Genomic DNA, 71,853 nt, shown 5'->3' with positions numbered 1-71,853 from the left:
AAACAGTCTTCATAATGCTACTTACTGTCCACATAAAAAAAAATTGACCATAGGCCAGAAATCGTGTTAATGGAAATTATACAAGTTTTAGGTCTTGTTTTCCAACATATTATTGTATAAGCAGTGAACAATTTTAATTCTTTAGGAGCTGGGATGACCGATGAACTATATATAGGGAACAAGTTGGTCCAGACGGTTAGCAAGGTGAGGGATATTTTCCAGAGATCCGAATACAAATTATTCATAACCATTATCGTTCGGAAAATCTTTAAATTTTAATAAATTTATTTTTATAAGATTTCCAATATATCTCTTTTATGTTTTATAAATTGAGAATAGCCTCATTTGTTTTCGCTTGAGATTAAAGTTAAAAGTTGAATAAAATATTATTAAAATATATTTTTTTATTTGAAAAATTGAATTATTTATTTTATTTTATGTAAAAATTTGAAAAATTTATAATGATTATATAAAATGAGATGATATGAGTTATGAAAATAAACTAGACTTAAGGTTAGACATTTCTCTCTCACTAACTTTAGTGCCTCTCTCTCTCTCTAAACCACCTGAATTTAACCCTTCAGCTCCTTATTCCATTCATCTCTTTCTCATTTGTCTTCTTAATTCCCTTCCCCCGCAACAAGATAGAAATATCATTGTGAAATCACTACTTATTTTAAAAATTTAAACTGATATGAAGATGTAGATTTTATTATTTATTTTTATATCTTAACACTCCTCCTCACGTGTGAACCAGACTCTCCCTCAATAGGTGGCACAACACGTGGAATGTTTAATTAAATGAGATAGTGTAGAGTCGGAGTTCAAACTCAAGATCTCTGCTCTGATACTATGTGAAATTACCACTTATCCCAAAAGATTAAATTGATAGGAATGGATAAATTTTTATTATTTATTTTTATATCTTAATAGCCATTTCCCCATTCTTTTTCTCATTTCTTTTTTTTGTAGGTTGAAGATAGATTAAGAGTGCGTTTGGATATTGAAGCGAGTTAAGTTGAGTTGAGATGATAAAATATTGTTAGAATATTATTTTTTAATATTATTAATATTTTGAGATTTGAAAAAGTTGAATTATTTATTATATTTTATTATGAAATTTGAAAAAGTTGTAATGATGAGTTGAGATGAGTTGAGAGTAGTTAAAGATTCAAACAAAGCCTAAGGTTGGTTTGGATATTAAAAATATTTTAGAATATCTGTAAATATTAATAAAATATTTTGTGAATAATTTACGAATAATAGTAAATAATTTATAAATAATAATATAGTAATTTGAGAAGATTTAAAAATAATTGTATTTCCAAACGGATCTATTGCTATTGGCCTACTTCATTGGCACACACGCCCTACCACCGCACTTGCTAATCGTCAATCTACCGCGCGTAGCCACTATCTAAGATCTGTGGAAGGTGTAAATCATGTTGTTCACCGTACCATCTATCCATGAGTAATGATATATACATAATATATTTTTATAATATATTTTATAATAATATTATATAATAAATATATTTTTATAAAATAATATTATTTTTATAAAATATTTTATAAAATATTTCTCATTTAAAATATAATTATATAAAATATTATAAAAAATATATTATAAAAATATATTTTTATAATATATTTTATAATAATATTATATAATAAATATATTTTTATAAAATAATATTATTTTTATAAAATATTTTATAAAAATATTTCTCATTTAAAATATAATTATATAAAATATTATAAAAAATATATTATAAAAATATATTTTTATAATATATTTTATAATAATATTATATAATAAATATATTTTTATAAAATAATATTATTTTTATAAAATATTTTATAAAAATATTTCTCATTTAAAATATAATTATATAAAATATTATAAAAAATATTAAATGTAAATCATTTTCCTTCCGGATCCTCAGTTCAAACCCAATCCACAATTTACGTAACTCTACGCGACGGATTGGAATTTAGGAATTGGGTTAGGATACTATCAGCTGCACCCACCAATTCTCTGCGGTCTCCGATGAAACAATAAACGACCAACAAACAGTGATTATATCCGGTAAGCTCACCCTGGTTGCACAGCGATTCTCCGTTCACTCTCCCTCAATGGCCACGGCCACCGCCACAGTCAACCTATCTCTAGTTCGCGCTTCCCCCTCTCTTCGCTTCCGCTCCCCTCGCTCTCCCCCAAACGCCCCTAACCTTTTACTCTATTCACACCCTAAACCCTGCCTCACTGTCTCCTCCGTTTATCTGAAATCCAACGCTGCAGCTAAACCTCGCGCCTTAACAATCGCTTTAGCTCACAAGAAACTATCGGAAACGGAAATTGTCCCCGTGCCTCCGGCATCCGAGGAGCTTTCCGGAAATTTTCCCTCCGATGCCGGCGTTTACGCCATCTACGACAAGAACGAGGAGCTTCAGTTCATTGGCATATCGCGGAACATTGCGGCGAGCGTTACTGTGCACCAGAAATCGGTGCCGGAACTCTGCTGCTCAGTCAAGGTATGACGGGTTTATGGCCTTGTAAATGATTTGCTCTAATTTCTTGCACGGAGAAAGTTTGGCATCTTGAAATGAAAGCATTGTGAGTGAGTATAAGCGAGCTGTTCAAATTCTCTGCTTCAAATGCCAATGAAAAAAATACATAATGGTAAGCACTGTTAAAAGTTTCTGAATCGTTATAGGCCTTGGAATGACATTAGCTAATTACTTGTGAACTATGGCTATAATTGAATTTGGGTGGTTTGCCAATTTGTTAATACTTAGGGTTGAACCTTCTTCTATTACCAAGCTTGAGAAAGAATGTTTCATCTGCAATGATGCTTAAGCTCCACTGAAGCAGGATCTGGTTGTAGCGACCAAGCTGAATATTGAAATGCCTGTCTTCGATCATGTACCCACCTTAAAATATCAGTAAACCCCTGCCAAATTCATGTGTGCTAGGATTAGATCCCAGGAATTCTTATGAGTGTGTTGGCACCCAAACCAGTTGAGTGATAAATGTTTTCACCTATTATTAAGATTTTCATATATCTACAAAATCACTAACCTTAGTTAGAACTAATAACTTGATAAATGTCATCTCCATCCACAAGCTTCGATTTTGACAATTATTTCCCTCTAAGGAGACAAAAGCAAATGTGATGAGATAAACATACTGGTGCTTCTTGCTGCATTTGGTAACAGTATCCTGTGATAATAGTGTCTCCTTTTGCACAATAATGATGAAAGTAATATATCTTCCTATAGTGTCTCCTTCTACTAAGAAAAAATTGTCTTGTAGGTCGGGGTGGTAGATGATCCTGACAGAACAGCTCTGACCCAAGCTTGGAAATCATGGATGGAAGAACACATAAAAGCCACCGGAAAGGTCCCACCAGGTAATGAATCAGGGAACGCCACCTGGGTCCGACAGACACCAAAGAGGAAGCCTGATCTTCGGCTGACTCCTGGCCGTCATGTTCAGCTGACGGTCTCACTGGAGGAACTCATTGATAGGTTGGTAAAGGAAAACAAGGTGGTGGCCTTTATCAAGGGTTCCAGAAGTGCACCAATGTGTGGATTCTCGCAGAGGGTGGTTGGCATCCTTGAAAGCGAGGGAGTTGATTATGAAAGTGTTGACGTGCTCGATGAAGAGTATAATAATGGATTGAGGGAGACACTAAAGAAGTATAGTAACTGGCCCACATTTCCGCAGATCTTTGTGAATGGTGAATTAGTTGGGGGTTGCGATATTCTGACTTCCATGTACGAGAAGGGTGAACTTGCTAGTTTTTTCAAGAAGTAATTGTCAAATTTCTCAGCAATTGGTCTTCTTGTAATGCGAGGTGGTGCAGGAGATCAGGGACGAGAGAATGGGACTATGCATATGGTAATTGAGGTCAGAGTATGGTTGTTTACTAAACAGTATGGCGGATGTTAGGCACATGCTAGAAAAGCTGTATCAAAGAGAGAACCGTTCAAATTTAGTAAGGTAGAGCCGATTAAGCATCGACAGAAAATATTTTCTGCCTGGATTTCTTCTCTGGATTATTTTCTGCTCCTCACTCTTGTTCTCTCTTATTTTCCTCTTACATGTTTTCTGTCTGCAAAATACTAACGTGTGCTTAAATACAAGCTTCCATAACTCTATTTTACATGGGAAATGAAATGGCAAATGCCAGAGTTCATACTTCAGAGAACCGAAGACCCCAAATTTATTGTTCGTATGCAGATCATATTTTTATGTGGATTGCTATCATGTTTTTACGAGGATTGTTGTGTTCACAAAGAGATTTCAAAGAAACTAGAAAGTGACGTTCACAAATTGATACGGCTAAATGTGATATGTTAGATCTATTTAAAAAAAAAAAAAGATTTTATAATATGGTGTACCACAACAAACCACATTAATTTGTAATGTCTCTGTAAACTAAATATTTCTCTATTTTTATAGCCTTGAGTTGGCAATCATGAATTATTTTCAATTGGTTTTGGTCTTGATACAGAACGATCCATATGTGCTATACGTGCTTAGGTGCACAGGATCTCATGGTTTCTTCTGCTTTTCTTCCTCCTTTGAACAATTGGTGCGCTTTTTTCGGCACCATCTGGATAGACTGCCTTGCTTTCCTTCCTCTTATTAATCAAGCAGCATTGATTAATGTTCTGAACCAGTATCATGGATCAATCAAAACCTTCTAATTTATAAAATGTATAATTTTTTTAATAAGATCATTTATTCTTTTTAGAGTAATATTATATATAGTCGTAAAGTGTGCAAGTGTTATACAGTTGCTTTGAAAAAGAGTAAGGTCTATTATTAAAAATTAATTTTCTTTTCATGTGTGTCTCGTATTTATTTATTTTTTTTAAAGTGATTATACGACGTTTGCATACTTGTAACTGTAATTATTATTATTATTTTTTTAATATATTTTATCAATGTAAAAAATTTAAAATTTGAAGAATATTTTGTAAGTCATAATAAAAATATGGAGTCAAATTAAATGATGGAGATTGATTGTGGGTTCCAATACAGAATGATCATCAGGGTCATACTATTTGTTAATGAGAATACCTTCAGACCTGTCGGACTGTCCAACCTCAAAAAGCAGCCCTCTAATGACGGCCTCCACATATATATTGTTTAATTTACCTCTTCCGTGCTTGCCAACAGTTGATCAAAAAATATAAAATTCTTAATAGTCTCGTTTGTTTTTAAAGATGAGATGAGATTAAAATTAAAAAATTAAATAAAATATTGTTAGAATATATTTTTTAATATTATTTTTGTTTTGAAATTTAAAAAAGTTAAATTATTTATTTTATTTTGTATAAAAATTTAAAAAAATTATAATGATGAAGTGAGATGAGATGAGATATTTCTTGAAAACAAACAAAACCTAAATCTCCCGTGCCCTCTTCGTCTTCTATCAAAGAACCCTGACCTGTCCAGTTTTGAAATAGATTTAATACGACAACAGTGCATATCCCTCCTTTTCGGTGAAAGTGGGATCTCCTCTTAAACCCAAAACACACGATCTCCCTCTCTTTCTCTCTCTCTCTCTCTGGTTTCTCTCTTCTTGTCTAGCTATCTCTGTCTCTTTTTCAGTGTCTCTCTTCTTCATGAAGAACAAATCTGGCAAGTCTAGTAAGGGGAAAAAATTAATAGAAATGGCAAAAGAGGGAAGGGTAAGTAGTGAAGTCACCGAAAAAGATGGTTTTATGCTGTTTGGTGCTCTTAGAAGAAGATTCTTTACAATTAGAATGGGGAAAGAGTGTCTGGATTTTTCATAGCCAACTACATGTTTTGTGGTTTTGTATTTGTATCAAGACTGCTTAATCAGCTTGCCCTTGTAATTGAATTAAAATATGCACTTATTTGAGTGCACAACAGATAAATTTGTTAATGGAGTTTTGATACTTTGCTTATACTTCAATTTCTTAGAAATCTCAGGAAATTGAAACCCGATTTTTTAAAAGCCCAATTCATTCCCTTAACTGAACATTTTGTGGTTAAATTCTATACAATTTTAATTTTCCTCACTTGCTTGATAAAATGCCAGGTTGAGATAGAGGGATGCAGTTAAAGTAAAAATGTCAGGCTGAGACTTGCACTCAAACAAGTAGTAGACGATCCTGGGCATAAAATACACTTACGACAATTTTTAAAAGAAGCTCAGGAAAAGGGGAATTCAAAAAGAAAGCCAACGGACTGGTGCTAGGCGTAGTCCGAGTTTGGTGCTTGGCAAAGATTGACTACCGACTGCAGATGGAGGTCTTGGACAAGAGCCATTTTCCCTGAGCAAAGAAGGTGAAAGGGGCTTTTCTTTTTTCATTTGTTTGTTATGGGTTTTAATCATGTGTGGGTTTGTGTAGTGTGTATTTTTCCAACTTTCCTACAAGACTAACTGTTATTGGTGGGCTATTTTTCTCCTATTATCAGTTGGGCTGTTCCGAAGCATTTCACTTTGTTAACAATATGCCTTCTGGCCAGACCTTTACATCCGTCCTGCCCGGCTCATCCACCCACCCCCACATGGGGTTGGGCGAGCAATATGCTCGCTTCATATGGATGAGCGGGCGGATCACCTGTTTCTTTTTGGATAATGATACCCTTGCGGTTGATCTATTACTGATTTACCACTTGTCCTACGGAGACTTCTTTTTCATTTTCTTCACCGAAGCTGAACGCAACTCTCCCTTTATCTCTTCTGAAATTTCTGTCATATGATGTAATGTCTGCTTTCAGTCAGAAGACAAAAACTTATTCTGAAATTTGGATTGACACCCAAAATGAAGCCGCCCTTCTTTTCTTCTCTGCGCTCTCTCTTAACTAGATTTGATCATTTCCGTTTGAAATTCAAACACATTTCATTTCAGAAGTAGAGGAGAGAGAGAGAGAGAGAGAGAGAGAGAGAGAGAGAAGAAGAAGAAGAAGAAGAAGAAGAAGAAGAAGAAGAAGAAGAAGCGCCAGTCCAAATTTCAGAATAAGCTTTTGTCTTCTAACAGAAATCACATCATATGGTAGAAATTTTAGAAGAGATAAAAGGGAGAGTTGCGTTCAGCTTCGGTGGAGAAAATGAAAAAGTAATCCATGCAGGACAAGTAGTAAATAAATCGCAAGGATATCGTTACCCTTCCTTTTTATATGTGGGGGCGGAGACTAAGTAGGTACTCCACTTGCTCAGTTAACAAGATACTTAGCCTCGTTTGTTTGTACAACCGTTCTCATTTCATTTCATCTCATCTCATCTAATTATTATAATTTTTTTAAATTTTTATACAAAATAAAATAAACAGAAATGCTAAAAGTCCCGAAAGTATGTCCCAAAACTTTTCTTTTTTTTTACTTAATGATTAAGAAAGTATTTTTTAATGATATTATAAATTTTTTTTTTTTTTTATAAATACTTATGATGATTAAAAAAATACATAAAAATAAAGAACATAAAAATAAAAAGATGAAATGTATATTTCGGGACACCAATTTGGGACAAATCTTCAGTAGGTATAGTATTACTCAATAAACAATTTAACTTTTTTAAATCTCAAAATAAAAATAATATTAAAAAATATATTCTAATAATTTTTTATTCATTTTTTAAATTTTATTTTAACCCATCTTATCTCATTTGAAAAGCAAATTATGCCTAAAAGAACTGTCATGATAAAAGACACAAAACTTGGAGTACGACAATTCCCCTACATATACATAGCTCCAAATAATTGAATCATGATTGTCGTTTTAAAAATTGCATTCAAGGAGTCTGCATTGTTATTTATGTACAACAATCTTAAATATTTAAAAAAATATTATGAAATCTGTTGTTTGTTTATTAAGTCAATTTAAAGAATCTTGATTATCAAATAATTATAAAATAGAAATTATATGTATATATATATATGAACAATACTAGAGATCCCGCTGGGGGATCTCGCTACATGTCCCGCTCCCTTTTATTTTTATTAACATAATACGACTTGATTTGCTAAAATTTTTCTTACAAATTAAATCTCGTCATATCTATAAAACAAAGGGCCTGCTTTGTAAACCAACTTCAAAGTAAAAGAACTCTTATAAGTGACATCACCATCTTTGTATCTTACTTGCGTTTTCTATTACATGTCGCCATCTGACATCTGCCATCAAGAAAAGTGGCGATCAATTCAATTCAAACTACAGTTATTTAAGAGGGGGAAAAGAAAAAAGGAAAAAAAAAAAGGAAAAAGAAAAAGAAAAGTCAGGATCCTCGTAATGGTACTAATCTTCCTCACAAGGTGATTTTACCTATCACTTAGGTCCTTTAGTTAGAATGCATCACTTCGTTCCTTTATAGTTTGCTTCATTTTTCTTGAAAAATATAGGAGGAATTTATGTATTTTTTAGAGTCTGATCCATTTGTATATTCAAGATGACACATGTCACTCTTTCCTTCTCTAGCCATTATACTTTATCATTTTCTATTACGAAAATTCTACTCTTCATCCAGTTTTCTTATCACATGCCACACAAAGGCTGATGTGGCAAACTCGGTCAACTTACATTCCGATTCAATGGTTAAATCCAAAATTTCCTATCCTTCTCTCCTATGAATCCTTAAGGAAAAATCCCTCATCGATTTCATCTTCCCCATTTGAGAACTTCCTCTCCCCGTGAGTCCCCAATTGTGATTTGAGAAATCATCAGAAATCAAAATCATCACTCTCTCCTGTGACGGTTTCATCTTCCTCCCATAAAAAATCAACACTTTCTTCTTTGCTAATTCCAGGCCTAACGCAACCATATTTATCATGTCAACTGAAATTTTCCCAACCAGATTACGGTCTACTTGCCATGACATATCTGCAGCATCGGAAAAGCTTGGAGCCATAGTGGGTGCATTTGGTTTCTTGTAAGGCTTCTTGTGGGAGACTAGGAATTACAAATTATTTTATGGAATATAACTGCTAAGGTTCCGGTTTCTTGAAAAAAATTTGTCTAAGGAATGAAAGAGAAAATGTGGAATACATAGCTGCAAAATATTCAAGTTCCTGTGGGAGACTTTTCTACTCGGTTTGCTCGCAAAACTCGAGACTTTGATGTGTGCATTTGGGTTCTCGTATTTCTCTAAGAACCGGGCCAAGACCAATGCAACATGAGGATTTTGCTCCTCCCCATTGAGAGAAATCAACTTCCCGCTTATGACATTTTCTCTTGTGGAACCTGAAGCAAAAGGAAAGAGAATGGTGGAAATTGGGGAGGGGAGGGTAAGAATAAGAGCAATTTTTGTTGTTTCCCATACATCTTCAGACATGTTAATTTACATGCCAATAGACATGGAGTTTCTACATATCCTTTTATAGGTAAATTCTTTGGAGACCAACTTTCATAAGATTACTTACATCAAGAGTTTCTAAATACCACTTTACAAACTCATCTTTTCACCTTAGAATCAGCAATCAAGAAGGAAGTGACTTTCTCCATTATCTCTATTATTAGATAATATTAGCCTAAAACTAATGTGCCACAAAGATGTCAATTTATTCATGGATAGTGCAATGCTATGTTGTGCTTGATAACTATTTCGTAAATTTAAAAACTATAGCACTCTCCAAGGAAGAAAACTCTAAATAGTAGAGACCATTCAATGTGCACGGTCTCTAAGCACTTCAAGATCAATTTCCATGGGATTAGTGGCCTGAATCTCATAATGGATACCATCCAGCTCTCGTCTGATGGCTGGGTTCTCATTGGTTGGTCATAGCTTTTTCGTCGAAGATCCCAGATGGTGGCAGTGAAGGCTAGCAGAGGAAGAAGGGGGGAGGGAGGGAAACCAAACCTGCTCTAATTTGGGTATGGTATGGATATTTAGGGTGTAAAACTAAATGCATTATTTAATTAAAAAAAATAAAAACCACATCACTAGTTTTGTGTGGTGTATGAGAGAAACGGCAAATGGGTAGCTTTACCCTTTCCATTAATACCATTCCATTCCATGTATCAAGAACATCACTTCATCTATTTCAAGTTTTTACTTTCCTAGGTCACCCAATTTATATCCACTATTCAAGTTCAAAATCCCTTCTTGGGTAAACAAAAGTCATGCTTATTTTGATGGGAAAAGTCATAGTAACCAACTTTTTAAACCAATGGATCTTAATGGATTAATTTGATGAGAGGAGCTGGTGTTGTCTTTTGCAAGATGAGATTGAGTCAATTTGTAAGATAATCTTATTCTATCGATGTTATTTTATGTTATGCTAAAATAATATTAATAATAATAATAAATAGAGAAATATTTTACCAACAAAAAGATTTCACAAAAATAAATCCACAAACTGACACGACTTTATGTGATAAGTTAGATTGTAAATCTACTTTTATTATAAAGTAGATTTAACATATCATATGTAACCACGTCATTTTGTGTATTTATTTTTGTGGGATCTCTTTATGACTGTAGTAATTCTCTAATAAATATTAACAATCCTACGTAGAATTGGTGATTAGTGTGTCGGCTTGGGCCAATCCGAGACTGATATGTAATAACTAGAGATCTTTTTTATATATAAATTGAAAAAAGGCCAACCCGTGCCTACTATGTAATAATTGAAGGAATTATCTTTTTTTCTTAAAAAACAAAAACTAGTTCCTTCATCTCCAACACTAGTATGAACTAAAAGCCTAAAATTCGTATCCAATTAGTGAAATTACCCAACTATCTCTTTCTTCAATTTTCTAAAGAATTGTGTTATTTATAAGTATATTGTTAACAGTCACTTGCTATAATTTATAAGTCTGTATGTAAACTATTACAAAAAAAAAAAAAAAGTATTAAGGAATGATACAAGAAATATGAAAAAGTTTCACTTTCTATAAATTCTTTATCATAACAATTAAGGGAGTAGAAGAAGACGTACACCAGTATTGCTGACTCATTTGAGGCCTTTCTGGAAGGCTAGCTAGTTTGCCAAGAACACTACCTCGATAAGCTCTTCTCTACACGGCAACATTGCCACCAAATTTGAGAAGAGGAACTCAAAGATTTGGTTTCCCACATCCTCGCACACTACCAAGAATATTACAACAATGAAAAATCGAGAGTCACTCAGAGGACATCTTCCTCCTGTTCTCTCCCACATGGTTAACTTCCCTCGAGCACACCTTTGTTGCACCAAAACCACCAAGAAACACACCCAAATACAAGATAGAGATAATATGTAAGTGGTTCGGCAATTTGCATACGTCCACTGGAGCGGAAATAATAGATTTCAAAGTGTTTGTACAAAATTTACAAACTTAATAAGACAACCTCTATTTCTACAAATGGCATCTTCTATGTATTTCTCACACTCATATTTCGTTACAAATTATCTCTTTTATAAGAGAAGTCTCAAGAGACAAATAGCCACTATTATTGACAATTGAGGAGTTGCAGTAGACAAGCTTGATATTTGGAAAGGACTGCTAATAGACAAGCTTGATATTTGGAGAGAGTGCAGTAGCTATCCAAGACATTTAAGGGACTGCTGTAAATTCATACTCACACTTGGGTTGATATTTAACAATCACATCATCCACCCATGTGTGTCGTATTAGGCTACTGCAAACTGTTGCTTCTTTCAAATGATTTCACTCTCTCATTGCAATATTCGTTATATTTGCTATGAGAGATTTTCGCTATCAAATGTGCCCTAAGGCACCAACGCACCCGAAGGTGCTCAGCAGCGTGAGATATTAATCAATTCCAAACAGTGTCGGAATTTGATTCTTGTGACGACTTTCATCAACATATCTGCTAGATTGTCTTCAGTGCCAATCTTTTGAAGTAAAATATCTCATTCATCTAATATCTCACGTATGAAGTGAAAACGAACATATATATGCTTTATTCGAGAATGATACACTTGATTCTTGGCCAGATAAATTGTACTCTGACTGTCACAGTAAACGGTAACCTCTTACTATTCAAAACCCAAATCTGTTACCAATTCTTATAACCAAATGACTTCTTTCACGGCTTCTGTCACAACCATGTATTCAGCCTCTGTTGATGATAGTGCAATTGTATATTGCAAAATAGATCGCCAACTAACTGGTCCTCCAGCCATAGTGAACACATATCTAGTTGTCGATCGTTGTTTGTCAAGATCACTAGCATAGTCTGGGTCAACATATCCAGTTACTAGACTATCTTTACTCTTCTCGAACTTCAAACCAAGATTTATAGTCCCCAAAATATACCGTAGAATCCATTTAGCCACATGCCAATGTGTCTTTCCAAGATTATGCATATATCGACTGACTAAGCTGACGGCCTAGGAGATATCAGGTCGTGTACACACCATGGCATACATTAAACTTTCCACAACACTTGCATACAAGACATTTTTCATATAGTCCCGCTTTTCACCACTTTTAGGAGACTACAATGCACTGATCTTGAAATATGGGGCCATTGGAGTACTTACGGGCTTCGTCTTCGAGTTCATGTTGAAACGTTGTAGTACTCTCCCCAAATACTGCTTTTGATTGAGGAGAACTGTACTTTTCACCGTATCTTTGTTAATTTCCATCCCCAATATTCTTCGTGCTTCTCCTAAATCTTTCATTTCAAACTTTTGACTCAGTTGAGCTTTCAATCGATCTATCTCCACTTTGCTTTTACATATGATCAACATGTCATCTACATATAAAAGCAAATATATGAAAGATTCATCTGCAAGTTGTTTGAAATACACACACTGATCATATTGGCAACGAGTGTATTTCACATCAATCATGAAGCGGTCGAAACGTTTATACCATTGTCGAGATGACTACTTCAAACCATAGAGAGTTTTCTTCAGATTGCAAACCCATTTTTCTTTACCAGCTTCTTTAAAACCTTTTGGTTGAGACATATAAATCTCTTCCTCCAGATCACCATGTAAGAAAGTTGTCTTCACGTCAAGCTGGGCTAACTTAAGGTCATATTGTGCAACCAAAGCTAGCAATGTCCGAATGGATGAATGTTTCACAATAGGAGAGAATACCTCACTATAGTCAATTCCCTCTGTCCGAGGTAGCCCTTGGCTACCAATCTAAATTTGAATTGCACACCACTTTTAGCAGCTTGATTATCTTTCTGATTGAAAATCCACTTACAACCAATTGACTTCTTTCCTTTTGGAAGCGGTACAAGCTCCCATGTCTGATACTTATGAAGAGACTGCATCTCCTTACTCATTGCATTTTTCTATTAAGTCTGTTCACTAGACTGTATGGCTTCTTTGTAATTGGTTGGGATCTGATCTCCTTCAGCTGGAAGTGTATACATCACAAAGTCTACATAACGTGCCAATAAACATGTCTCTCTTCTCGGCCTATTTGTTACAATTGATTTAGCTTAACTTGGAGATATCGTGACTGAACTATCAACCTCAAGTTGTCCATGCTCTTTATTAGCAACTCCCGATTCTTTTGGAGTAGTAAACTTCACCTTCTGCGGATCATGAGGAGTTTCGCTATCATGGCTGCCTTCATGGGAGTCTTTATGTTCATGTGACTTAAGCATCTCAAACTCATTGAATGTAACATCTCTACTGATTATTACCTTCTTTGACTCTATGCACCAGAGTCTATATCCTTTTACATCAGTACTAAAGCTTAAGAATTTTACTTTTTTAGCTCTAGGATCCAGCTTACTTTCTTTAGTATGATAGTAAGCTGGACATCCAAAAATATGTAAAGAGTCATAATCAGTAGTATTTATACATTTCCACATTTCAATGGGTGTTTTCCCGCCATTGGTAGCTGTGGGTAATCGGTTGATGAGGTGGCAGGCATACGTCATAGCTTCAGCCCAAAATTGTTTATTGAATTTAGCATCTAGTAACATACATCGTACTTTCTCTAGCAAAGTACGATTCATCCGTTCTGCCACACCATTTTGTTGCGGTGTTTCTCGTACAGTGAAGTGTCTAACAATTTCCTCTTTTCGGCATACTTTCATGAGGGGTCTAAAGTGTACTCACTTCCATTATCTGATCTGAGCCGCTTAATCTTCCTGCCGGTTTGAGTCTCAATCATTTTCTTCCAATCAAGGAAAATTTTCAATATTTCATCTTTATGCTTCATTGTGTACACTCATACGCGACGAGAATAATCATCAACAAATGTTACAAACCAGTGTTTAACTCCCAAATTTGCATTTTTGGTAGGTCCCCAAACATCGGATCACACATAGTCAAGTATCCCTTGTGTACTATAGATTGCGGTTCCGAACTTGATCCGCGTCTGCTTCCCTAATACGCAGTTTTCACAAAAAGACAATTTGTCAGTCTTGACATCTTTGAGTAAGCCTTGCTTTACAAGTGTTTGCAAAACTTTTTCTCCGGCATGTTCCATACGCATGTGCCAAAACCTGGTGGTGTTAACATCAGTCTCATCTAGCTTCTCACAAACTGTGAAAGCTCTTCCACCAACAGTACTTCCTTGCAAGAAGTACAGATTTCCTCGCCTTAAGTTTGTGAGAAGCTTTTCCACCAACAGTACTTCCTCGCAAGAAGTACAGATTTCCTCGTCTTAAGCCCTTCATAGTCACCTGAATTCTCATTACCACCTTAAGAATTCCATCTTCTATGGTGATTCTGAATCTCTTTGAATCTAGAGTCCCAAGTGAGATAAAATTCTTTCGCAAGTCTAGAATGTACCGAACTTCTGTCAATGTCATGAAAATTCCATTATACAGTTTCATCCGGATGCTACCTATTCCTTGAGTCTTATAGGCACTATTGTTGCCCATAAGTACTACTTCATCAATCTTTGTGAAGTCAGTAAACCAATCCCGATTGGGACACATGTGATAGGTACACTCGGAATCCATTATCCATTCATCAGAATGACAAATGAATGATAAACCTGTCAAGACAATATTTGCATTTTCATCTTTATTGGCGACATTGGCTGTGGAGGGTTGGTTCTTCAGTTGCCCCTTTACTTTGGGACAATCTTTTTTCCAATGCCCTTTGTTGTGACAGAAGACACATTCATCTTTGGTGAGTCTTCTGCCGACTGATGAACCAAGTGATGTGGCCCGTGTTATCAATTGAGAATCCTTCTTCTTTCCTGGATACCTTGACTTCGGTCTCCCTCTTGCTGTAAAAGCTTCATTTAATGTATTTAGCTGTATTTCCTTATCTTTTGTGCGGTACTCATTACTTATCAAAACACTAGATACATCACTAAAACTAATCATTTCCTTCCCATACAAAAGTGTGGTAATCAAATGCTCATACGTATCGGACAAGAAATTTAATAAAAGTAAAGCCTTATCTTCATCTTAGATTTCTACATCTAAGTTTTGCAAGTCAGCAAGTATCTGATTGTAACTATTGAAATGTTCAGACATAGAAGTACCTTCTTGCAATTGGAATCTGTAGAGTTTCTTCTTCAAGTATAAGGGACCTTCAATACTTTTTGTCAAGTATTTTTCTTCCAATTTCCGCCAAAGTTCAATTGCTTTTGTCTCTCTCATGAAAAAATACTCCTGATCCTTGGCAAGGCACAAACGGATTGTACTATAAGTTTGTCGATTAAGCTTGTCCCAATTCCTATCCGTCATGTCCTCTGATTTCTCTTCCAGCGTAATATCCAACTCTTGTTGGATCAAAACATCCATGACTTCACATTGCCACATGCCAAAGTTATTAGTTCTATCGAACTTCTCAACTTCAAATTTGGCATTTGACACCATGGATCTACGCCCAGAGCTACTATGATTTCCAGAGCTTCTATCACTTGCAATTTCTCCTTCTAATTCCATCTAGAATATTACTACTTTTGAAAAATGAATTTCAAAATTTCAACCGTATGAATAAGTCCGGAATGATCAAAATAGTTGGAAAGCACTTTTGGATTATCAAAATCGGACTCCGAATGGCTTAGATCAAGCTCAAAACAGATTTGAAACTTTGAACAATCTAGATTGAACAAGAACAGCTGGCAGAGCGCGTGGGGCACGTGGGTACGACATGTGGGCACATGTACAACACTCGTCTTCAACCTCTGGACGACCGTTGGCGCGTGAATTGCACCTTCCAACTTTCTCAAAGCGCATGTGAGCTCCTCTGATGTCTGTTTTCAATGCCGTTTGCAGCAACGTATTCCTCTTGTCGAGACAAACCTCTTGGTGTGGTCAAAATTTGATTTGGATCAACTTGAATTTTCTGGGTAGCACAAAACCGAAGCTCTAATACCAATTGTTGCACCAAAACTACCCAAAAACACATCCAAACACAAGATAGAGATAATATTTAAGTAGTTCAGCAATTTGCCTACGTCCACTGGAGCGAAAATAATAGATTTCAAAGTGTTTATACAAAATTTACAAATTTCAGCAAGACAACCTCTATCTCTACAAATGGTCTCTTTTATGTATTTCCCACACTCATATTTCATTACAAATGATCTCCTTTATAGGAGAAGCCTCGAGAGACAAATAGCCATCATTATTGACAATTAAGGAGTTGTAGTAGACAAACTTAATATTTGGAGAGGGTTGCTAGCAGGCAAGCTTGATATTTGGAGAGGGTGCAGTAGCTATCCAAGACATTTGAGGGACTGTTGTAAATTCATATTCACACTTGGGTTGATATTTAACAACCTTCTTATGGATTGCAGATTTCAAACCCGACCTCGCATTCCACACTAACTCGGTCGACGGGTTATTAGAAGACCAGAGCCGGAGGAAAGATAGGTTGACGCAAGAGACCATGGTGAAGGAGCGAGCACTCAACCAAGAGTTAGCAAAGATTTAGGAGAGCGTGGTGGCACTACCGTTGCTGGAGATTTTGAGGCATGGAGAGCTAGGAGGTAGCTAGCCGATGGGGAGAGAAGTTACGAGGTGTTAGCATAGTGGAAATCGACATTGGAGGCTGTGTTGGCTAATGCTGATGAGCTGAGGACGAACACCGTGCTGGTCGTGGTGGAGATACTGAGGCTAGCTCAAAGCATTAGGTTCTTAGCCGCAACTGCTCAACTTAAGCTCATGATTAGGACTTTGGGATTGCAGAGAGAAGCTAAAACACCAGAATCAAGTGGGAATGAGCTAGTTTGTTTGTTTGTTTGTTTGTTTTGTTTGTTTTGTTTGTTTTGTTTTTCCTTCTTTTTCTGAGGTTTGGTTTTAAGTAGGAGTTATGTAGTAGTAGTGTTTACTGTTAGTAATTGGAATTTGCGGTGCTTGGTTGTAGACTCCTCCTATAAGCTACCCAAGTGTTTACTGTGAACGTGAACTCGGGGGCTTGTTTCTTGTGTTGCAATGGTGTGCCACGAGAAGAAGCTTAGGTGGTGGAAGCGGAAGCATCTAAGATCAATGTACTTTCAATGATAGATGAAAAAAAAAAACCTTAATTTGTGATTGGTCCAGCAACCTACATTCTCTAAGGAAGTAAACAAAACCTTAACAACGCGATAAAAGTTGCATTTTCCAGCCTACATGCTTTGAGGGAACGTCGGGTAATAGTGTTGAACTGGTATTACATGTGTAAGAAGAATAGAGAATTAGTAAATCACTTACTTTTACAATGTGAGGTAGCCAAGACCATGTGAGATATATTTTTGCGAGAATTTGATTATCATGTGTTACGCCTCTTAGACTGGTGGATTATCTAGTAATCTGGAGAAGACTCCAAGGTAATCCTCAAATGGCAACAATATGGAGAATGTCCCCTATATGTACGTATTGGTGCATTTGGTGGGAGAGAAATGATAGAAGTTTCAAGAATCGCGAGAGGACAATGGATGAGTTTAAAGTTTTTTTTTTTTTTTTTTTTTTTTTTAAATTGTTCTTATAGGGGGGTCATTGATTTTAATGAACTAAATGTCGATGATTTTCTACTTTCAGTTGTAAACTCTAGTTAGGTACTTCTCATGTAGACTTTCTATGTATTTGAGCTATGCCTTTTTCTCTTATGAATAAAACTTATTGATAACCTATAAAAAAAAAGTAATAAGCAAAATCAATAGTAGAGAGTAATAAAAGACTGATACAATTTCGGCCTTTTTTAAAAAAGTTTTATTTCAGTTCCATTTTCGTAATCTAAACATCATTTGTGTAAGTTATTCACCTCTTGAGGGGTGTCACAACTGATTCTCATTGAGGAAGAAAATCTACATTTTTTACAGGCGGCTTCGTTTGCTCAATACAGCAGGCTTAAAGCTGGCAATACCAGTGATTTCCCTACCTGTGACCAGGCTGTTGATGTCGTGGGTGCCTTCATATGTGTATATAGGCTCCAGATCGCAGAATGCCTGCAATGAAGCCCCAATACATTTTAGAAAAAAAATGAAGAATATCTAATAGAGAGGGATTGAAAAGCACGAATACCTTTGCGACTAAAAAATCGGCCAAAATTCCATTGCCCCCAAGTAACTCCCGCCCAATTGCAGCGGTTTCTCTTGCCTTCAAGGTGATCCATGACTGAAGAATTACATAAATTTTCAGCGCAAGGAACAGACAATGCATCACAAATAAAAAGATTTCCCATTGTACCTTTGCCAAACTAGCTTGACCTGGAGTCATTTTTCCATTCTCATACAATTTGCAGAGGCGCCAACCAACTAGAATCATTGCTTGAACATTACCCAGCATATGAACAAGTTTCTGTTGATTGATTTGGAAAGCTGCAAGTGGTGCTCCAAACTGTTTCCTCTCCTTCAGATACCTTTAGATTGGTTGGAATTCAGAGCAGGTCATACCAAAAGATTAAAATAAAATATTACAGCGAAGAAGAGAAGCATTTACTCCGATACCTGTGACACATATCATAGATGCCCATTGATATGCCAATAGGTTGCCAGGCAACCATAATGCGTGAAACATTAAGCATCTGTTTTGAGTAAGCAGTTACAGATAAGCAACATGAAAAACAAGGAACATACACGAATACTCAAAAGCATGAAACTATGGAAATTGGAAAAATAGCAATGTACACACTTCACATTCATGCACAAAAGTACTGCAGATTTCTCTAAAATAATATTTGAAGGAATTTGGATTGCCCTATCTTGCTGGGACTGTGTAGCTGAGTGCATGTATGGTGAAGTAAACTGCTACTGATTGGTTTGGTGGAAGTTGATGCATTCCAGAAAGTAGAGGAAATAACATGTCAGTACTGAAATGAGGGCAAAAGAACACCCAATAGTGCTTGTTTTGCATATTCTTTTCTAGCCCTCCATTTCGGTGCTCCAGGTAAAGTACCATAGTTGCAGACTCTGAAATTGTAACACTTGGAAGCCAGGACTACTGGTTGAAAACATCAACCTATTTCAGAGCTGACTAAACTAAATTTGAAGGTCTGGATGTTCGTTTAACTTTTTAATTGGTTGCTCTACACATGTGCTAAGGTATGTATTTCCATGGTTAAGAAAAACTAAAGCAGTCATTTGTGTTCATATAAACATATTACCATATTTCTATTTCCAATCCTGACTAAGAAATCACATCATGTAGCAACAAACTTTGTATCAATGCAAAAAATATGACCAGAGTATGAGAAAAAATAGGAGACCAGTTGGATTACAATGAAAATGTGCTGTTTGCATTGGCCTTCATTAGGATGACAAAAGATGTATAATCTCAACCAAAGACGCCATTCTGAGCATTTATGGATGATAATCAACCAGAAACCCATACCAAGAAGATAACACAAACTAAGAGGGACAAGATCAACATTACATAACTCCTCACAACTGTACCTTGTTTGCATCCTGAAAAGAATCAATGCCAGGTAACCTGTCCTCATCAGGGACAAAAACATTCTTTAATATAATATCTCCATTTTGAACAATTCGCAGGCCAATTTTGTTTTCTATTTTTGTAGCTGTTAATCCAGGGGCATCCTTCTTTGCTATAAATCTGAAACAGAAAACATAAATATTACACAAGCACGAAAAGAGGATCCCAATTTGGAAAACCCAACAACTACGTGCTTCCTTACAAAAGCTAGTACAAAATCCACTTCATTTTGCAAATGATAGGCAACTAAGGAGCCTAAATTTTCCTATCTTACATTTTGCATATCGAGGCCAATGGCCAGAGAGGTCTGAAGGGTTGCATTCTATAAGGAGAATTATTTTGGTAGTACTTTATAAGATGTGTACATAGTCAAAACAAAGGACTCAATATAGGTGAAGAGTCCTGCACATGTTTGAAACTGTGTTATTGTTTCCATACTTTTATAGGGTGCCAAGTTGGATTCGAGGGTTGGGTACACATCGGATCATGTCATGGGTTCAACTCTAACATGACATATTTAATTGAACAGATCAAACCTCTCAACCTTGACATGACCCATTCAAATCAATTGATAACACGACACATGACCTGCATAACTTGTTCAATAAATAGATTGTGTTTAGTTGATTCAAATATAAATCATTTCAAACTGTTTTGACTTGTTTGATAAAAGGGTTGAGTTGACTCAAATACTTGAACTGGCATGGTTAATGCAATTAAACATGACAGAAGCATATCAATTATACATATGACAGCTAGATACACAGCAAAATCAATTTGATAATTGGTATCGTAACCACAACCCAACTTCTTAGAAAATTTCAACCAAAATATGATTATAGCCAATAAAATTCATCAAAATAAACAAGCACATAACAAAAAAAAAAGAAAAAAATCGCATTACATTCCAAAAACAAACATGATAAAGCATCCACATTGAGCATCAGCAAAAGTTACTAACATACTTTTTGAGTTTACATTTTTATAGTATAAATGTAACTAAATTAAATAGCTTAAGCGGCTTGACACAAAATTGGGCCGTTTATTCATCGTGTCTAATCAGGTTGGCTTGGTTTTAGACTAAACCCTAACCCTCAAATCCAATGTCGTGTTTGAGTTGGATTCGTGGGTCGTGTCTAAAATTGTCCGCTCCAATGCAATCATGTTTACATGTCACATCTGTTTTTTATGACTGTTAACTTAATGCAGATCTATCTCTCAAGTGGCAAATCAAAGAAGAACGGATTTTATAGTGTCCAATATTGATGGAAATAGGTAAAAGAAATAACATAAAAATCATTGGGAATGGACACTGGGTAGTTTGTAACATGCATATATGGAGTTCGACATGACAACCATTCAAAACCTCAATATCGTGTCAAGGTGTGTTTGCATTTTTGCCAATGTACTATAAGGAACGTTCACACAAGTTAATATCTGAGGATGATTGTGTATAAGGAACCATAGACAACAAAGTGATAGGGAGTAGCACTGTAAAACACATGATAGGTCTCATTGGAAAAAGGTATTTCCTGCATACCTTTCTAGTAAATTGGTATAATTTTTTCTTTTGATTTAAATGATTGGGTGAAGTGTTCTGTAAATCATACAGCATATAACATACCCATTTATCTGCTTTGTTGTGGCATTCCTTGCAAAAATAACGAATAAATCTGCAAAGGTACCGTTTCCAATCCAGCGCTTTTGGCCCTCAAGTATCCAACCTCCTTGCACCTAGTCATACCAATCCAAATGATATTAAACAGAAGTTAAGAATATCGTGTTCCATTATGTATGTGAGTGTACATGCATAAATGTAAATTGACGTTATGCGTATGATAAATCAATAGAATGAAGTTGAGAGCACGAACCTTGGTTGCTGTTGTCTTCATAGCACTTACATCACTTCCATATCCAGGCTCAGTCAAAGCCTTAAGGTGTGGAAACAACATATTGAAGTAACTCAAAGTTTCACAGAAACGCATATCAAACATGCAGAAATCCTACACTATACTTGAATTCCAAAGTAGGATACTTACCCAACACGCTACAGCGTTTAACTGTGCCAAAGATGGTAGATATTTTTGCTTCTGTGCCTCTGATCCACACAATGCTATACTAGGCAGTCCAGACAAATAACACAATGATGTGATTTACAAACTGCATGTTGGTTTGTTTATTGGAAAAAGAAAATTAGCTATTTGATTTTATCAAGTAAAGACAAAACAAAGCTAGTCTAAAGATCTTACCAATTGCCAGAGATGATAATTGTGCCATTATGAATGTGGAACAACTTGCATCAACTCTAGCAATCTCTGCTGAAACAACAGCGCTTGCAGTAATGGAGAGACCAGGACACCCATAGCCCTGAGAATCAGAACTAGCTAAGCATCCTATCCACCACAAATTACACCACTCAGGGGAGAGAGAGGAAGAGAAAATGCCAGGGTTGGGGGTAGAAAAAGATGCACAAGCTACCTTGATTGTGCCACCTGCGATATTCAGGGCACCAAGTTTTGGAATAACATGAAACGGAAACTTGGCCTTCTCCCAATACTAAAGATAAAGAAAAAAATGTACAAATTTACTTTTTAATTAGAACATTACAATAATGAAAATAATAATAAAAAATAGGAAAGATTGCCTCAGTTTGGACCAAAATTGCTTTGTACATCTTATGAGCAATAGTGAGAATAATAAGAGTAAAATGAGAAAGACACCTGTCATTATCAGACTTTTTAATTAGAACATTACAATAGTGAAAATAATAATAAAAAATAGGAAAGATTGCCTCAGTTCGGACCGAAATTGCTTTGTACATCTTATGAGCAATGCTAAGAATAATAAGAGTAAAATGAGAAAGACACCTCTGTCATTATTGGAGCTATTTCTTGTTCCATGCACTGTCTTACTTTCAACCTGATGGCCTTCTCCTCAGGAGTCAATAGATCATCAAGTTGAAAATAGTCTGAAGCTGTGATAATTAAAGGCCGATATGAAATGATAAGACATTGAATGGCCTCAAATAATCGAATAATATTGGAAAATGCCAAGGCAATGCACAATAAAATGGAATGACACAAAGTGAAAAAAAATATACTGCCACGTGTGGGAAATAAAGATTTTATGCTCTAAAACCTATAATTTGGTGTCTCTTGCTGCTTAAGAATAAGAATACACATTCTTGAGAAATAACTATCAGAACAATCTTTTATCTGAAAAAAGGGAAAAAAGAAATAGCAACAAATAATCATCATCGCTAGTAAGCATGATACATGTCATACGTGCAGCATGATACATTAGCAAAAGGCACCTAGTCCAAAGAACCTCATGAGACTATTTATAAAATCTCAAAAGGAGATGCTAGATAAATGTAGATTCAAGCTTCCCCTAATTTTGATGCTAAGAAATGCCAAGAACTGATAGTAAGCAGCAACATTTACATATGAATTAGGGAATATTACATCTTACTCCCTAAACTATCACTCATTTGCAATGGGACTACCAAAGCTACTAAATTTTTCATTTGCAATGAGTCAAGATTTCAACTCAAGACTTATACTCTGATACTATGTGAAATCACAACTTGTTTCAAAAGCAAAAGCGGATGGGAAGAGGTAAATTTAATTATTTACACTTATATGAACAATGAAGTTTTATGTATATGTTTGTGAATGATCAGATTCATTTAATTCATCAAGTTATGTTCAATTCGGAACACCAGATGTGTAACACTGCTGGCTGGGGGGGGGGGGGGGGGGGGAGAGGGAGAGAGAGAGAGAGAGAGAGAGAGAGAGAGAGAGGGCATTCTTACCACAAGGAGGAAAGACAGACGCTGGAGTTGCCTGTTGGAATGCGATGGAAACATCCAGTGGGGGTAAATTAAAATAAGAACTTTTAACATTTTGGTCAAGATCATCTGCAAGACATTACAATTAAATATTCATTGGAATGAACACGAAAACAACTATTAGCAATAACTGCCTCATGGAAAAAACTGCTAACAAGCTAATATTAATTAGCAGAAGCAGCACAAAGACCAATTCAAAGCACCAAGGGAATGATTGAACAGTAAAAGCCACTCAAGAGGTAGTTAAAAGTCCTGTATAAGTGCGAAGTCCAATATTGAATTCAATTTTTATGTGATTAATCACGAGACAATTAAAGATCCTTCCAAACCTGAGGACTTTTCAACACTCCATTTCCGATCTCCATCGGAAGTGTTGTATCTAGTCAGAACACAAAGAAGGAACGGACCTCGCTTTGTGGATGAGAAAATTGTCATGGCAACAGAGTTAAGATATGGCGGACAGTGGGCACGCAAGTTTAGGCCGATAGGTTGCTTGAATTAGGAAAGGGCAAAAACCGCTCGGACGACGGAAGCTACAGTTAAACGGCTCGAGTTTCTTTCCTTCTCCGGCTAATTATACTCAAATTCTTTTATAAGTCCACTTTTCTTCTCGGAATGTTGGGACAATGGGATATAAAATGTTGAAATTTTTTTTTTTTTTTTTTTTATAAATAGTTAAGGAATAAATGAGAGATGAAAATTCATAAGTTTTTGTGTAAATGTGAGTCCCACCTTAAAATTATCGCCCTTTTAGGGTGTACCGATCGTTCCAGAATTCGATAAATTCTATGGGTGCAACGGTGTACCTAGTATTTTTTTAAAAATTATATATAAATAATAAGAAAAATATTAGTGAAATCTTTTAAAATTACAGTTCGAATATTTTAATTTTTTTTAATGATTAAGGATATTAAAAAAATATTAAAAAAAAATGAAAGAATATTTTTTTGGGAATATCCAAATGATAAACTCGTACAGCATTTAAGAATATTTATTATTTAAATGAATGTTTATATGCATTAAAATAATATATTTTAATAAATAAATGAAATATATTGAGATGAGAAGTTTAATATGTGTGGAAAGAAGTTGAGGAAATATTTTTATTACCGAGAAAAGTGTTCTAATTTCTATTATAAATTTATTTCTGCATTCAACCATGAGCTAACATGAACTACTTTTCTTATTTTTAACTTTTAATTGAAGAGTCCAGCTATTTTCTGAAAAAAAAAACAAAATTATTGGCTTGGAAAAGGATGTATATACATTATAGATTATACAGATGAAAAGTTCTTTTTATCAGTCACTATTCACTATTTCATACCTCACACTCTATAAAAACATCCCACCCCTTATGAAAAAAAATCATGGGTGTGGGGTGTGAAAATGTAATAGTGATTAATGTATATAATTCCTCTTATACAGATAGAAAAATTCTATTCATCATTCCATACTGTAAAATTATTGAAAATTGAAACTATGATATGGAAGAAAACTGTGTAATTCTCATTACGATATAAAAGTGTGATTTAATGGCTTATACAATCACTGTATTTATACACATAAAGACTATACATCATCTGCAACTTGGATCAATAATTTACATCTCATTCTCAACTAACTTAACTGTCAAGTACCCCTCTGTTTGGCTTCACGGGATTTAACTGAAAGTGATATTCCAACATCACTACACACTATATATAATTTTTTATTTTTTTTTTCTATTATCAAATATGTAATGTATAGATGATGAGTAGAAGAACTTAATTAGTTTAGAAAGAATAAAATCAATTTTTTTTAAATAAAAATAAGTATATTGTGTGATCACTGTGATATGTGAAGATGATAAATAATTAAACTCATTATTGTTGCATAATGAAACCCAGACGCCACCATAGTCGGTGGTTTTTTGGTCTCTATTCTCACTCGTCACTAGGACAGACTTTTCCCACTCATTTCTCTTCATCTATCCCGTTCGATTTTTATTTTACTTTTTTTTGGCGAATTTATTTTTTGTTTGTAAGAGACTTTAAAGGTTAGATCTACGCAATATAGCCACTTTTTTTTCTACTAAGTGCCCTTACCAAAGTGCTTACGCCGCCACCCCCCACGCTGCCACGCACCTTTTCAAAGGTACACCAAGACCAGTTCAAGTCATCTCCACAAGCAACCGTGATCCACTGCGTGTTTAGAAGCCATTTATGTCTTGCATCTCCAAAAGTTAATAGTCTTTTCCTTTTGACAACGTGGGACGAGCATTCTACAGCAATCATTTCAACAGAGATTTTATATAGCACATATTCAAGCAGTCAATCATTACATCGCACTAAAATTCAAGAGGTGATACCTCTACAGCATTATCTCATGAAAGAGAAAAAATATTTATAATCGTAAATTATGTAATTATCGATAATTATTTTGAAAAAAATAAATAAAATATAAAATTCATATAAAAAAATAATTTTTTAATAATAGACCATACTCTTTTTCAAAATGATTACGTGATGTTTATACACTTTACAATTATATGTAGAATTATTTACCAAGGAATATGAGACCTACCCAATTTAGCTGGAGCTTTTATGTTTTATTGTATTTTGTTATGGAAAAATTATATTTACCAACCATACACCACACACTTATTTTTATTTTTTTCTCAACAAATATGTGGTGTAGGACTGCTAAGTAGAAAAACTCATATATTATATCAAAAAAATTTTACTCAACAATCTTACACCACACACTTCCTTTTATTTATTTTTTCTCTGGTGTGGTATAGATTTGCTAAGTAGACTATGACTGTGTTTGGATAGTGAAATTATTTCACTACTATTAATAAATCATCTGAAATTATCTCACTATCCAAACATAGCCTAAGTCATTATTTCATCTCCATGCTTATGGTGTGGGTCATTTAAGGCCTTGTTTGTTTTCAGAAAACTTTTCAACTTATCTCATCTAATTATTATAACTTTTTTAAATTCAAATAGAAAATAAAATAAACAATTTAATTTTTTCAAATTCTAAAATAAAAATAATATTAAAAAATATATTTTAACAATATTTTATTTATTTTTTTAACTTTCATCTCAACTCATTTTATCTAAAAAATAAAAGTATTTTGATTTAAGCATAAGTAACGCAGAAAGGGACCCAAAAGCTAATTAAACAGGAAAAAAGATAACAAGTCGTGTTAAATGGAGATGCGGGGTATCGATCCCCGTACCTCTCGCATGCTAAGCGAGCGCTCTACCATCTGAGCTACATCCCCTTTTGATGAAATAAATAGTTTTATATTACTTAGTTAAAATAGAATTAATTTAAAAAATATATGAGCTCACGAAAACGTATAAAAGACAAACCGCAGAGGATACATCAGGACAAAAAGCAACGGCTCGTAAATACCCATTCCATTTCATTGATCGGGACTTCAAATAAAGTTTTATTATTAGCTCACAGAATGTTTGCATAGGTATAGTCACTAATAACACCGATTCTCCGTCAACGAGAACAATTCGAACTCTCAAAATCTTTGAAGCTCAAAGTCGCCATGTTCGCGAAGCGATTGTTACAGAAGGCGGTGAACCATCATCAGGTGTGATATTCCAGCAAGCCACACCGGCCACCATCCCTCTTTTGCCGCTTTTGCTTTACAAGTTCTTCTTCTACTTTCATTAACGAATTCTTAATCTTTTTCCCCATTTTGGTGATCTTGCGTTTCTTTTTCTGTGAAAATCTCCAGATTTGGCTTGGCAGAGCCCCCTGCATTCCTTTTTTTGCTTCAAAGTTATATTCCTATGATTTCTTTAATGTATTAATTAACGGATTGTCTTGAGCGCTGAAGTTCTGTTGTAGACTACTAGCTACAAAATTTCAATAATAGAAATATAGTAAATGATGTCCAGTTCAGGGACGATTGGTCATGCTTGCTTTCTTTTCATTGGCCATAAGCATGCACATTGTGTGATGTGTTATATGCACGCCTCTTTCATGGTGTCATTTTCTTAGCAAAGATTCTTTATAGAGATACAGCAGGGCTTCCACCGATTATTGAGAAAAAATGTTTGTTTGCTTGTTTTTTGACAAATAGCGGAAAGCACATCATGGTGGTTTGACATCAGCAGACTTGGATGCTCGAATTGCTATCCATTATGGTGTCCCGTCCACAGCATCGGTTCTTGGTTTTGACCCGATTCAGCGCCTTTTGGCCATTGGGACTCTGTGAGTTGAAATATTGTACTTAAAAAAAAGAGTTCAAATATTGTCTTTTAGTAGTAATGATAGAAGTTGAAGCTAGAAGTTAGGATCAGCCAGTGGCCTGCGCATCATAGTGGGAATGCTAATTTTTTACATGTCTTTCTTCAATTAATTGCATGTTATCTTTTTTTGTACCAGAATATTTGAAGTTCCATTAGTCATTATTTCTTTTGGCAAATGTGGTTTGTTTGTCAATAATTTTTGGAATGTCGACTAGATTGATATGCAGCAATGAATATGGCAAGATGTATATCTTTCAGAGCATACTGCTAGAATTTAGAATAGGGAAGCATAATTGACTAGGTTATGTGGATGTATGATGGCCATTCAACCCCCTGCACTACTGCAACTGTTCATTGGCCAGGCCAGCGGGACTGTTATGATCCTAAGGGTTAAAGGCTTAACCAAATTAGTATCCAATAGTCTTAGGGCTTTTGGATCAATAGTTGGGTCTTTAACAATTGGTATCAGAGCAGGGACCACGTTACGAGTTCACGCCTTAGTGCTATGTATGGGCATGGTGTTAAGTCATTAAATACTGATAGATGAGTGAAGCCACCAAAAGGGAAAGGGTTACCACTGGGTCAGTGTCGATAGAGTGGGCCGCAGTGGATGTTGGATTTGGAAGCGTGGTGGAATGTTATGATTCTAAGGGTTAAAGGCTTAACCAAATTAGTATCTAATAGTCTTAGGGCTTTTGGATCAATGGTTGGGTCTTTAACAGGGACTGCTAAGCGGCTAAGCCTATTAGGCTATCTAATCTTGCCACAAAAAGTTTTCTCAGTGTGCAGTGGTTACCATATAGGAGTCATTTATAATGGCATTTGAATTCTTATTACATCATTTAGCAGCTTAAAATCAACAAATGGAGAATACAGCTCACAACGTCGTGTCCTTATGATTACGATGTTATTGTAGGGATGGGCGAATTAAAGTTATTGGTGGAGATGGTATTGAAGGACTTCTTATATCTCCGAAGCAATTGCCTTACAAGAACTTAGAGGTATGTACCTGCATTAATCAAGTTGATTCAAAGTATTCAAGCAATATCAAATTTAGCAGCTTTGGGAACATTATCAATCCTTTCACCTCTATGAACTTCAAATTTTTTATTTCTTTCCTCATTTGATTTTAGCAGCAGATTAATACTTAGTATGCTTTGGCAGTTTCTACAAAACCAGGGTTATTTAGTCAGCATTTCAAACGACAATGATATTCAGGTATTGAATCTGAATCAACTGCATGATCCCTATTTTTTTTTATCGAGCATGACTTTAGCATTTGGTGTTATTGAAGAATAACAAGAGAACTTTGTCGAGTTTTTATATCATGTATCTCCTTAATATCCTTGTCAATGGTAATCAACATCAAATGATTAAAACATAGCATACAAATCCTTCAATTCAATATAGGTAGGTGATAGTTGATGTAGCAAGAAAGTTGACTCTGGAATTGTAGTTAAACGCTGGGAGGTGCTTTCACTTAGAAATGCTGTTAATACATTATATTGGTTGATATCTTAATTATTCTTGGCAGGTTTGGAATCTCGAGAGCAGGAGTATAGTTGGTTGTTTGCAGTGGACATCCAATATAACTGCTTTTTCTGTGATCAGTGGCTCCTACTTTATGTAAGTTGCTGATTTTTTTTTTTGGATAGGTAATCAAGAAGTTTTATTCATAAGATAATAAGAATAGCAAAGTACACAGGATGCATACACCAGTTTACCAAATTAGGATTTACAACTGAAACAAGAAATTCATGGACATTTAGCCCTATCGACCCCACTAAAAGGAAAAAAAATTTTAAAAAGAAAGCTTCGAACTCATTCATTGTCCTCTTGCAATCTTCAAAGCTTCTATCATTTCTCTCCCTCCAAATGTACCAACACATACATATAGGAGCCATCTTTCAGATTTCTGCCACTTGTGAATTGCCTTGGAGGCCTCTCCAACTTGCTAGAAAGTCCACCAGCCTTCTAGGCATGAGCCATGATAATCCCATTCCTGCAAAAAAGTCATTCCACATGTTCTTGGCCACCTCGCAGTGTAGAAGCAGATGATTTACCCTTTTTCCTATTCCTTTTGCACATGCAACACCAATCCAATGCCATGATTCAGCATTTTCTTAGGTTGTTTATCATAAGGATCTTTCCTAAAGAAGCTGCCAAGGAAAAAAAAAAAAAGTTGCTTTCAGAGGAGCTTTAGTCTTCCATATATTCCTCCATGGAAAGACATCCATGCCTTGGCTAGTTAGGATCTGATAGAATGATCTTACCGTGAACCTACCTTTCTTGGAGAGGCTCCAACTCATCTTGTCTATTGTTCTCACTGTCACTCTTGTAGAATACAGTCAAGCAAAAAACTCATTGATGACAATCAACTCCCAATCTTGTGTTACTTTCATGAAACCAGCATTCCATTGAGGGGAGCCACCAGGGAAACCCAAGAGCTCAGCTAATGAAGCATCCTTCTCCCGTGCGATCTCAAATATTGCTGGAAATGTGTCTTTGAGACTTCGATCACGGCACCTTGTATCATGTCAAGATTTGACTTGAGACTTATCACCCACCTCAATAGCATGTTTCTAAAGAAAGCCTCCCATCCTCTTCTTGTGTGTTTCCGTCACTGAAAACAAATTAAATTGTAAAGGATCATGTTAATCAGCTGCTACTTTGCTTTGAATGGAACTGGGTATTTGACAGTAACTTTGTTGCACGTTTACTCTATTACAACATGCAGGTATGTTGGTGATGAGTATGGTTTGATGTCTGTCATTAAGTTTGATGCCGAAGATGAAAAACTTATACAGTTGCCATATCACATCTCCGCAAATTCTATAAGTGGTATTTCTTACTAGCACTTTTCGACCGGTTGATTTACCAAATCCGATAGTACTTTCCTTGTGCGTACTTTTCTTTGGAAGAGGTACTTAATTTAATGTAGAGGACATGAAGGTTAACTCAAGTTGAAAGAAACCTTTCCCAATATGTCATTGCTGAGTTCAGCAATGTGATCAATTTTTTATTTTTTCAATTAAAATCTTCTTCAGACGATATGCTTTTTTTTTTTTTTTTCAAATTACAAGTTAAATCTATTTAACTCGACTCGCATCCTTGGACTTAGTACCACGTGTTACTGCCTCATTTATAGTTAAAAATATTGTTTCTTGTTAACTTAAGGGCCTGTTTGGATACTAAGAATATCTGTGAATGTTAGTGAATAGTAGTGAAATAGTTTGAGTTAACATGTTTTATTGGGTTTTGGGAAAGGAGAGAGAAATAGTTGAATAAAAATATTATAAAGTTAGAAAATTGTTTGAATATAATATTTGAATATTATTTTTATTTTGAAATTTGAAAAAATTGTATTATTTTTTGTATTTTGTTTGGAAGTTTTGGGAAGTTGTAATGATTAGGTAATTATTAGATGAAAAAGTTGAAGATTTAAAATTGAAAAATGTTTTGTGGTTGAGTGATGTTTGGAAGTAAATATTTGAGAATATCTGAGAATACCTGAGCACAATTGTGTACCCAAATGGATGACCTCAATTAAGCATGTGACCTCAATTAAGCATACATATGGCAATGCATATAAAATACTACAGTAATTTAGAGCATTATATCGTAGGAAAAAATGTTACAGACAAGTTCCTACAGGATGATTGAAACTATTCACTTCTGTTGGCAAGCACCTATTACTTTGAGTTTATATAATGAGCTTTTGTAGACAAGTGAGTGACACACTGTTATGATTTGATACTCCAAACTGCTATGAGCATATATGCAGATGCATTTGTGCATGAGAATAAGTTAGATCCAACTTTCCAAAGTTTCATGATACGTAATAAATGATGGTTTCTTATATAATGTTTTAGTACTTTAGTCAGAATGACTTGTATATCTTTTATTTATTAAATTTTTGCGGTTTTAACTTGCTTTAATGTTTCTTTACTGCACTGTTTTGTTCTATTTATCAGAAGCCGCTGGGTTTCCCTTTCCTAGTGACCAACCTATTGTTGGAGTTCTTCCTCAACCTTCTTCTTCTGGGAATAGGCAAGACACAAGAAGCACTGAACGTTTTCCACTTTACTTTCCTGCATTTGAATTTGAAATGGGATTTGGTTGTTTAATAATTACTTTGAATATAAGTAATATAATAACATATCCAGGAATTTGGTATTTTTGGATTGTGGTACTATATTCATATTGGTATAAATGAACGCAAGCAGGATTTTTGTCTAAATCATTGGTTAACCGTGGCTCTCCTAAAGTAATTCTCTGCAAGTGTATCCAGACATATTAGAAAATCTCCTTGTGTGATATTGTTTGAAATCACATGAAAACCAGAAAATCTATGGTTGGAAATCCTGTGAAAATCAGCCATAATTAAATTTCCATGTTTTTCCATAAACGATGCGTGAAACGGTCATGGCTGTTTTCTCCTTTGTATTATCATCCCTTTCATTTCATAAGGCACGTATTACTGTCATTTTAGCAGCTAAAGCCACTACTATCTCTTGCAATTACTTGTTGATTAAATCAATCTAGACATAATTGTACTTCAAAGGCAACGGCATATCAATCTTTTTGATGTCATGGGGGAGAGTTACATAAGTATTTGGAAATTGGAGAGGAATGTTCTTATGATTAAAGGTAGAGAGACAATAGTGATATGCACAGTATATAACTTCAGACTTGTCCTGCTCTACATTGTATTTTCTTCTTCTTCTTTTTTTCCAAGAACATATCTAGTTATTAATCCGCATGGCATGACGCTTTCTTGATAACATGAGTCTACATTGATGGAGTTATATCCTCAGTACTTGAGGATATGACAGAAATATTGATATATATTACAGTATTGTCTATTGGGACTTATTGCTATGCTTTTTCCATCTTTTTTTTTCAGAGTATTGATTGCATATCAGCATGGGTTGATTATTCTTTGGGATGTTTCTGGAGGTCAAATTCTCTTTGTTGGAGGTGGTAAGGATCTCCAATTGAAGGATGGAATTTTTGATTCTTCTTCAAATGAAGTGATTACAAATCTTCCAGATGATACATTGGATGATCATCTAGGAGAAAAGGAGATAAGTGCTCTTTGTTGGGCATCTTCCGATGGATCCATTCTGGCTGTGGGATACATCGATGGAGATATATTATTCTGGAAAATATCGCGTACTGGATCAATTAAAAGTCAACAAGCTATATCATCACCAAACAGTATTGTGAAGCTACAATTATCATCTGCAGAAAGGAAACTCCCTGTCATTGTCTTACAGTGGTCCAAAAACCAAAGATCCCGTAATGATTGTGATGGCCAGCTTTTTATATATGGTGGTGATGAAATAGGATCTGAAGAAGTTTTGACGGTTTGTTATCCATAGCTATTTAATTTTCTCTTTAATTCTTCAATGCCTAGAGATGTACAACATAGATTTGATGATAGTATGACTGTGATAAAAAGTAATGTGCCATATGCAAACTTTTTCACATACTTTGATCTCGTGTTGGTTTAATTTCTTTAGTTTTATCCAGGGATTCAGAAATAATTTTTGGTCCCTGCTATGTCTCAGCTTGACCAGTTTAAATAGTAAATTTAATGCCTTTACCCTACAATGCCTATTTTATATAGTTACCTTTGCCCTATAATGTGCATTAACAATGTTGATTTTGTTGTTGGTTGTCAGTTCAACCCAACAACTACTGAGTTGATGGACTGGTGCTTTTTTGGTTTGAAATAATAGCATCCTGAAATCTGCTCTTTAAAAATTCTCTCTGTTACAGGTTGTAACTCTCGAATGGTCATCCGGGACATTAAGATGTGTTGGTCGTGTAGATCTTACACTTCCTGGCTCTTTTGCAGACATGCTTTTATTGTCAAATGCTGGGGCGATGGGGCGTAACCAGAAAGCTGATCTTTTTGTGTTGACAAACCCTGGGCAGCTACATTTCTATGATGATGCTAGTCTATCTGCCTTAGTCTCTCAGCAAGAGAGAAGACCATCCATCTCTGCCATGAAGTTTCCTGCAGTGGTGCCGATATCTAATCCTCTCATGACAGTTGCAAAGCTAAGTAAATTCCCCACTGGAGGGGACTCCTCAAAGGCTCTGTTGGAGGTATAACATTCAATTGTCCATTTCTAAAGATAAATGAGGCTGACAGACGTATTTGGCAGGTTATCTTTGCCAGAGCAAGTGGCTTGTATATTTGTCTGCCTGTCCTATAGTTTACTATTCATTTTGTTTATCATTAACTTTTCTTCTTACTGTTCTCTTAGGCAGCCTCGGTTAGGAAACTTGCCTCGACAGAGACCCCGGTTAGTGGTGCACGGTGGCCCTTGACCGGAGGTGTAGCCAGTCAATTGTCTATTACTAAAGATAATGGTCTTCAGAGAGTGTATTTAGCAGGTTATTCTGATGGGTCCATTGGGATATGGGATGCCACATATCCAGTCTTATCTTTTATCTGTCTTATAGAAGGCGAGGTTAGAGTTCCATCAAATAACTTCCATCATATACTGTCCTATGAAAGGAGGACATTTTTTATATCAAATTTTCTAATTTGATTGGTAGGTGAAAGGTGTAAAGGTGGCTGGTTTAAGTGACCCAGTGACAAAGTTGGACTTCTGCTCCTCCAATTTAAGTTTGGCTGTTGGCAATGAAAGTGGTCAGGTCAGAATTCTTTACTGGATACTCCATTTGAGGCCGTGAAACATTGGACTATATATTTTCTGATTGCATTGACTTGTCTAGGTTCGTCTCTATGACCTCAAAGGCTGTTCAGATGGGACAAACTTCCACTTTGTCACTGAGACTAAAAATGAAGGTGATCCATATCCAGTTATGGGGCATACCTCCATGTTTTTCTAAATAGTACATTATTTCTATTTATCAAGTTGGTGCATGTTTGGCTTGAGTTATGACTTACTGTGCCAGAAATAATATTAGAATTCTGCCTATGGTTTTTTTATTCGATAAGTAGCATATAATCATATTTTTTTATGAGTAAAGTTGCATTTAAAAATATTAAGAGTGAACAGACTTTGGAAACGTCCTTTTTTGTTTTGAAATGATGATCTTGTATAATGCTGGTTGGAGAAAAATGATTGGTTGTAAAAAATTGGGTGGTTGGGCTTCTAAATTAACAGTTTGAAGTTTGTATGATATGCTTAAAATTAGACGTTGAAATATAATTTATTCATAGATAATGCTTATGCTTGAGTACAAACTAGAAGAATCATGTACTGAATGTGAGCAGTTAAAAACATGAAGATGATTAAATAGCATGAGTTTGAAAGACAAACAAGAAAAGCCATCCTTGTGACTTGATTTACCCTGAAACTTTTATGAGCAAGAGTGGACAGTTTCCGAGGCTTAACTCTAAACTAAGACTTTAAATATTTTCCTTACCATGGTTAATTTTCCAGCCAGATTAATTAAAATAGTTAAATACAGTCGATTTGATCTAGTGGTTTGGGTATTATTCTGCATCCACTTTTTTGTTCAATTAAAAAAAAAATCTTCATCTACATTATCCCTTTGCTGCAGAAGTATGTTATAGTTTCTGTATCTGGATATCTTTACCTTCTTTTTAAAATATAATAATGCCTTATTTTTTTTTTAACTGAGAATATTAAACTTGTTTTGCAGTTCACATTTTGCCTCAAGGAAAAGGACTTCAATGTAGAGCTGTTTTCTTTCTTCTTAGTTCCTCAGTGCAAGCACTACATTTTGCAAATTGTGGGTCTAAACTTGCTGTAGGATTTGAATGTGGTCGTGTGAGTGACAACTTCTGCTTGATTTATTCAAGATCTCTCCAAAAACATTTTTGTGATGAGTTTGGCAATGCTTATGTTTCAGGTTGCAGTGCTTGACACAAGTTCATTATCAGTTTTGTTCTGGAAAGATGGTCTTTCTAGCTCTCCAATCATTTCAATAACTTGGAAAGAACTTAGACATACTGATGGCATTGTCAAAAGCCCAAAGCACTCTGAAACAAAGATCCCACTCAACCCTGCAGCAGAAGTAATGTTTGTCTTAACAAAGGATGCGAAGATTAATGTGATTGACAGTGGTACTGGTAACGCAATCAACGCCCGGCCATGGAACGTGAAAAAGGAATCAGTTGTGATTTCAATGTATGTTATAGGCAAGTACAAGTTCTTCTAGAAGCAATAGATATCTTCAAAGTTTGGTTTCACTTATTCTAAATTCTGAGAGTTTTTGCACTCCAGCGGTCAGTATGTCCGTCTCTGAAACCTCTAATGAAACACAGCCGGATTCCCATGAGGATATTCCCATGAAGAATGACCCCATGCCCGATGGTACTACAGTTCGAGTAAATTCACTTGAGGGTGAACCGCACTCTTCAGTAACTACATCCTCTGAGGAAAGATTGTTGGATTCGGTTCTTTTGCTTTGTTGTGAGGATTCCTTGCACTTGTACTCTACAAAATCTGTGATTCAGGTGCTCCTATGTCCCTTATTTATTTTACCTTAAGAGTATGAAGGATCTTCTGTTTGCAAGCTAAAAGGATATTATCTGTTAGGGAAATAATAAAGCCATTAGAAAGGTGAAACATGCAAAATGTTGCTGTTGGACAACAACTTTAAAGAAAGATGAAAAGTTTTGTGGACTGGTCTTGCTGTTTCAGACAGGAGCGATTGAAATAAGGTAAGTGATTTTTTTCTTCCCTTTTGTTCCTCCCTCAGTAGAATAATTATCTATATGGTACTTATAGATTATAGGGCATCCACTATTTTTTGTAAGTAAAACTTCATCGATTAACTAATTTTGGTGCAAACCAAGTATACCAAATTAGTTTATTTTGTTGGTCCATCAAAATAAGATGTTGCTAGAGAATTCTCTCTTCACCATTCTTATGATAGCACATCCAGCTAGGATCACTAACCACCAAATAAGTGATGCCAGCAATTATTTTCTTTTGGCAGATCTTTGCCAGATTTGGAATTGGTGAAAGAAACCTCCTTGATGTCAATTTTAAGGTGGAATTTTAAGGCAAACATGGACAAGGCAATGAGTTCTTCTGATAGTGGGCAAATTACACTGGTACTGTCTCCATGATGGGGTTGGTGTGTTAATTTAATATTTTTCAGCCAAACACGTTTTCACTAATTCCTCATAGTTCTTGAGTCTGCAAGTTTAGTGGTATAGCGATTATTCAATTTTCTGATATTGAGGAACTTCTACAGGCAAGTGGCTGTGAATTGGCATTTGTCTCTTTATTAGCTGCTGAAAATGATTTCAGGTATATTTGTGAATCTAATGTTATAATGGATGCGTGAAGATCATTGAATATTTTATTAAATAAAATACAAAAGATTTTTAAAAGGGACCGTGCTTTGGTTTTTCTAGGATTCCAGAATCATTACCTTGTCTCCACGATAAAGTTCTTGCAGCTGCTGCAGATGCTGCCCTTAGTTTCTCTTCAACTCAGAAGAAAAAGCAGGTTTGAAGATATAATTCCTGTTTTTATAGATTTTTCATCTGTAGATATTGATGTTTCTTACCTATCACCAAAGAAAAAAAAAAAAAAAGAGAGATATTGATGTTTCTCTGATAGCTTTTCGATTTGCTACAGAGTACCCAACCTAGAATTCTTGGTGGTATCATCAAGGGTCTTAAAGGGGGGAAAATGGTCCATTCTGAGGATATCACCATGCCTCCTAACTTTAATTTCACTCATTTGGAGGCCATATTTTCAAAGTCACCGTTCTCAGACCCATGTCCAGCTGTTACGGATGATCAGGAAGAACTGGAGCTTAACATAGGTTCTGATTTGTCCGCCTTATCTCTACATTCTTTTCCTCCTTTTTTGATTTGTTATTTGATGTTGGATTTTTTTCTTGGCTAAACTTTTGCTGTTGAATTTTTTTCTCGCTGCATGCTTTTGGTACAGATGACATTGAAATAGATGAACCTATACCCACGGCTTCTACTTCATCCCATGATTCTATGAATATAAAGACAGGTAAATCAGGTTGTCTAATTTTGACTAATGTGTTTTGAATTATCAAAAGAAAGAAAGAAACTAATTTATTTCACTCATACAATTTGATGAATAACATTGTGTTTCACCTACAGAGCAAGGGACAGAGAGGGAAAGACTTTTTCAAGGTGGAACTGATGATACAAAACCCAGAATTAGAACCCCTGAAGAAATTGTTGCTACATACAGAAAAGCTGGGGTAATTTCATGATGCATTTAGTTTAAATGGTTGTCTTTTCCATATTTTTACAGCTCACTGGATGGATTTGTTATCTAATGTGGTAATGGATTTCAGGATGCTTCTTCGGTTGCTGCACATGCAAAAGATAAGCTCATACAGCGGCAGGAAAAATTGGAGGTAGGTTGTCCTTTGGGTATTTTGACGAGAACTCGTTTAGAATCTGGGTTGGATTTATTTCTTTATACTTGGATTCCTTTCCTAGGAAAAGGGGGGAGATCCGAACAAGAGACTTTAAGCCCCGTTTGGAACTTAGGCTGGACTGAGATCAACTCAGTTCAGTCTAATTTTAAGCTGAGTTTGACATTCAAAACACCCAGCTTTTAAATCACTAGACTTATTTCAACTCAAAACCTCTTTACACGTGGGACCCACAATTTTTTTCAATTCAATATCTTTTTACACGTTGGACCCACAACCTTTTTCCAACTTTCTATACATACATCTAAACTCATTTTAACATCCAAACATATCTAAACTCATCTTAGGTGGACCCCACAAAACTTAATCCACCATCTCAACTTACTACTATTAATAAAGAACTCAACTCATCTCAATTCAGTTCAACATCCAAACGGGATCTAAAAAACTGGATAAAATAATGGCAGGTCATACCAATACAATATGGATATTTGTTTTTTGATAGGTAAACCCAAGATTGATTAGACACCAATACAGTATGGATATAAACGTTTTATCAGTGATCTATTAGGGGATCTTTGGAGAATGAGATGAGATGAGAATTTTGTGAATAGTAGTGAAATGATTTGTTGAATAAAAATATTATAAAGTTAAAATATTGTTAGAATATAATTTTTTAATATAATTTTTGTTTTGAAATTTGAAAATATAGTAATATTTTTTGTGTTTTGTTTGGAAATTTGAAAAAGTTGTAATGAGTAGGTAATGATTAGATGAAAAAGTTGAAGATTTGAAATTAAAAAGTGTGTGTTTGAGTGATGTTGGAGAAGAAAATTATGAGAAATTTTGAGATGAGATGAGTATAGTTTCCCAAACATGCCCTTAGCCTAAATAGTATTTCTCTTTCCCTTCAAGGAGGTATAGGTATGGTGCTCTCATTCTACTGTGGCCGATTATATATATTATTCTAGGTTTGGGTGAAAAACAAGAGAGAGAGAGAGAGAGAGAGAGAGAGAGAAGATAATGAGCATCTTCATGTACTTCCATCTGAAGTCGTCCTTATATGTTTTATCTTTATAAGCACGTCTTGATTGGCCCCTGAACTTAGCTATCTTGTTATTTGCATCAGAGAATCAGCAGACGCACAGCAGAGCTACAAAGTGGAGCCGAAGACTTTGCATCATTGGCAAATGAGCTTGTAAAGACCATGGAGGCTCGAAAATGGTGGCATATATGAAATGAAACACTGGCCTTCATCCGCATGTGCTTTGAATTTATGCAGTGTGTTCTACTTTGTGTCTGGGGCCGGAATGGACCCTGGATGATTCCCGGAATGGACCCTGGATGATTCCCAGAATGGCAGTGGTTATTCTCAGAGATCAGCAATCGGGCTTCAATTAAGAATATGATCTAGTGCTTGTAATCCAGCTGACAGGCAATAGTATCCATGGTCTTTTCTGTAAGTTATATAACTATGGGATATTCATATAAATCTTTTCCCGAGACTGGTTTTTTTATTATTCTATTCATGGTACAGGACCGAATATATGAAGTAAATTGTTAAACGATTTCATGAGTTATAAGCAAGATGTGTTGGGTCTTGGTGTTTCGGGAAAGGAAAAACATGTGAAACATCAGAGAGCCAACAAAGAGATTTACATTAGAATCTCCTCAGGAATGCATTTGAGTTCATCAGCAAGGGATGAAAACTCGCTTCAAAGGAAGGAAGCTTGCTCGTTTTGCACTAATTTGAACTTTTGTAGAGTGTAAAGGCCCGGGAATCTCTTATTGCTACTGTTTCTACGACCAAAGTAGAAGGTGCCTGAGTTCTTTAAGCATTGTAGCCTCTACCCTTCGAGTATAACCTCTCTCACCACCACTCTTAGCACCAGAATCTGTGTTAGCATTAAGGCGACACTCGTATTAGCCTTATAACATTGAAATTCCCCTTTTTAAGTTTTTTTTTCCCCCTAAATTTGAGGGTTTTTTGTGGAAGATTGGTAGACAAATAAATTAGACCTTGTAGTATTTATTGCTTAGATTTTTCAGCCAGCATTAAATGCTCAATATTCGTTATTAGTCTCACTTCATATATCTATTTCTCCTACTTAAAAGGCAATCTGACTTCATGTATCTATCCCTCCTACTTAAAAAGGGCAGTCCCGTCTGTTTGGAAATGAGCTTCTACTTTCGCAGCCATACCAACCGTTTCGGCCAAAAGCCATAACTTCTCACTAAACAAAACTACCAATGCATGTAGCATTAAAGCATCTCGGGAATGAAGCAATGGCATAATAAGTGTCAGGTTACGTATGCCAAGGTCAAAAAACTGCCTTTCTGCAAGAACTAATGTATTTATGTATAAAAAAGACCTGGAAGTTAACGTAAATGAATTGCCTTGCCTTAATGATGACCGGAAGCAGATTCTTCTAAGAGGAAAAGAAAAGAAAATCATCATCTCTTGTGTAGGGTGTCCCAATTAACCGCCACATGATTATGAGAAACGTTACAAAGACTGAGAGTTCACTGTGACAACATGCCCACAAGTGCCTGTCAGTATAGGACTGCAAATTTGCGCCTCTTAGTTCAGCCTTCACAGAGCGCTTAGGACCAGAGAGCCCCACCAACGCCATCCACAATTCTTGAATTTGAGAGTTTTCGGCCAACAAGCTCTCGCAGCTCAATCTCGCTAGGGAATCTATGCTCCTGCAGCTTAGAGAAAACCTGCAAAGTCCATTAAGATAATATGATGAGAAGCACACGAATTGAACAGTATTTTTTTATAGCTACCCTCACCAAGAATATTCTATATAGGAATTCTACATGTTTCCTATACCCGGACCCAAAATCCAGGTCACTACAAAAACGGGATTAATGAAAAGATGTTTCGTTGACTAAAAGCCAGTACGGAGTTTATTGCAAGATGGGTTTTACCAGTTCACCATTACAATATACTTCAAAAGCACCAGAACTCTGCAGGAAGGATTGGAAGAAGTTCCCCAGAAGCCAAGTGCTTGCAATGCTTCCAAATCTATTTGCACGCATGGAATAGTACCAAGGAGGTGGCATCATACCCAGCCTGGGAAAAATCTGTTCACCTGCCACTATTATCCCAATGATTCCAAACTGAAAAACCGGTACCACTTTGCTTAATAGGCGTTTTGGAAGTGGAGGTGGGTGGTTTGCTAGAAAAACATTGATCCCAGGAAATGCTGTTTCTAGCATATTTTTCATTGTTACTGCATTTCCTCTGGCACAACCAACAATTTAGATGTGAGTATAGAAAGAAAAAGATAAAAGCAAGAGATAACACCAATTATCTTCGTAAGTAAATATCCAAATTTTAAACATGAAACGAAATAAGGATTGATGCAATTCAAAACAGTTTCTGAAACACCATGTAAAAAAATTACTGATAGGAGTAGATTACTTGACCAGGTGAATATCAAAGATCACCATAGAGAGCTGACGTCATGGGCTCATATTCATCCATTGCCACAAGCAATAGATTGAAAAATGATAAACTTCAAGTCAAAATCATATGAAAAAGATGGAAACTTTCTTTAAAACTCTATGTCTATGGGCTAAGGCTAATGTAATGAATGGTGATGATGTGTTGGAGTTATTCTAGTTTTTTCTATCTTTTTAGTCGCTGTATGTAGGTATTTCTTCTTGTATACTTCTTGTGCACTTGTGCTATGCCTATTCATGGTAATAAAATTCTTATTAATTATCAACAAAAAAAAAAAAAAAGATAAAAACTACTCCGATGACAATTATCAAGTCTAATCCATGATTGAAATAGTCAAAATAGGACCGAGGACAAGATCAGCTTCTAAGATTGAATTTTAGGTGAGAAATGAGAGGGCTGAACATCATGGAAATAAGAATGAATGAAAGAGTTGGCCATGTGAACTCACTTATACTCAGAAGATAAAGAAAGATTCTACTACCTGAACTTGAAAATTCTAATAAAGTTTATTGACCAAGGAATTTTCTAAGTGTTTAGCCGGGTAAAAGATCAAAATATAACTTTATGACTAACAACAGTACGTCTCACAACACAAATACAAAATTTAGCAACAATTACCCCACTTATTCCACAATTCATATTTGACTTTTGGCAATCCATGAGATACACATGAACAATATTAAATGTAAAATATTATACTATTCCTTTTCACTTTCCTTTTCCAACATCAACAAATTGGCTACAAAAATCACCAAAGAAAAATGCACACATCATTGCAACTATAATCTATAACTGAACAAAAGTAATCAAACAAAGGATCATGGTCAGCAAGAGCTCGACCCAATTAAACAATAGACAAGAAAAATTGAGAAAACCTGTAAGAACAGGAAGAGCAGAAGTTGATGTTGACGTTGCTACCCAGGCCAATACCTCCAGGGCTGCTCGGTTTCTGCGTTTCACCGAAACCGTGTTAAATACATAGAATATTATACGCATAAAATTACATAAATAATCAAAAACATACATCATAAATATATCCAGGCGCGCACACACACACACACATATACAATAAATTTGAAAATATTGGGAGACCTGAGTTGGGAAATCAAGGGGTTGATGGTGGAGAACCGGTTGGGGTTTGGGCTGGTGATGAGATTGAGGAAGATGATGATGATGATGGGTGGGTTTGGGAGGTGGGGGCGTGAAGAGGTTTATGATGTCTGTACACAACAGGAAGATCGGAAGCCCCAACAGAAGCAACTGAGCTCGATCCATTGGAATGCCTCGCTCACGAACACAGCAGATACAGAAAGAGAAACAGGAAGGAGAGATCGAGGGCAACGGAAATTTCAGGCGAAGTGAAAGGGCAATGAAGTCTCGGGCATTGCAAATTTGCAAGGAACTAAAAGTTTTTGTAGCCGAAAACGGCAATTTTTATTGTTGCAGTTTAGAAAATGTCGTTTAAGATATAAGCTCCTTACCCATTTTACTAGGAAAAATTCATCCTCTTAAATTCTTGTCACCTATTTCTTGTCACCTATTTGATATCTTAATTATTATTATTATTTTCTTAATCTCTTTGAAACTCTTCGTTTTCATATTATTTTCTTTCTCGTTTTAATAAGTTTTTTGTTTTTAGACTTAAAATATATTTATTGATTACTGTTGTTGTCTTTTGTGCATATATCTACTTGGATATCAACATATTACTTCGGGTTCCTGTTTTAATTTTTTCTGTTTCTCTCTCCAGCAAAAACGTTATCTACCTAAGGCCCAAAAATCTTATATCCTCCGTCCACAGTGTGGCTAGAGCTTCGGCTCCACCCGTTTTCCTCCCGTCTGTATAGTCCTCACACTATCCTACCGTATTTTTTTTTTATAATTTTTCCTTCATTTTTCGACTATAGCATGGAGAAGTACCGAACTATTACTTTTCGACCTCCCACGACTACTATGCAACGAACAACAAGACTTCCCAGGCACCTATCCTTCGGATAGCAGAAGCAAATAGTCGAAAAGAGTGGTGCATGCATCTCACGCTCGGCCCAAACCGCACGTGAGATCCACGTGCCGTTATACGAAGAAAAACCTACTGCAGTCACGAGTGACATTTTTGAGGTCAACAGTTTCGGACCTCTTAGATCTGACCAACCTCTACTCTCTTAGTGTGGTGCATATAGTTCTTGACAGTTATCCGTAGGCGATTCGACGCTTCTTTCGCTTGCTAGCTTCCTATGTTATTGCTTCTCTTAACCAATGATCAAGGAAAAAAGGTAATGAAAGTCTCATTCAATCAGTCCAAATCAGCGACATGTAGCACAAATCTATTTATTGCGACTTGCGGTCGTACTATTACAGCTTGTTTATTGAATTATATCAAAATCGCTTTAGGCATCATCTCCTTATGAGAAATAGATGGGAGTCAAATCATTGGCCCTTTTTTTTCGTGTTGTATTAGATGGTCTATGATGAATGTTAAAGCTTTCTACCTTGTTATCTCTTATATCCTCCAATTGTTTTATATATTTATACTATGCTTGCTTAAAAAAAAAACATATTACTTCAACAAGTGCATATTTTTATGTTATTTTAGGTTTTGTAAATGAGAAATGAATTCAGGACCCAAAAAGTGTCTCGAATGAGTTCTTTTTCTTTTTAACTTAGTGATTAAGTAAGTGTTTTTTAATGATGTTGTGAATTTTTTTATTTTTTTAAAAATATTTATGATGATTAAAAAAATACATGAAAAAAAAAATGAAATGTACTTTTCAAGACATCTATTCAGGAAGTGTAGTGCTACTCTTTGTAAATATCTCTTTTGTTTATAACCTTGACTCAATCCTTTTTGTTGCTTTCTTTTTCTTTGTATAATTGTTATTTTTCAAAATACTTTGAGATGGAGGTAGTGAAAGTTAAAATCCTCAATGAAAAAATCAAAAATAATTTTTTCATTGATATGACACAAACTTTAATCTTTTGGATAAAGGGAAAATCATAGCATATCATATCAAAAAGTCACCTCCAATCTTAATTAGTTATCATTCTCACGAGTGGTAAATGCCCACATAAGAGCAAATGATATTTTTTTTCTGAGATATTCTGCTCATAAGCCGCACTCTCTCCACACACTTCATGCGAGATTTTTTTTTTTTTTAAAACTCAACACATGGTGAGCTGTGGCTGTAACACACAGTAGGCTGTAAAAAAAAATTGGTATTTTTCCCCCACCGATTGTCACACAAAAATTTGAACAACAGGTTTGGATTCTGGCTCTAGCCCATCTTGAAATCGAACCTCATCACCACCCATTTTTCTCCATCGAATGGTTGGATTGGACTTGGTTTTTGTTTTGGCTCATCCCTTTAAACATCCTCTTTTTTTATTTTTTTTTTCTTTGGTTTTTTGTTTTTCCCGTGGCAGGTGTGTTCTGGCCTATTCGGGATGTAAGTGTTTCAATCTCTCAATATAATCATCATCACAAAAATCTAGCCAAATTAAAGAATAACTATCGTATACGAAACATGTTCTGAATTTTCCAATAAAATCGTAAAAGATTAATCCGTGAATTTTACTCATCTCCTCCACAATCTATCACTTGGAATTCCAATTTTTGATCCAAATCCCCAAGACTATAAGCCATCCCCAACAGTAGATAAAAGAAAAGTCGTCCAAATGTAGAGAGTAGCACGAGGAAGAAGGGAAGGCAGTTTGGCAGAATGTATACCAAAATCCATTGGTAGTCAAGAGATACACCCCACCCTCCCCGGATGACCAATATTAATTAAGAGACGCGTTAGTGCCACCAATTCATATTCACATAAGACTCACTGTTCAAATGCATGCTGAGATTTTAGAGGACGGATTCCCAATATAATAGGATCATGATGGCTGAAAGACACCCCCATAGACTAGACTAGCATTAAACAAATGTGCAATGAAATACTCATGGGCAACTTTTCTTTTCAACGTTAGATATAATCATATAAGCGTTGTATATTTTTTTAGAAAAAGAATGAGAAATATTATTAAAAATTTAATGGATTAATTATACTTTATTCTCTCAAATTTTTACTCAATATATAATATGCATTTGAAATTAATAATTGTATTAAAGTGGATCTTTAAACTTTTAAAACTTTCTAATCCCTCATTCTGTCTACCGGTAGCGTTAAATCTAACGAAAATTTACTACACATGCTGCTCATGTGCATAATATTCATTGTAAAGATGTAATTTTTATTTAAATTATTATAATTGACCATATAAAATATAAAATAATATATACTATCAATTAATAATAAATCATAAATCATTAAATAATTTTTTTTATTAATTTATATATAGTTAATGAATATCAAATAATTTTATTGTGTACATAAATTATTCATACTTACTTACAATTTAGGTATAAAATAATTTTATATATAATTAATATTAATTGATAGTATATATTATTTTATATTTTATATAATCAATGATAATAAATTAAATAAAAATTATATATTTGTAGTGAATTTTTGTTAAATTTGACGCTACTGGTAGACGGAAGGGAGGATTAAGAAGTTTTGAAAGTTCGAGAGTCTACTTTGATGTAATTATTAGTTTCGAAGGCACATTATAAATGAGTGAAAGTTTAAGAAGATAAAGTATAATTAATCCAAAATTAATTTTTCGTGTGAATCTTATATTTATTCGTTTTTAAAAAAAATACGCGACACTTATATATTTTATAATTATAAATATCATTTTTATGTCAAATATGTCAAATAATATAATAACGATAAACACATTTCACGTTTGCCACATGGCCTACTCCTAAGAGGCTAAGATCACCCCACCGGCCATCAATTACCATCTTCAAACTTCAAAGTTAGGTCAAAACGGAACAGCAACTTTGAAAGAGCAAGTTCCCACGAACCACACACTCACAAAGTGAAACACGCCCTGATATGCGTGTGTATATATACACCATGTTCAGGCGATGCAGGTAGATTAGATTAACAGAGAGGAGAGAGATACCGAGAAAGTAAGGGAAAAACTTGAGGTCGTTGTTCAAAGACGGGTGCAGAGCCATACTATAGTCTTGTTTACTATTATTATATTCTTCCACTATATAGATTTTATATTTCAATTTGTATTGTCCTTGGATATATTTTACTTTATGAACTCTTTCTGTTGTTTGTTTTGCTATATATAAGGCCTTTTATTTCTCCCTCCCTCTCTTCTAACTTTCTCTCTCCTTAACCTGAGAGAGACGAATAGAAGAAAACCGACACCACAGAAACCCTGGTGTGCTTTCCCTCTAATGGCGAGCTGGGTCTTATCAGAATGTGGCTTAAAGCCTCTTCCTCAAATTTTTCCCAGACCCACAACCGGACCCGTCTCGTGCAAGCCCTCAAAGATTAGATTTTTGCATTCGAACAAAACTGGAACAGATCTCAAATTTCCTTCTACGAAGATTTTAACTAGGTGTTTTAGAGAGAGAAACTGGGGGCAAAAAGTGAGTGCTCCACTGAGAGTTGCTTCTGTTGAAGGAGACGAAGAGCGGGAAAAACGAATCGATGGCGCTAATGTGCTCAAAGAACAAGAAGAACAACCGGAGTTCGACCCCAGCGCGCCGCCACCGTTCAAGTTGGCTGACATTAGAGCCTCCATTCCGAAGCATTGTTGGGTAAAGGACCCGTGGAGGTCCATGAGCTATGTGGCGAGGGATGTTGCGGTGGTTTTTGGATTGGCTGCGACCGCGGCTTATTTTAACAATTGGTTTGTTTGGCCTCTATATTGGGCTGCTCAGGGGACTATGTTTTGGGCTCTCTTTGTTCTTGGCCATGACTGGTAATTACAATTTAAACTCTTTTTGATTTCGTAGTTACAGGATGTCCCTCCATGCGTTTTTTCATTGCTTGGTTTGTGGTGCTTGATTTGGATGCCAATTTGTAGGTTTTCAAGTAATTGATCTTTCACTTGATTCTGCAGTGGTCACGGGAGCTTTTCAAATAATCCCAAGTTGAACAGTGTTGTGGGGCATCTTCTGCATTCTTCAATTCTTGTACCCTATCATGGATGGTATGTCCTCAGTCCTGATAAAAATCTATGTTTTTTCTCTCTTTTGTTCTTCTATTGTTGTTACAATCCAACTTGTTTTGACCTTTATTTTTTAGGAGAATTAGCCATAGGACTCATCACCAAAACCATGGGCATGTTGAGAATGATGAATCATGGCACCCGGTTTGTAATTATCTCTGTTTCTGTTTTCGTCTTCTTTTTTTCCCCTAGAAATAGCTTATTTTCAAGCTGAAAGTTTCCATGTTATTCCTGCAGCTGTCGGAAAAAATTTTCAAAAATTTGGACAACATTACCCGGACTTTGCGATTTACTGTACCTTTTCCGCTATTGGCATACCCTTTCTACCTGGTAAGCGTGTGGCGTCATGGTTGATTGGTTTCCACCGGCCGGTCTAATTCTAAGAAATTATTTGCTGAATGCTGAGAATTTATATTGCAGTGGAACAGAAGTCCTGGGAAAACTGGCTCCCATTTTGACCCAAAAAGCGACTTGTTCGTTCCCACTGAGAGGAAAGACGTGATTACTTCCACTGTCTGTTGGACGGCAATGGCTGCTCTGCTTGGGGGGTTAGCCTTTGTAATGGGCCCCGTTCAATTACTTAAACTTTATGGTGTTCCATATTGGGTAAACCCTGTTTCATTAATTATATATCTGTCAATTCTGTTGCAGAAATATAAAATTCTATGCAGTGGGAATAGGAAATGGAAAAAAGTTAATATTTTCCAATTGTAGAGTTAAAATCTGACTTTGCCTCATCCATAGGGTTTTGTTATGTGGCTTGACTTGGTCACCTACTTGCATCACCACGGTCATGAAGACAAATTACCATGGTATCGTGGAAAGGTATGGTTTTTGAAGTTTTATGCTGCTGCTTTTGTATTTGTTTGTTTGTTTGTTTGTTTGTATCGTGGAATGGCATGGAAATATGAAAGAAGAGGAACGATGTGCCTAGAGTTGTTTGATAAAAAAAAAAGAGAAACCCAAGGATATTTTGTTTGATTTTAAGTTTGTATTATGGCGTTTTCTTTCGGTGTGTTAAAGTTTCCTCCATCATATTGCGACAGGAATGGAGTTATCTAAGGGGAGGGCTTACAACGATTGATCGGGACTATGGATGGATTAACAATATACACCACGATATTGGAACCCATGTCATACATCATCTTTTTCCTCAGATACCACACTACCACTTAATTGAAGCTGTAAGTATCTGTTTGGTGTGATAAAACAAGTGATCATTCACAATTGTGGGATGTTTTCCCCCAATACCTACAGAATTTTGATGTTCATTGTTGTTCCAACTTGCAGACTGAGGCAGCTAAGCCTGTTCTTGGGAAATATTACCGGGAGCCAAAGAAATCAGGACCTCTGCCTTTTTACCTAATCGGAAGTTTGATAAAAAGCTTGCGACAAGACCACTATGTTAGTGACAGTGGGGATGTTGTGTACTACAAAACTGACCCCAAGCTTAGTGGCTCATCATCTAAGTGAAGTAAAAGCTTCCAGTTCATTCTTTTATTACAACACAAAGAGGTACTCAAGCCATCCATTTGACCCTGGATTTCCTTGCTTACCTTGATCTATCGTACTTCAATTTGGCGTAATCCCCTTATGGCATATGAATTTCTCATGCCAAGGGAGAGCTAATGCCTGACAACTATGATTATAACAGCTGCATGTTTTAGAGCACAAGCCATATGCATATGTCATTATCAAAACTGGTACTGTAATAGGGAAGGAAATATGTGTATCTAATTCTTCTGGGGGAAATAATATCTATCCCTCAGCAATTATATTATGTATCATTTATAATTTCATAATTGATGAACAGCCAAGGGGAAAGCACTGAAGTGAAAGGATAATGATTGTGTTTGAGATACTAAGTCGCATGTTTTTGTCCCTTTTTTTTTTTTTTTTTTAATTATTATTATCTTTTTTGGTGGTTTGTTTTTGTGGTTAAGAAGAAAGCACGTAGTTCATGTCTCACCTTAACTTTTGAGGGTTGGCACTTTCTCCAAAAACTAGAGTTTTTCGAAACTTTTCTTGATGAGGGGTTGACATCAGCCACTCATCAAATTCTTAGAAGACAGCTTCCGAGGATGGCTGCTTCATGTTTTCCCATAGAGCTTATTGCTCATTTCTATCCAAAGTGGAAACTGCGAAACCAGGAAAATCTGAAACGTAAGGTGGAAATATTGCCAATCACTTTGTTCCTATATCACTATTACTGACATGTAAGATTACGTTGTCGTTTGCGAGTGGTCCTCACTAGCAAGTTGCTAATTTACAAAAAAATTGACACCATCCGAATGATATCTATACATTCAGAGAACAACGACTAGATGAGATAGTTTTAAATAAAAGTTAAAAGTTGAATAAAATATTATTAAAATATTATTTTTTAAATATTATTATTATTTTAGAAATTAAAAAAGTTGAATTAGTATTTGAAAATGTTGAATATTATATTTTATATAAAAATTTAAAAAAATTATAACGATGAGATGAAATACTTTCTAACATTACCAAGTTTTCAAAGATTTTGGGAAACTGAATAGTAATTTTTATCGGTAGAATTTTGGGATAAGTTTGTTTCTGCGTTTGAAATTTCGGATTGGGGCAGGATGAGATGTTTGTGCATGCATATGTTTTAACGTCCAAATCAATCAAACCGACTGGAATCGACAATAAAATCGATTCAGTTGATTTTTATTGATCAGTTTAGGTAGCAGGATACAGACGTGACTATCTTACCACTTTTTAACGAAAGATTCAAAACTCATACGAGTAATTCTATATATAATTACGAAATACATAAATATTATGTAATTATTTTTTTAAAAAAAAGATTTATTATTAAAAAATTAATTTTTTTTTATATAAATTTTATATTTTATTCATTCTTTTCAAAACGATTATGCGACGATTACATAATTTACAATCGCAAATATCTTTTCTCATAATATATATGCTAACGTGAGTCCGGATCGTGTAGCACGTGTTTCTTTTCATCCTATAATCTCAAAAAGAAAATCAGCATTATTGCTGGTTTTATCGTAAATCTCGCATTTATCATTATGTAATAACAGTTTCAAAGTCCTGGAGAAGCCAGTAAAAGTTCCTCAAATATTTAAACCAGAAGACGGTAATGTATCCAAGTCATGTTTGCCACAATCAATCAATCAATCCATGAAGGCACTCTGAAATCATTCCCTTCTGGAGCAACCTCAAATATACTAATAACAACCTAAGCTACTCATATGGCCATAGTTTGCAATCTTATACGCTTCTACTACTTTGCTGATCCATGTTCAAGCATATTTCACTCTCTGTCAATCCTTTAGGTAAGAGAAGCTTCAACAGTACGCCAACCCCCAATTACAAGGCATCAATGCTGAACAACTGATCACTCTTTCTCGAGCTGTTGCATTGAACTTTTGATTCTTTGAAGCAAGAATGCTTTAGGATCCATTTTAAAAGTGAATCTAGTGATGAAGAAAATGAGGAAGGTTTAGAAAACCTGCAACATGTTCATAATGAATTGGTTGAAGAGGTTTCTAAGCTGAAGAAATTGAATAAGAGACTTTTGAAAAAGTTGAATCATTTTAATCTTGATAGGGAAGGCTTGGTTGCAAAAGTGAATGAATCACATGTTTTAATTGAGAATCTTAAGTCTGAAAATACTCTGCTTATTGAACAAAATAAAACACTCAAGAGGCTTAAAAATCTCATTGACCATTTAAGCAAATTCTCAAGTGATAAGCTTGACAAGATTAGGGGTTAAGAAAAAAAAAAAAGGGTGAATCGGTAAACCGGACCGGACTGAACCGAACCGGTGGGTTTGGTTTGGTACCGGATTCGGTCTGGTCTGGTACCAGTTCTATTTTTTTCAAAACAGGTAAAAATTGGTCCGATTCTTGTTTTCATTTTTTGGGACAAATGAATTTCTTCCCAGAAAGCTGTTCGAATGCCAACAAAAAACGTTTGAACGGATATGTATGTTCAAACATATCATACATGGGTGGTCGATCGATTCTAGTCTGTTTGACCAAATATACATGAGGGAACGTTCTAACAAACAAATTGATGGTCGAACATAAATTATATTTTTACAATTTACGGATTGAGTAAGCTGTTCAAATGTTTAATGAAAGGATTGAATGATTTGCCAGTTAACAGCCGTTCAAACAGTTTATTGTGATGTTTGAACGGTTGTTTGCGATGTATCATGTTCGAACATTTTATGGACGTTTGAATGGTTAATTATTTATTTTAACCAAAATTTTAAAACAAAATAGGCATAATTAAATAATATTAAAAAAATACATTACAAATTATTCAATACAAATAAAAGTAATCATAAGTCTGAACTAAATAAATAAAATACTGATAATACTAATAATGTCATCAACTTTATAATTAAATTCCAAAATTATGTATGCAAAACACGAAAATTAGTTGCTTGGAGGCCTGAACTATTGCATAAGCGTCTGCATTTAGAGTTGCATCTCTCTCTTGAACTCTTGTTGTTGTTCTTGTTGCTATTTGATGTGCATCTCCATGTCTGCTTGTTTTACCAATTGAGCCTCTAATTTATGTTGTCTTGCAATCAATTGTTCGATCATGTAATTCGCATTCTCTAATGCTATAGAAGTACTTGACTTTGAGAAAGAGGTAGAAGGCTTTACACAGTGATCCAAACCCCTCAAATATCCTGACAGAACTTGTGTAAATATTTAACCATCATTTGTTGAGAAATTTTGATCTGACACAGTTTCAGCACGCAAGTCAACCATTTTATCCTACACACAACATAAAGAATTAATATGTTTACAAATATTCAAATATGTTTAATTAAAACAGATTATAATACTTACATAATTTTCACGATCATTGGGATGAGTCTACTCTCCATTACGATCAGTATGTCATGCAATATATAATTTTATCAGATCATAATTGGTATTTGACTCTTGCTACAAGAAATATTTTTAAGATATAAAGTCAATATTAAAATTAGTACCTCCAAAAAATAAACTATATAAAATAAAAAGTATATTACCAATTTCATAGAGAGGTGATAGAAAGATATTGAGCCTGCATGATGATAAATTTTTAACTTAGATCTATTTGTTTTGTTTATAGAACTTTGCTCCTGCATAGAAGTTGTAAATATTAGTAAGCGAAAATGATAAATAGGACACGTAAAGAATTCATTTAAATGATCTTATATGATAGATCATTAAATATGTCGCAAATTTTTTTTCAATCAGAAGGTCAGACATCCTGAAAAGGATGCTGGCGTGCATCTTACCTGCGGAATGTATTACACATAAGTTCATCGGCAATCTTACGCTTCTCTTTTCGACAAAAATTTAGTTTGAAGTCATCATTGAAAAAAAAATATTCACAGATATTATCACTTAGAATATTAAATAATATAAATATAAATTCATTATTTAAATATTACGTACCAAACAACGCTTCTTGATAAGCTCTTTCACATATGAGACTTTATGCTATGAACTCATAGCCAAATGTGTTTAAGTCCTTGTAAGAGCACTCACATGCGATACAAGCCAAGCTGCTTGTAGTCACTCACCTCCAGTATGTTCGTCAGGAATGTTAACCTTAATCTTACCTATTTTTTACTATATTTCTCCAATGTCACGTCACTAGTAGTGCCTCGACCTTGACGAGATTGTACTCTTAACTCTATAAAATATTTAGTTATTTATCTTGTATCAATTATCAATTATCTTAATTGAAAAAAATGAGTATTAGATTAGATATGTACCTTGTTTTGTAGAGTCAATTTCTAATAGTGAATTAGACGGAGAGCTAGGAACAGGTGGAGATGGGATGGAAACTTCATTCCTCTTCAGTGACATAATTTCGAGATGCTGTGTAATGTGAACACAAAACCGATCAATCATCAGTATCAGTTTCATTTATAGATTCACTCTTATCATATGTAGATACTTCAGATGACTCAATATTTTGCTCAACTGTCGCATCAACAATTTCAACCTCAATATCTTCCCTATGTGATGGGATCACCTCATACCAGCTCAAATTTACAATTAAGTTAAAGACGAGTTGACTCTCTTGGTATGCTTCTTGAATAGAGGGATCATATTCATCTTTATATTGTCTCTACGCCTTATGGATAACGTCATATATATTTCTTAAAGAAAATTTTTATACTACTCACCATACATTTCCTAACTCAGGATCGTCTAAGTAGAATAGTTAAGATGTTTGGGAAGCCAAAATAAAGTGATAATCTTCATACATTTTTTTTTTATGTATTAATACTCAGAAAATATTTATCATGGCGCTCTCCCTTGGAGGATTGCCTACATCCCACCAATGACATTTAAATAGATACACTACAAGCTCTCCCAAATATCTTATTCCAATTATATTGACAATAACCCCATAAAAAACAACGTTGTCTCCTTCATGATTTCATTCCACTAGGACACCACTATTTTGTATTTTTATATAGCGTTCTTGATCCATTATATGATACCTACTTCCTCGAGAAATACATGCAGAATATGGAGCAACGCATCTTGAGAAGTCACCGCTAGTGCATACAGTTTGTCCAATATATAATTTGGATTACTCGCATGCAAATTTACAACCTACATATTAAATAATGCATAAACATCTAAAAATAAATAATCCAATGTATTTTTTTAATTTAGTATAGACTTGCATATGTAATGTAATTACCTGTTGTTCAAATCATTCCGGGAACTCCTCTTCATGTTTCTGGTCTATATCATTTACTCACAGTTCTTTGAACACATTAATATGATCACCGAAATTAAATACTACCAAAAAAATTATATTAATAAAATTTTATAAAATAAATTACAATATTAATTAACAGATAATGTGAACTTACTTCAAGTGGCTCTCTATCTCGAGGCAATTGTTTAGCACGTACCACTGAGTTTTCTTGAGCTCTCTTCCACACAAATCATAACCACGCGCTGCACCAAGTGGACATAGTTGTTGGGAAAACACAGAAAACTCATTTCGATGTCTTGCTTGTCAACATCAAAGTTTCTTTCCAGCTGATCAAATCTCGTGTTAACACCTTGGAAGTATTTGGAACAGAATATATGTCACTCATCATCAATATATGTTTATGCAATTGATCCTTTTGGACGGGCCATGTTATCCATTGTGTGTTTCAACTTCCCAATGAATCGTTCAATGGGATACATCTATCTATACTGGACTGATTTTGCGAGTCGAGCCTCACGTGGCAAATGAATGGCTAAGTGAACCATGACGTCTAAAAATGATGGTGGATAAATACTCTCTAGCTTACATAATATTATAGCAATTTCTTGTTCCATACGATCTAAAACTTCTACATTTAACGTTCTAGTACAAAAGTTTTTTTAAAAATGCACCAAACTCATTCAAAGTCACCTGCACATCTCTCGTCAAGTACTCCTGGATGCCAACAGGCAAGATACGTTGTAAAAATATATGACAATTATGACTTTTTATTCCAGTCATTTGTTCGCACACAGTTTGTTAGATTCAAGGCATACCCGTCCGGTAATTTAATTTTTATCAACCACTCACAAAATATAGCTTTTTCGTTCCTTGACAACGTATACTACTCAATTGACATGTAGACAGACGAACCACTTTGTTATAAATGCATTTCCGGACTTATTCCTAACCGTTTCAAATCTTTCCGTGAGTTTATAATATCATTCGTTTTGCTTTCAATTGACATCAATGTTCTCAACACAGACTCAGATATTTTTTCAATATGCATAACATCGAGACTATGCCACAATTTTAACGTTGACCTGTAGGGGAGTTTAAAAAATATATTCTTCTTCGTCCAATTCAACTCAGTTGCATTTCGTTTCCTCTTTCGTTGTTTTTTTTTTATCAAAATCATTAGTTTTGACATCTACAAATTGTACAAGTACATATTCGTCAGAAAAAATATGGTGGAGGGTGCCCCCATTCAACAATGTCATCAAACATCTTAACATTTCCACGCCATCTATAGTCATCAGGTAAAAATCAACGATGACCCATGAAGCATAGTTTCCTCCCATACATAAGCAATTCAGATTTAGTATGTTAGTTACAAGTTGGACATACCATTTTCCCCTTAGTACTCCAACCTGACAAGTTTCCATAAGCAGGAAAATTATTTATTGTCCATAACACGGCAGTATGCATTTTGAACAACTTGCTGGTTAATGAATCGAATGTTAAGACCACATTCTCTCACAAATCTTTCAATTTTACAATCAGTGGCCGTAAGTGTATGTCTATATCATTTCTCAATAATCTCGGATCTGGAATGAGCAAATTCATTATGAAATATGGATCTTTCATACACTTTCACGGTGGTAGATTGTACTGCATAAGTACAACAGACCAAGTACTATGAACACTCATTCAGTTGTTCATTCTCTCCCCAAAATAACACAGTCATTCTTACATGCATGTATTACGTTGTAGTCAAACACGAGTCCACTTTTCAATTATTTTGCTTCATAAAAGTTGCGGGGTAAAATATTGTCTATGGAAGTGCCTCTTTAAACAGTTCGAGCAACATATTAACAACCTTAATAGATATTCGGCACATGAATTTTATATGAAACAGTCTAACTGTAAATGACAACTTGCTATGCCAACTTCTACATCCTGGATATAACTCACGTTGTGAATCATTCCACAAGCGTGTAAAAGTGTAACAACCCGCATCATTTGAATTTGATGCGTCCGCATCACCTTTATCCATAAACATTTCCGCACTAATGTCACTCAACATTTGCTCCATATTCTCTTCATATTCATCACCAACAACCTTTGAATGTACATCTTCATTAATGTCTTCTTCTTCATGTCGAGACTTGAATAACTCTGCATATGGTTCTCCGTGTAAGACCCAATCAGTACAACTTTGGTCAATACCTTTGACAAACAAATGTTCTCTCACCAAGTCTATCTTATGAGAGCGTAAATTCTTACATTTTCTGCATGGACATCTAATATAACCATTACTATCAACTGTACAAGATGCGAACTCCAAAAATTTCTTAACACCTTCAGCATATATATTGTAGTCTTCACTCAACAAATCTCTAACTCACATCCAACTCTTATCTATGTCTAATACCTTATTGCAAACAGTCACGTGTATCAACAAGTAAGCATTTGTCTAACATATTGTGCAATTTCTTCATTTCACTTGGTAGTTGGTCATATCTCATACGAGATTGTAAAGTCATAATTGTCAACCTACCAACTATTATCTGTCACATCTAACAAAATTTCAGCAGCATCTCACTTTAACTGGAATTGCATATTGAGATAACAATATTGGAAAACTCTACCATAATCATGATGTTGGACACAACAAATATAGTTCGATAGTTTGCGACAATGATCTTACAATTCCAAATTATCCACTCTGGACAATTCAAGAGTTATCAAGCAACCGTTCAACATGATTGATAACTCTCGAACGGGTCTAATGGTTATTTCAATGCGACATACAAGATACGATAATATCACACAATAACAATACAAAATACGAGAATACAATTAAACAATACAAAAATATGTATTTTAAGTATTATGTATTTATATTATTTTCATATTAGGTATTAAGTATTTTTTAAGAGTATTCTCATTCTAACTATTCTAATTAAATATGTTAAGAGTTTTTTAATATTATTTATAATTTAAGTATTAGTTATTTTTTAAGTATTAATTATAATTTTTTCATTAATTATTTTTTATACTATTCTTATTAGTATTATGTATTTTTACTATTGTTTTTTATTATCTTCATATTAAATATTAAGTATTTTTTAAGAATATTGTTTTATACCATTTTCATTCAGCATATATAAATCAGGAGTACAATCGTTCGAACCCTAAAAGTCTGTTCGAACAGAAAAATCCGTTTGAACGATCAATTATAGTGTTCGTTAGAATCCAGAAGCGAAATGTACACAAACTCAAAAATCAATTCAAAGATCAATTCACAATAGAGATAAACACACAAATACATCACTTAAATATACAAAACACGAACATACTTTCAAATTCGTGTGCAACTCCAAACACTTTAATAAACACCTACACAATATATATATATATATATATAAACTATAAAATGAATATAATGAAGAAAATTAGTTAATGTAAAACTATGTTTAACAAAAATCATACCTTTAATCAATACAAGTGTGCAGCCCTTTTTGTAATATACATAGAATAAAGGACTGTTGGAAGAAAATGGAGGATTGTGGAGGATTTCAAAGAGAAAAGTTTGACTAAAGTTAGGTTGAAGGAGAAGAATGGTGAAATGAGGGATTGACGGCATTGGGAGGGATTTATGCATTTTGAACTTATTACAACGCACATAAGTCGTTATAATAAGTTCCCTTGTATCGAAACGGCTTCGTGCGATTTAATGTTCAACTTATTACGGCAGAATAATCTGTCACCTGGGTGACCTCTTAGGCAATTAAGCGTTCGAACGACAATATTTTCCAGTTGAATGTGAAAAATTCATTGAACGGTAAACTTTTCCCGCTTGAAAATCTTCGCAGAAGCGTTCGAATGTACTACTTTATGACAAAAACCATTTGAATATTTACATGTCGTTCGAACAGTTTGTATTGTTGTTCAAACGTTTATGATAGATATTGAAATATGCTATAATGATTATAGTTATAATTTGTATTAGTATATAGTATATAGTAATCTTAAGTGTTAGTAGTCTATAGTATTACTAACATTATAGTATTATTATATTAATATATAATATTACTAACACTGTAGTATTAGTAACACTATAGTCTATAGTATTACTAACACTAACATTATAGTGTTACTAACGCTAGTATTACTAACACTAACACTATAGTATGACTAACACTATAGTATTACTAACACTAACACTATAATACTAAGAATACTATAGTCTATAGTATTACTAACATTATGTTAACACTATAGTATTAACATAATTTTTCCCCACACGAGAATGTTCAATGTGTTGCTTGCTACAACTACATCATCAATAGGCCAAACATTAGCTATCCTATCTAGATTCTAAGTCAATTTATGGCAGAACCAACCACTTTCCACCTTGCAGCAGCACATAAGGTGCTTAGATATCTGAAAGGAGATCTTGGTCAAGGGATTTTTCTATCAGCTTCATCACCTATTCAGCTAAGGGGGTTCTGTGACTTAGATTGGGCCTCATGTCTAGACACTAGACGTTTTGTAATAGGTTATTGCTCATTTTTGGGAGACTCACTGATTTCTTGGAAATCAAAGAAGCAAACAGTTGTGTCTAAGTCATCTGCAGAAGCAGAATATAGAGCAATGGCTTCTGCCACTACTGAATTCGCATGGCTATGACAAATCATCTCCTCATTAATCATCCTCAAGTTGTTGTTTTATTTTGTGATAACTAGGCTGCACTTCACATAGCAGCCAACCCTGTCTTCCACGAAAGGACAGAGCATATAAGGTTGATTGTCATCTAATTAGGGATAAAATTCAAGAAGGGAGCATAAGAACAGCTCATGTTTGCACCACCTCACAACTGGCAGATATATTTACTAAGGCACTCCCCTCTTATCTACTTCAATCTCACATCTCCAAGACGGGAATAGCCAATATCTCTCCTCCATATTGTTGGGGGGGGGGGGGGTTATTGAAGCATGATGACCATGCTCGTGTGCACCACCATCAAGATGAGGCTCTTGATGGTGCTGATATGAAGATGCAGCATGCAGAAAGTACCATGCAATAGACTGGTACAACCAAGTTGATGGAAAGCACAAATACAACAGTTAAAAGGTGTAAAGTACTGGCACAGAAAAGCAAAGCAACAAAAGGAAAGTATGTGGCGACAGATCAACCTCAAAGGTTGCACTGATTACACACGAGTAAATAAAGTGATGAAAGAAATGAAAAGCAATGTCAAAGGCATCAAACTGCAATAGATTGCTCGTAAAACAGTAGAAGATAAAAGGTTAATTTTAGGACTCTTCCTTTTAGTCCTTTCTGTTTTTCTGCAATGTATATATGTGTGTGTGTGTGTGACAAAACCTTGTATCAATTACACAATGCAATAAGAATCGAGTTTTGTCTCAATACCTCTTGTCTTGGTTTTTCTCTCAAATTCTTACAACTGACGTCGACATTGCCTTGCCTAGCTGATGAGTACTCTCTCTCTCTCGATTTCTCTGTCACACTCTGTTTGCTACTTTCTCTCTCTGACGTTCTCTTTCTAGCTAACACTTCTCTGTTTTGTGTCTTTGTTCATCACTATGTACGCCAAGCCATGCTGCCAAGCCTAAGTCGCACGCTACACACCCTTGCCTCCCCAAGCCTAAGTTGGATCATCATTAATAGTAGGTAAATCACTAGACTTTACTAGTGTTGAGTTGACGTTTGGGTTGATTGAATGTTAGGGATTTTAATGATTGTTCAATATTTTGTGAAAATTTGAGCATGTTGATTGGTATTGTTGGGAGGGAAAGACATTTTTCTTGAGAATTGTTTGTTTTTGCATTATGTACTTGACTCATGTTTATACATTAGTATAGGATTGATGGTTATTGAGTCAATGGACTCACCCCTTTATCTTCACTATTTTCTTAGACGACTTTTGTCACGCCTCAATTATTCTTAAATATAGGAGGTGAAACTACTGACGTCAGAATGGTAATAAAAAGGAGTAAGTTAATTAAAAACCTTCATGATAAACTGAGTTCAAACCATTAAACTAATTAAACTCAAACTGTTCTTTTATAAAATCCCAAATAAAATTCTAACAATTCTACAGATATCACTTATTCCATAGCTTTCTTTCTAATCGGCCATCCATGTGTCATCTAAGTCTCTTTATTGGTGTGCCCCTCTTTAATTTCTGTAAAATAAAAAAACTTTATATGTAGAACGTAAGTCAATGGCTTGGTATGTAGGATTGATTAAGCTAGGTGTAACATGAGTCTCATTGATAAATCAAGAATAAACTGAAAATTAAAAATCATAACTAAATTATGGTATTAACGTAATTAAAGAGCTAGTACAATGTAAAAAAGCACTTCCATAAATTTTTCTACACAGGGAACTATCCCTTCAATGGTAGCTATCATTCCCATAAATTTCTCTCCATTTGGGATTTACACTTTCTTAATGTCCTTCGGTGTACTTATCCTTCCCATTTTCTTATCTGTTTAGGGTCTACACATTTTCAGTGTCTTTCAGTATGGTTATCCTCCCCACACATTTCTCATTGAGCGGGTCTACACCTTTTTATTCTTCTGATTATTGCCATATATATATATATATATATATATATATATATATATATATACAGAGGCCAAAATATGATTGGCATGCATATGTACGTAGTAGTATCTAATGACTTTGTTTGCTAGCAGATCATGAAGAAGTAAAAGCACCTAATTTGTTTGGATTCATTGCAACTTTGAAAACAATCCCATCTTCTGTAGCATAAGACAAACTTTTTGCATTTCAGGCATACCCAATTTCATCTATCTTATATTGAGATTTGCTGCACATACTCCGTTACTTATAAAGACCACCCATTTATGCCATCAGACATGTCAAGAGACTCATATGAGATTAACAAGAAGGCAACAATTTCACTTCATAAAAAATAAATAATGATATAATAAAGCAAAATTAGGTTTCATAAAATAATTAAGCTATTGCGGGAAAAAAATAACGTATTTGCTCCTGTATAGGCACTCAAGTTTCCAAGCTGTCTAGTAGCTAGATAGTTCTACTAATTTCAAAAGAATTTTTCTCTAAACATGCATCCAACAACGCAAGTTAATCCAAAAAAATTTCCATTACCCACTAACGTAATATAAACATATATTTCAAGTTCCAATCAACTACAAACAACACGATGTAAACATATCAAAAAAATGAAGAATAGAAATAGATCACTTACCGAAATAGTTCCAGTTGAAGAAGAATTGAAAGAGAATAATATTTTGAGTGAAGAAAAATGGCAAAAATCGAAATTTAATTGAGTGCAATGGAGAGCTTCAAGTTGAGGGTATTTATAGGGATAACACCATTAACTTGGGGAGGAGACTGATGGCCTGGAATTAATAAGGAGCTATGTTATGAACGACGACAACATACATTATAATCTGAAGGTCGGGTTGGGGGAGCTCGAACATTCTGTAGTTACTTGGCATCATGTGGTGCATAATTTTATGGAGCTTAGAGAGAGAGAGAGAAAGAAGAACGCTAGAATGATTTTTTGTTTGTTTTCCAGACAGTTGGAAGAAGTGTACAGCCGAAGAGAGGAGATTTCACATTAGAGTTCAGTTTCATGTGTTGGTATCCTTTTAGTGAAACGGTGCACTTTAAGTGCAAATTCATCAGCTCCCAATCGACTAGTACTTAACAGGTCGTTCGGCTTGGGTTTTTCTTGATGGTATGAAGCTACTCTTCCAAACCTTAATGACTTGGGCTTTTACTAAAAAAAAAAAAAATTATTGGGTTGGGTATTAGAATTTTGATGGTTGTGACAGTTGGAATAGAGAGCACCTGATAAAATTATAAAAGAAATGTGAGACAAGTGCATGCCACGTGACATAAGTGGATTTGGCTAAATTAAGAGAAATTCTGTTAGCAGTTTATTTTACTTGGAAGAACTTTTGAAACATTTGACTTTGGAAGACTTTTGTATTTAAATTCTTGTTATTGTAGATTTCAAGTTAAAGGGTTCACCCCGGAAACGGGGTGTGACATATTGCATTTACTCTCTTGCATGGATTATCTATAAAGATAATGACAATGAGTAAGTTTTGTTATTACGTTTTGGGTTGATAGATAAGACTTAACTATAAGGATAATGGGTATATAAGAGTTGATAAGAGATTAAATTTATCTACAATACTCTATTTGATTAGATAAAATTGACTATTGGATGAAGATGGAGATTTGAAAAATGCAAAACTCGAAATTTGGATAAAGGCCACACTTTCTAGAATAGAATTCTAAAGAAGGGTTAGTGTTCCAATAGGAACTTGTTACGACAAGCCATTTGTAGATTTTCACGCATTTTGACATTAAAAAAGAGTTGATTAATTCAAGAATCTTTCAAGGAGCACGAAATTGGTTAATAAAATTACCAAATTATATATTGATAAGGTACCCAAGTGTGCCAAGAGAGAAAAGAGTTTCGGGACTTTTACAAGCATTATCGCTCTTGGATTTTTTGTAAACCACACATTGAAACAAGAATATTGATATTGTGAATTGAAGTGAGTTCAGCCACCAAATATTCTAAAAGAAGAATTCAAGTTTGAAGATTTTCAGAGCTGCTACTACAATAGGGACAAAACGGATCGTTTTGTAGTAGCCAGTAAAAGATTCATAATACAAAGGATTTGTAAGAAACTTACTAGTATTAATCTTCAAATAGTGGAATTGGTTTGTTCTGGGTAGTGTGCCTTGAAGTGGTTTTACCTTTAAGAGTTTTTTAAAAGGTTTTACTCCATCACCAAAATCCATTGTCTAGCAGTGGGTTTGTTTTCCATTATCATTCATATTTTTTTGTCTATTTCATTGCTAATATTTTACATGAATTAAAATTAGACAAAGAATTGTGACATACACATATTCACCCCCTTTAGGTGTTATTTATGGAAAATCTTATAATTACAAGATTAATCAGCATGATTTTAGAAACTCTATATATGGAATTTATTAATCGCATTATTTTATGAAATCTAAGAAAAAGGCACTTGTTCTACTATTGAAAGCCAATTAAATACGAACATCGATTTTTTTTTTGTTATTTCTTCTATTTTGTCGTGGGTTTTATATAGTCTTTTTTGTTTTTTAAGGGAAACTGTATCATTCATTCATTAGAGAAACTTATATTCAAGATTTGATACATTTTGAGATGTCCTCATATCAAACGTGACATCATAAATCAAAATAATGTATTTAAACCTCCACCAGTACACTATTTCCTTTTGTGACTGGTCTGGTATTCACTATTGGCAATACTCTCTACAGACAAATGTCCAAGAGACAACACTCTCTGCCTAAATAGAGACTCAACCTCATAGAAATAGAGGACAACCTCTACAGACAAACGTCTGAGAGACGAACATTTTTTTTTTAATTTTAATTAACAATTAGGAAAGTAGTAAGATAGATGTGAAAAATGACGGATTACAGTTTGGACCAATTCCGGTAGACTTCGAAATTTGTGACGACCCATGAAGACAACATACTTGTCTCTTTTTAGCCATAAAGGTCAGATCTGAAAGGTTTGGTTATAGCGAGTCCAGTAATCTGGCATGTGTGTCGAGAAGAGCAGTCGAAAGGGGTGGAGCGTGAGAACCACGTGCAGATGTGGGCGGCGCATGAGAACCATGTGCAGTGATTTTTGCAAAACTATCACTTTCCTTCGAACGATTTTTGATCTGTGAATCTGCTTGTGCCACGCGTCTCACGAAAGTTGTCCGAAAGCTATAGATCTGTCTTTTTTGAACTTGAAGAAATCAAAATAAAACTAAGCAAAAAAAACCTTGATAGACAAGGTGGGTGAATGGAGGAACCTTCTCTAACAAAAAATAAGATCTGGAGCTAGCCTTTAATTTTGTGTGTGTGAGAGAGAGAGGGGATATAGTCGATCTCTTATTATAAAAGAGAAAACGCAAGCCTTCTTTTTAATTTTTAGAACGTTTGAGCCCCAATTGTTGAGTTTTTTTTTTTTTTCCTTGTATTTCAATATTTATAGATGAGAAATTCTTTAGGTCCTGAATTAATGTCCCGAATGAGATTTTTTTTTTTTATCGAATGATTAAGAAAATATTTTTTTAATGATATTGTGAATTTTTATTTTTTTTTAAAAGTGTTTATGATGATTAAAAAAAATACATAAAAAAAAAGAAGAAAAAAAATTATACTATACGGGACATTTTTTGGGTCCCGAATTAGCAGTACCCTTTATAGATTGATAAACGTCTAGCTATATATGTATTTCATATATCTTGTCAGTATTAAAAATAAATAATAAAAGTAAAACTATATATAATAATATTTAAGAAGGGATCGACGCTGCTAGGACGACCGAAAATCATACTAAAGCATTTGTGTGTATACTTTTTTTTAATATTTTAAAAACACGCACAAATGCTATAAAAATAAATAAAAAATAAAAAAACAAATACATTTATCGATACACTTGGAAGCACATGATTCATGAGGCAGCTAGCTAAACATGCATTATCCTTTAAGACACGGGTGGGACGGTGCATGGAAGACAACCTTCTCTTGGGTGGTCGGTGCTCAAAGGGATGACTGACGTACGTTCCACTATTTGAGGGCCGGGGTGAGTACTGAGTAGTGAGGGTTGGAAATATTTTGTTAAGTTGCACGATGCTACTTTCGATTGTTATTGATAAGGGTGTGTGTGGATATTGAAGTGAGTTGAGTTGGATTGAGTTGTGATGATAAAATATTGTTAGAATATTATTTTTTAATATTATTATTATTTTAAAATTTGAAAAAGTTAAATTGTTTATTATATTTTGTATTGAGATTTGAAAAAGTTGTAATGATAAGTTGAAATGAGTTGAGGTGAGTTTGGTAACCAAACGCACCCTTAGCGTTTGAACATTAATTTTAAAACTAATATATATATAAAATGAAACCTTTTTCATATTTTAATATATTAATATAATAAACCATGAATTTATTTAATTAAAATGTTAGTTTTAAGCTTCAAACAAGTATAATAAATAAATTAACAAAAATAAATAAATTTTTAAAAACTAGAATAAAATAAGTTAATAACCAGTGAAAACTGAAAACCGATTGTTTATTGTACGAGTTAACATTGTACGAGTTCCAGACCAGCCTCGTGCATGCAAGCTCAGCTCGTAGTCAGTCCAAATGGCCCACCCATACCCAGATTTTAGAGCCCGAACCAAAATCGAAGTCGCAAAAGTCGGCGGATTGGAGTTAGTACGACATGGAAGACCTCGATCATTGGTCCGGACTTCGAAACGTTATACCAAAAAGTCAGCAATTTCGGCCGCGGTGCACGTTGATCATTATATTTCCAATAGATAAATTTAAAAAAAAAAAATGAATCTGTAAATAAAAAAATAAATGAATCACCACAAATACATTAATGTTGATCTCTAAAGAAGATTAGAGAAAAAAAAAAAAAGAATTAATTAAATAAAGGAAAGAGTAGAGACAAAGATATATAACTCGATGCATTCGCGGAAGAAGCCTATTTAAAAATTCTATTTGGTAATTCTGACCTTTGAACAGTCGATGTTGGAAAATAGGTAAACCAACACTCTCAATTAATATATTCATTGTCCAATCCGTCACATGTTTGCCGATAATCTTAGGGTTCGTTTGTTTTCAGAAATGAAATGAGATGAGATGAGATTAAAGTTAAAAAGTTAAATAAAATATTATTAAAATATATTTTTTAATATTATTTTTATTTTAGGATTTAAAAAAGTTGAATTGTTTATTTTATTTTGTGTGTAAATTTGAGAAAGTTATAATAATGAAGTGAGATGAGATGAAATGAGATGTTTCCTGAAAACAAACGAGACCTTAATTGCCATGCTGTTTCAAGTTTTAAAATCTCATCTTTGAAAGTGATTTCCAGTTTGTAAGGGGGTCATCAAACTCGATAAGCATGTTCTCTATTTTCAATCGAAATTAAGGATTGTTTGATGTTTAATAACAAGAAGAATGCTATGCATTAGTTACTATTTATTCTCACATTTTATATTTATAATTTTTTTATAAGGTGTGAGAGTGTTTTTTATAAAATGTGAAGTGTGAAATAATAAATAATAACTGATGAGAAGAATGTTTTGACAATTAAAATGTACGTCAATCTTATAAAATTTTCAAAGGAAAGACAACCCCATGAATTAAGATTTTTTTGTAAGTTCTTATTTGGACATTATATAAATATATTACATAGTAAGATAAAAATAAAATGATAATATATATGATGTATATCATTACTTTTTTTAAATAATCACACTATGTTAATCTTATGGTATGTCTGTTTATTTTCCAACAGTAAAAAAAGTATTTAGCTAAGAAAAACATTCAAAAGATTAAATTCTGATAATGAACCAAATTGATGTGTCAGCATTTCAAAATTCTTACGCTTCCTTTATTTTTCAAAAACATCTCATTTAATTATTATAAATTTTTAATTTCTAATATAAAATAAAATAAAAAATTTAATTTTTTTAATTTTAAATTAAAAATAATATTAAAAATAATATTCTAATAATATTTTATTTAAATTTTTAATTTTAACCTCAACTTTTTTTTTTATGTAAAAACAGAGAGCCCGAATTACAGTCCTGTCTCTAGTCGCGCGTACGTTAAGGCTAAATCAACGTAATAAAGAGTGGATGGCAGACAACACGGTGAGGGCTTAATTTGTCTTGATGTTCTTTATCGTACACTCTATACGCGACCTCGAGTGCGCGTAGGGCCAACATTTTTTGCTGTTCTAACGTGAATTCAACGACCAACCTAAACCCCAGCCATGTACTCATCTGCCGACATTATTCTTCCCCCCCTAAATTTAATGGATTATAGCTCGATCCCTCTCCATCTACCCTCCTACTATTATTTTATGCTTTGGTAACCTCTGTTTAGCTTCCTTAATCTCAATTATCTGCAACAATGTTTTTGCTGACAATTTTGAACCCTTCCCACCATGTTTCTATTTAAGTATTGCATGCCAGACTTTGCCTACCAAGGTAGCCGGCTACTGATCCATCTCTTTCCCTGAATGAACAATGACTGATTTTTCACGTAATGCCGATTCCGGGTGTTTCTCCGGCATGTTTGGCCGGAATTCATGCTTTAGGAGCCTCCCAACTCACCCAGCCGATAATGTTATTGATTCGAAGACAATCGACAAGTCTGACGATCAGAAGGAAAATCCGACAGCCAAGGCTAAAATCAAAGCTCCAGCTAGCCCAGGAGTCATTGCTCGACTAATGGGCTTAGATTCATTGCCGGAGACAATTTGGGTCCCTGGAAAAGTAACCTCTGATTCACTTGTGCGCAGTAGGTCAGTTAGTTTTGCGGATTATATGCTGCAGTTGGATATAAGCCAAACTCAGCATCGCCGGGTTAGAACATCGGTGTCGTTTCGGGAGGTTCCAGCGTTGCCACATCAACAGAATCGTGATCTCTTGGTTGTGTTTCTGGATAATGTGGATAAAACCAAGGGAAAGGGAACGAAGGTGAGAAAATGTGAAAGAGATTCTGGAGATTTGAAGCAGAGGAAGGCCGAGCAGAGAAGCAAGAAGAAGGAGAACACGAGGGAGATCAGAGCTTCTGTGAAGACGAAGAAGAAGAAGAAAATGGGGAATCAAGAAAACAACAGGATCTCCATGTTAAGGAACGAGCCTAGGAGAGTTGTCTCCACTAACCATTCTAACCGCAATACTACTGGATCTGCTAAGCGTTTGAGCCTTCTTCCAACTCACAAGAAGAATGAGGACAGAACTGATGTTGCAAATTTGAAGGAGAAAAGTCCACTCAAGCCGATAAATCAGAAGAAGCAATCTGTGGAAGCCAAGCCCAAAAGGAACAGAAAACCTCAGGGTACTTTAGCTGTTGAAGTAGAGCGTGATGAACGTCGTGACTCTCAAAATTCAAGTCCTATATATCTTCTTGAAGTCAATGATTCTGAAATGCAACAAGGTCATATATCAGTTTCTATTTTCCTGGAATTTTACCAATATTTATATATATGCATGTGTGTGTTATCATTTTCTAACTCAATTTCTGTTGATGATATTTGTTACAGAAGCTCAAAGGCCTCTGGAGTTGAATTTAAACCGAACATCTTCACCAAAAGTTTCTTATACGGATGATCTTAGAATAGGAGCAATCAACAAGGACTGCGACAACCAAATGGACATTCCAGAAACACAGTATTATGTGGACGTGGTAGGGCAGCTTTTTAGGATGACAGAAACGGATATTGAAGAGTCAAATTGGATAGCAAAGAATTCCCTTGGATTTGAAGGGTTTGAAGAGGTCTGCCAAGAGCTCGAGCGATACATTCTGGATGTACTACTAAACCAGGTTTTAGATGAACTTGTAGAGATTGATCCCTTTGAAAATCTGGTACATATAATGCTTGAAGAAGCAAATAAAAATTGGGTATAAACTCATGTGTCAAGTTTGCTTTTATTTTTATTTGTTTCTTTTTGTGCAAATTAACTTCGAGACTCGGAGCTTTCAGCTTTCACACTTCTCAGCTATTTTACATATTGGACATATATGATTCACGAACAATATTCGATGCTTTAACGTACGTGAAAATTAAACATCAAACGGGAAAATACATTAATTACGTACACCCGTTAATATATATATTGTTCGATCTATGGCTAGACATATAGTATTCTAAATTTACAAAAAGGAGATGATCAATATCCAAGATATATAGTACCGGACACAACGTAAAATGAAAAATAATTTTTATGATCATCTTTTGATTATTCACTTATGTATGTAGCATCAAATAAATGACAGGTAAGTATAAAATTTAAAACAAAAAAGTTATTTTTCAATCATTTGACATGTCAAAAAAACCCTTTAGAAGTCTTAATTATATATATGGCATTCAAAGTTTCAACTTTCAACCCAGAATCATGATCAATTAAATTTTCAAGTACCTCGCTACATATATATATATGAGGTGATCAAATGTTAAATGAAGTTAAATTTTAATTCGACCAAGTCTAGACAGCTGGAATGTAAGGAATTGCCATGCAAGCGGGTTTCTATTTTTATGATCATCACCAAGCAAATGCAGGAAAGCCCATGAATATTGATATACAGAAATGGGAAATAATGGTACTGTTTCTCAAATGTGTGCCTTTTGGAAGTACATAAAGAGAAGATCAATTAATTAGGAACAATTGATTCGTGATAGATCTAATTAACTCAAACTATCTCACTACTATACATAAATCATCTTATTATTATTCACAAAATTCTCATCTCATTTCTCAAGTTTCCCCTAAGTTCACTCAACTGCAACACAGAGAAAGTGGTGGGCTTGGGTTGTCCTGGAAAATCTCTGATGCCAAAGTTAGTGTTCTTCTTTAGAGAATTTTTCCCTAGAATCAGAGAGGAGAGTCTGTATTTTTAACTGGTGTCCGACTTTTATTGTTAGCTCTTTATTGGCTTTGCCCATTATCAACCCATTAATATTAGAAGTAGCTAGCTAGGATTTGAAGGAGATTGTCATGACTCTCGTAGAATCCCTAGCTATGCAATCTCCCACCACTTGCCAAAACACTCCGAGGATGAAGGCTGCAGCTCCTACAACAATACTATTTTGATAGAAACCAAATTTCAGCTCTACACTGCGACATTAAGGGGCTGTTTGGATAATGAGTTGATTTCAACTCATCTCATCTAATCATTACAATTTTCTCAAATTTTCAAACAAAATATAATAAACAATTCAATTTTTTCAAGTTCTAAAATAAAAATAATATTAAAAAACTATATTCTAACAATATTTTATTCAACTTTCAACTCTCATCTCATCTCATCTCAACTCAACTCAACTCATTATCCAAACCTCCCCGAAGTCTAATTCATATTTTTTAAAACTTGTCCACGGATTCGATTGGTTGAATTCAGGGCAAATCACAATATTTGAGATTACATTTGACGGCATCAAAATGAGTCTCTTAGAAATCTCAAACAGTTTGTTACACATATATGATCACGTACAGCCAAAGGCTAATGCCAATTTCAATATATCCATGACCTGGTTGGAATGGTATCTTGTTGCGGTATGCTCATATAGATTTCCCTTGATAATCTTTTTCTTTCCTTCTACTTGTTAATTTCCTAAGAGATTCATCCATTTTTCTTAGTTGTGATATGTTGTGTCACTACAACAGAAACAACCTTTTGCATTGAATGAAATCGCTGTGAAAATACCAAAATACGCCGCAAATAATTAATTCCATCCAAATCCAATTGTAACAAAATGGACGCAACTAGAGCGTCTTAAAAGTTTTATGGCAGCAAAACTTAGTGTGGGTCGCAATTAGCTCTAATATTTGTAGCAAATTTTGTCGCCACAAACATGTTTCAATTTAGATGCAAAAGAGTGAGTCGATGGTTTAAAAAAAAACACAATTGCAGTAATATGTCTATGCCACAATTGAAAAATATTGCCGTAAAATAGGTTTATTCTCAAGATATTTTTAGTATTACAAATAGATATCGCCGCAAGTATTTAATATTTGTGGTGAGAAAGATCTTCACAAATGTGCTATTCTTGTGACGCAAAAGATCGACTACATGGTCGAGAAATACATTTGTGACTAACTAATGGTGCTGCAAATATAAACAGTTTGCTAGGAAAAATGCATTGCCGACTCCGAAACTATTGTCGCAAAATACATATGAAAATTACACATCTTACATTATATTACAATCCATAAAATAATTACACAAAGTACTTGCTTTATATTCTAAGCAATTATATTATATTACAATGCATAAAGCAATTACATTATATTTGTGTGCAACTTTAGACTTCTCAATTAGGTACATCAAAGTACAAAATACATCAAAGTCCAACATACTTGCAGAAATCTTATCCTCCAAAGGAGTGAAAGCCATTTCAATATCTAGTTGTGTGAAAACTTCATATCAAAAACATCTGTAGAGATGAGATAAAAACTTGAATCACACACTTCATTGAATATTGCTAGAAATTTAAACCAAAGCACATCAACTTAGAACATCTAGAAAATAGATAACACAATATACCATTATAAGTGGCTTGCTCCTAGATTTGCCCAATAAACTGAAAATAACAAATAATACTAAAGCTGATAACATAACAGAATTTCAATTTGGTAAACATGCTGATAATGTAGATCAAGTAAAGCAAAAAAAAAT

The 71,853-nt window shown here is 34.7% G+C and overlaps 6 protein-coding genes and 1 non-coding gene across 7 annotated transcripts; 4 read left to right on the top strand and 3 right to left on the bottom strand.

Annotated features, from left to right (window-relative positions):
- Positions 1–2,035: 2,035 nt before the first annotated feature.
- On the top strand, positions 2,036–4,207 carry LOC121264603 (bifunctional monothiol glutaredoxin-S16, chloroplastic). Its single transcript, XM_041167863.1, has 2 exons — positions 2,036–2,535; positions 3,317–4,207. Exons 1-2 carry the CDS (start codon positions 2,137–2,139, stop codon positions 3,818–3,820), a joined length of 903 nt encoding a protein of 300 aa, XP_041023797.1. The 5' UTR covers positions 2,036–2,136; the 3' UTR covers positions 3,821–4,207.
- Positions 4,208–18,157: 13,950 nt separating this feature from the next.
- Positions 18,158–24,060, bottom strand: LOC121264602 (acyl-coenzyme A oxidase 4, peroxisomal-like). Its single transcript, XM_041167862.1, has 13 exons — positions 24,033–24,060; positions 23,590–23,694; positions 22,643–22,749; positions 22,254–22,331; positions 22,025–22,142; positions 21,815–21,888; positions 21,647–21,706; positions 21,400–21,509; positions 19,736–19,895; positions 18,791–18,867; positions 18,531–18,702; positions 18,366–18,458; positions 18,158–18,289 (listed from the first exon to the last, which is right to left on the bottom strand). The coding sequence occupies exons 1-13, from the start codon at positions 24,058–24,060 to the stop codon at positions 18,158–18,160; spliced, it is 1,314 nt and encodes a 437-aa protein (XP_041023796.1).
- Positions 24,061–26,823: 2,763 nt separating this feature from the next.
- TRNAA-AGC lies at positions 26,824–26,896 on the bottom strand. Its single transcript has one exon. It is a non-coding gene; the product is annotated as a tRNA-Ala (tRNA).
- A 144-nt stretch (positions 26,897–27,040) lies between these two features.
- On the top strand, positions 27,041–39,850 carry LOC121264600. Its single transcript, XM_041167860.1, has 24 exons — positions 27,041–27,220; positions 27,716–27,846; positions 28,801–28,885; positions 29,049–29,102; positions 29,419–29,510; positions 30,622–30,725; positions 31,859–31,934; positions 32,791–33,253; positions 33,669–34,001; positions 34,163–34,369; positions 34,458–34,556; positions 34,638–34,710; positions 35,535–35,662; positions 35,745–36,033; positions 36,119–36,351; positions 36,434–36,558; positions 36,837–36,954; positions 37,098–37,153; positions 37,261–37,354; positions 37,487–37,676; positions 37,805–37,876; positions 37,990–38,093; positions 38,190–38,252; positions 39,403–39,850. The coding sequence occupies exons 1-24, from the start codon at positions 27,176–27,178 to the stop codon at positions 39,508–39,510; spliced, it is 3,342 nt and encodes a 1,113-aa protein (XP_041023794.1). The 5' UTR covers positions 27,041–27,175; the 3' UTR covers positions 39,511–39,850.
- Positions 39,851–40,652: 802 nt separating this feature from the next.
- LOC121264601 (selT-like protein) lies at positions 40,653–43,175 on the bottom strand. The gene is made up of 4 exons (XM_041167861.1): positions 42,838–43,175; positions 42,621–42,694; positions 41,208–41,523; positions 40,653–40,997 (listed from the first exon to the last, which is right to left on the bottom strand). Exons 1-4 carry the CDS (start codon positions 43,018–43,020, stop codon positions 40,878–40,880), a joined length of 693 nt encoding a protein of 230 aa, XP_041023795.1. The 5' UTR covers positions 43,021–43,175; the 3' UTR covers positions 40,653–40,877.
- A 3,448-nt stretch (positions 43,176–46,623) lies between these two features.
- Positions 46,624–49,694, top strand: LOC121264599 (omega-3 fatty acid desaturase, chloroplastic-like). Its single transcript, XM_041167858.1, has 8 exons — positions 46,624–47,580; positions 47,722–47,811; positions 47,907–47,973; positions 48,067–48,159; positions 48,250–48,435; positions 48,574–48,654; positions 48,876–49,013; positions 49,120–49,694. Exons 1-8 carry the CDS (start codon positions 47,051–47,053, stop codon positions 49,300–49,302), a joined length of 1,368 nt encoding a protein of 455 aa, XP_041023792.1. The 5' UTR covers positions 46,624–47,050; the 3' UTR covers positions 49,303–49,694.
- A 17,770-nt stretch (positions 49,695–67,464) lies between these two features.
- Positions 67,465–69,164, top strand: LOC121264598. Its single transcript, XM_041167857.1, has 2 exons — positions 67,465–68,613; positions 68,720–69,164. The coding sequence occupies exons 1-2, from the start codon at positions 67,698–67,700 to the stop codon at positions 69,082–69,084; spliced, it is 1,281 nt and encodes a 426-aa protein (XP_041023791.1). The 5' UTR covers positions 67,465–67,697; the 3' UTR covers positions 69,085–69,164.
- Positions 69,165–71,853: the final 2,689 nt, after the last annotated feature.

This window comes from Juglans microcarpa x Juglans regia, chromosome 5D, assembly GCF_004785595.1.
Source record: "Juglans microcarpa x Juglans regia isolate MS1-56 chromosome 5D, Jm3101_v1.0, whole genome shotgun sequence".
In the NCBI taxonomy this organism is placed as follows: Eukaryota; Viridiplantae; Streptophyta; class Magnoliopsida; order Fagales; family Juglandaceae; genus Juglans; species Juglans microcarpa x Juglans regia.
This window is presented reverse-complemented; position numbering and strand designations above follow the sequence as displayed.

Coding starts and splice junctions, on each gene's coding strand:
- LOC121264603 (XM_041167863.1), top strand. CDS start 2,137: ATGGCCACGGCCACCGCCACAGTCAACCTATCTCTAGTTCGCGCTTCC. Junction 2,536..3,316: donor AACTCTGCTGCTCAGTCAAG/GTATGACGGGTT, acceptor ATTGTCTTGTAG/GTCGGGGTGGTAGATGATCC.
- LOC121264602 (XM_041167862.1), bottom strand. CDS start 24,060: ATGACAATTTTCTCATCCACAAAGCGAG. Junction 23,695..24,032: donor TTTCTCATCCACAAAGCGAG/GTCCGTTCCTTC, acceptor AATGTCTTGCAG/ATGATCTTGACCAAAATGTT. Junction 22,143..22,253: donor TCGCAGGTGGCACAATCAAG/GTAGCTTGTGCA, acceptor TCTGATTCTCAG/GGCTATGGGTGTCCTGGTCT.
- LOC121264600 (XM_041167860.1), top strand. CDS start 27,176: ATGTTCGCGAAGCGATTGTTACAGAAGGCGGTGAACCATCATCAG. Junction 33,254..33,668: donor GATCTGAAGAAGTTTTGACG/GTTTGTTATCCA, acceptor TCTCTGTTACAG/GTTGTAACTCTCGAATGGTC. Junction 34,370..34,457: donor TCTGTCTTATAGAAGGCGAG/GTTAGAGTTCCA, acceptor TTTGATTGGTAG/GTGAAAGGTGTAAAGGTGGC.
- LOC121264601 (XM_041167861.1), bottom strand. CDS start 43,020: ATGGATCGAGCTCAGTTGCTTCTGTTGGGGCTTCCGATCTTCCTGTTG. Junction 42,695..42,837: donor CCCTTGATTTCCCAACTCAG/GTCTCCCAATAT, acceptor GGTGAAACGCAG/AAACCGAGCAGCCCTGGAGG. Junction 41,524..42,620: donor TGCTCTTCCTGTTCTTACAG/GTTTTCTCAATT, acceptor TGGTTGTGCCAG/AGGAAATGCAGTAACAATGA.
- LOC121264599 (XM_041167858.1), top strand. CDS start 47,051: ATGGCGAGCTGGGTCTTATCAGAATGTGGCTTAAAGCCTCTTCCTCAA. Junction 47,581..47,721: donor TTTGTTCTTGGCCATGACTG/GTAATTACAATT, acceptor TTGATTCTGCAG/TGGTCACGGGAGCTTTTCAA. Junction 48,160..48,249: donor TGGCATACCCTTTCTACCTG/GTAAGCGTGTGG, acceptor TTTATATTGCAG/TGGAACAGAAGTCCTGGGAA.
- LOC121264598 (XM_041167857.1), top strand. CDS start 67,698: ATGACTGATTTTTCACGTAATGCCGATTCCGGGTGTTTCTCCGGCATG. Junction 68,614..68,719: donor TGATTCTGAAATGCAACAAG/GTCATATATCAG, acceptor TATTTGTTACAG/AAGCTCAAAGGCCTCTGGAG.